Raw genomic sequence first — 72,089 nt, 5'->3', positions numbered from 1 at the left:
CGGAGGAGGGCCAACCCGCTCCCTGAATAGCAGAGGCAGGAGCCCAGGCCACCTCATTCCCCGGCGGCCTAGCCAGGTGATTACCGCTCTGTCGCTAAGGCCCAGCTGCGAGCCGATCGACGTCCGACGGGCCTAGTGTGCAGCCCAAAAGACAATGCTGTGGCCACAGATAAGGATCCTCCTCCTCTCATCGCCAGCCACAGCCCCTAGAAGAAAAAACTATTAGAACTGAAAACCATACAACACATCACATCAGCCAAAGTTATACAAAATTAACGAAGAAGACAAAGAAACCGGCCCTATGGCCTCAAAGGCCTAACATAAGTTCGATAGGCTCCAGACTTCCACCGCCCGACCCGGCGGATATCATCCCCCCCGTATCCAAGCGCTGCGGCTGTAGAAGCCGCACCGATTCTGAAAGAATGGGTACCAAATTTTTGGCCACCAAGGCCCAGACGTTGCAATGCACGGCTGGTGATGGCCCAAAATTGGTACTTAGTCAAGGGGGCCCCGTCGGCATGGCGAAAAAGAGGGCCATCTGATGTGCCGCGCAACTCAAGGTAAAGTCTCATTGCCGCAACCGGGCATAACTCCCCCTCCGAACAAGACCCAATCCTAACTGTGCAGCCATGCTGCTTCTGGTCGGTCTTAGAACGGCGGACTCTAAACTCCACCCGGTCGCTGAATAAGGAAACATCCTTAAACTGCAGGGCCCTTGCGGAACCATCGTTACTTGAAAGAGTAACCAGCTCGGACACCCTGAAGGCCCCGAAAAAGGCAGTCAATGAGGCGCCATGAAAGAGCGCCTCCTCGTAAGCTGACCCGCAAACTTGAGCCCAAGTAGCCCGCAGCCCCCGCAGAATGGATGGCGAGATGGGCTGCCTCCCGTCAGCCCTGGGACCGGCTTCCCGGGACCAACCCTCAAGCATCTTCTGGATGCGAAAGTCCTTAGTGACATCGCGGTGCCCCCTGGCCTTACTTATAAAAGCAAGGGCTGCCATCTGGCCTCGAATGGACCTAACAGACAAACCTCGTTGCTTCTGATGAACACAGAATTGCAGCAGCTGCTCAACAGGGATCGGCCACACTTCCTGTAAACCTGCCCCCCTTCTAAACGACAAAAACTGGCTAGCCGCCCGGTCATACGACCTTTTAGTGCTGGGCGCTATGGCCAGCTGTATCGCCCGGCTCACTTCTTCCCTCCAATCTGCCATAACTCTGCCGGGATGCGCTCGGGCAACAGGTCGGCCTCCGGGGCTAATTGGCGGAAACGGTCCATCTGTTGGCGAGACAGAGCGTCCGCCACCCCGTTACAAATGCCGGGAACGTGCTTAGCCAAAAACAGGATATTTAACTTTAAACAACGTAAGGTAAAGGCCCTAACAAGGCGCATAACTGCCGGAGACTTAGAAGTTAATCTATTGACGACATGGACAACGGCCATGTTGTCACACCAGAAGTGAACCGTGCTATTGGCCAGGGCGTCGCCCCAAAGAAACACGACAACGACAATAGGAAAAAACTCCAGGAAGGTAAGGTTCCGACACAACTCGGAACCCAACCAGTCCTGTGGCCAATGCTCGGCACACCAGTGCCCCCTAAAATAAACCCCAAAACCAATGGAACCGGCAGCGTCAGAAACTATCTGCAACTCAGCTTCGAGCTGCATGTCTCTGCGCCAAAAGGAAATGCCATTAAAATCCTGCAGAAATGTCTCCCATACAGCCAGGTCCTCACGCATCTCTCTAGTGACTCAGGTAAAATGATGGGGCAAGCGCAGATTAACCATACCATCACAAAAATGCCGTAAAAAGGCCCTGCCTGGAGCCACCACTTTACAGGCAAAATTCAAGTGTCCAACAAGCTGTTGTAACTCCAATAAGGTGACCTTGCGCTTTACCAAAACTGCTCGGATCCGGACTAAAAGACTAAGGCGCTTGTCCTCGAGCAACCTAGAGAACTGGCGCACCGTGTCAAGCTCGATGCCCAGAAAAGTTAGAACCGTGGCCGGACCCTCCGTCTTCTCAGGAGCCAACGGTACCCCTAGTTCCTTGGCCAAATCCTCAAAAGCCGCTAACAAAAACAGGCACTGGCCCGCCCCCGCGGGGCCCACAAAAAGAAAATCGTCCAAATAATGAACGGTATCCCGGATTCCCGTCTTGAACTGCAAGGCCCATTCCAAAAAGGAACTAAAACGCTCAAACGCCGAACAAGAAACTGAACACCCCATGGGGAGGGCCCTATCCACGTAGTAACTTCCTTCAAAGGCAAAACCTAGTAAATCAAAGTCACCAGGGTGAACTGGGAGGAGGCGAAAGGCTGATTTTATATCACACTTCGCCAACTCCGCACCGGGCCCGCACCGCCGAACTATCTGGACCGCCCGGTCAAATGAAGTGTATTTAACCGAGCACAACTCCGCTAGGATGGCGTCATTCACAGATCGCCCCCTGGGGTAAGAAAGATGGTGAATCAATCGGTATTCACCTGCTGCTTTCTTAGGTACAACTCCCAGGGGGGACACACGCAAATTCGGCAGGGGCGGGGACTTAAACGGGCCTAACACACGGCCTTCAGCACATTCCTTACTAATCTTTTTCCGAACAATACTCTCCAAACCCTTAACTGAACGCAAATTGGAGGAAAAAACTGGAGTACGAGGGCCTTCGAATGGGATTCTAAATCCCACCGAGAACCCCTCAGCAAGGTAACGCGCATCGTCCCTACGAGGGTAACGTTCCAACCACTGCCTAAGAACCCTCAGACGAATGGGGCTGGGGCCCCTTTGGAGGGTGCTGCCCGGCCCCGCCACCTGTCCGCTTGATGGGCCAGTGCTGCTTTGATCTGGTGCAAGCCGTGAAGGTGTGAGGGCCCGCGCAAATCGGGCACTCATGTTTGTATTTACATGCCTTCCTGGAGCACGAACCTTGGGAGGTGAACTCCCAGCAAAGCAGCCGTGGTTGAACCGACTGCCCCGCGGCTGCGCGGGCGCCAGAAAAGGATGTTACTGATGACTTTTGCACCAAATGACCACTGTCGGATCGCTCCCCCACATTTGGTTTTGCAGGCGCCATGAGTTGCAGCCAAAGCTGCTGATTAATTTGGTTCCATTGAAGGAAAGGATTAACAGCCGCGCGCATGCGGAACTGCTCATCATACTGGAGCCCCGCCCCGCCAGCAAAGTCGTTATAAGCGCGATATATAATATCGCAATACTGAAACAATGGGGCTGCTCTCCACGGCTGGGCCCTAGCAATGACGCCCGCATAAATAAGAAAACCGGGCAACCAATTCGCCCACGTTCTGTCAACTTTACGACGCTTGAGCTTCTCTTTATCCTTCTCATCAAGCTCATCCTTCGATTTTTTTTCAAGTTCTCTATATAACAGGCTGAATACGTCTACGTATTCGCCTTTCAAGATTTTTTCCCTCGTGGCAGCAGTGAGGTGGTCCCCCAGAGGCATGGCCGGGTCACCAAAAGGCACAGCATGAAAGTCCAAAGAACCGTAAGGGATGGGTGGGTGAGGAGGAAACCCCCAAAGTGTACCCAGCTGCCCGGACCACGGAAAAGACGTGGACTGGGCTTGTTGCCATCCCCAAGGTGGCACAGATACTGCCGGCCCGTGGCCACCTAACCCAAGACTGCCACCAAAACCATCGCTTCCAGGCGCCGCCCCCCACATAAGGCCTGAACTAACAGGTGTGGGGACTGCCGGAGCAGCACTCACCTGAGGTAGTGAACTGGGACCCGAAGGACCCCCGACAGGTGGAGCCGCCCCCAAATAAGGAGCCACTACACCATGGGCTCCTCCCATTGGCCTGGAGACTGAAGCCACATTGGGACCCAATGGGCCCCACGGCCATGCCGCCCCCTGCTGTGGCGTGGGAAACTTACCTTCCCCAACAGGAGGCACCACCACCACCGCATCAGGCTCTTCGCTCTGCTCCTCTTCCTGCAGGACTCCCTCCTTGGACACACCACTGGCTCCTTCGGCTTCCTGCAATACAGAAAGGCGAGCCAGCACCTCCTTCTGAAAGGAGATGGTGGCCGCTCTACCGGATCCTAACAAGCCTGAGGCCCTACGAGAAGGGCCCGCCACGCCCCTTGCTTCCTCCAAGGCCGCTAGTTGGGACATAATGGCCTGCCTTGTTTGCGCCTCGTCACCTTCCTCCAGCGGGGGCACCTCAGGAGTAGGCCTCTTAGCCGGTCGCTTGGCAGGCTGTTTGCCCTTCTTATTGCCCTGTCCCTTCCTAGGGGCCATAGTAATTAATCTCTTGTTACAGTATTTTTTGAATTTCTCCCACTAAAGCCCACTGGCCGAGCCACCCGTCCAATGGCACGGGGGCCTCCAGTAAAATTATGGACGGTGGGGGAGGGGCCTGGAACCAACACACCGGCAGGGCTGCCAGCAAGAGACCACCGAAGACCTCAGGCACCTTTAAGCCACCCACAGCAAGGACAGCTGGCACACCAGCCCCTTATAAGCCAAGAGGCTGGGGCTAAAAGAATGAAGGGGGGGGGCGTCAGCAAACGCCCCAGACCAAAGCAGAATGAAGGGAGATGCACGAGGCCACCCGCGGCACGCCCACGCGCCCCCAGACCCCCAATGGGCTAATCAATAACAAGGAACGCCGCTAGGGCCCTCCCCCGACAAAAAGAAAACCGACGCAGCCGCCGCCAGAGCCCGCGGCCCGGCGGACGGCTCCCGGCCTCACAAGGCCTGAGGCGACGAAGGAGGGGAGGGGGGGGGGTAAACCCAACAAGAAACGCGCCGCTTGAAGGCCTCACGACAGCCACCCGAACCCGGCCTCTCCGACGCATCAACCAACGGCCGCGTTAAACCGACGCTGCAGCCGCACCGGCTCCGACCTCCGCTCCCGACAGGCCAGGCTGCAACGCTCTCAGGAGGCCTGCAGCAGATAACAGCCACGTAAGTGCCTGCTCGGGCCGAGAGCGATTTTCTGCTGCGTATGAGGGGGCGGGAGCAGCCTTTTAAGGCTGCTCCTCACCCCCTCCCATCTGGACTATCCCATTGCCTCTCATCCGCGCGGGGAGGCAATGGGCGGCCCCCAGCCTCAGCAGTCTATAGACTGCTCGGCTGGGAAGGGGCCGAATTGTAATTCCACATGATTTCCAAGGGCCACCTGGAGGCTGGAAACCCCAAGTCTGACTGTTTCTCTCTCTCTCTCTCATCTATAATCTATACAGCAGCAGCTCCATGGGGAAGTGAGCCCTAGGCAGGGCGCCCCCAGCCCCGCCCCGCAGTCAGTGAAAGCAACAGGGAGCAGCAGCGCACCTTCACCTCAGAGCGCACACTGTGAGGCTGCTGTAGCTCCACCCCTGCATCTGATGCTGCTGCTCCCCATCATTCTCGCCAGTATTTCCTTGCCACGGAGGCGAGGGTGGGTGGGAGGGCAACACTGGAACCCACCCTGAGGCTGTCACTGGTGCCCTTGCCAGGGCCATTTCCCAGGCAGCCGCCTAGTCTGCCTAGTGAAAGGACCAGCCCTGTGTCTGTCTGTCTGTCTGTCTGTCTGTCTGTCTGTCTGTCTGTCTGTCTATCTGTCTGTCTATCTATCTATCTATCTATCTATCTATCTATCTATCTATCTATCTATCTATCTATCTATCTATCTATCTATCTATCTATCTATCTATCCTGTTGTGACACCCAGGAAGGGAATTCCCTTCCCATACTAGATAATGTGGCCCTTGGTATTTTGGGTTTCAGGCAGTGGACAAAACCAATTTTTCTTCATTATTTCTCTTACAGATAGTGTTTCTTCCTGTCTTTCAGCTGTTTTGATGGCTGTATCTCCAGGGTCACATAAGCACTCTGAACATTCTCAACACTCTGAGACATTGAAACATTTTCCTGTTTTCTCCCAGAATTGAATCTAAATTATAATGACCTTATGAACTCAGCTTGTTATTTCTGTTTGCATCTGCTGAAACATTTCATTATATTGTATGTATGCTTATTTGCTGTTCAACCTCTGCCTTAAAAATTTTCTGGACATGCAAGTCTGATTCCATACTGTTTGACAAAGTGTGCATGCACATGAAAGCTCACAGTCTGAATAAAATGTTGTTGATCTTAAAGATGCTACTGGACTCTAACTTTGTCACATTGCTTCAGACCAACACAGCTACCCACTTGAGACTATCTCCACTTTCTTGATTGTTTTGTCCTATGCCTAGTTTATTGCACTTGCCCTAGTTTTCATTTTGACTACTGCGTTTTCTCTTTCTCCTGACTTGTGGTTAACTGTTTAAGAGACATTTGTAAATGAACTTTACATTTCTTTTTTTCCCCCTTTTCTTTTTTAGCTGTAGGGTTAATTCTGCAGTTCATTGCTGCTACTATAATTCATTGTTGTTGTATTTATCCTCATCAAGGATGCTAAGAGCTTTGATGTAAACATGATCACTTGGCAAACTTTTCTTGGGGCGTTTTCGCACTGACCTTAATCGGCAGCGACGTCCCTCTTCACCGCGCAGGATCTGCGCGGATTTCGCACCAATTGCTGCGGAGCACCCGGAAGAGCCGCAAAGTCCCGCGGCTTTTGCGGCGCAAATGGAAACTGGTTTTTGGCGGTTTCCATTTGTGCCGCAAAAGCCGCGGGACTTTGCGGCTCTTCCGGGTGCTCCGCAGCAATTGGTGCAAAATCCGCGCAGATCCTGCACGGTAAAGAGGGACGTCGCTGCCGATTAAGGTCAGTGTGAAAACGCCCTTGATCAGTCTTCTCAGTCGCACATGAGAAAACAAAGCCCTGATCAAATCACATTATGCTTCCCAACTCCGCTGGCCTGTCAGGAAATTCCTCATCCCTGACCCCAATCTTCCACCCTCAAGAAATTGAGGGGAAAATGGTTTCCATGGTTATGTTATAGAGATTTCCCCTAGTCTTCCTTAGTTTGCTGTCATGGTTAAGTGTGCAGACTGTTATCTGGGAGAACTGGGTTTGATTCCCCACTCCTTCACATGCACCTACTGATGTGACCTTGAGTCAGTCACAAGTTCTCAAAGAGCTATTCCTCTCAAGAGCAGTTTCTGTTAGAGCTCTCTCAGCTCCAGCTACCTCAAAGGGTGTCTGTTGTGGGGAAGGGAAGGGAAAGGAGATTGTAAATTGCTCTGAGACTCCTTCAGATAGTGAAAGGTGGGATATAAATTCAATCTCCTCTTTTTCTTTCTTTTTTAAAACACTTGGTGGGAGCCAGCAGTGGGGCCAGTGAGCACCATGCCACCAGTAGGCACACAGAGATACCAAAGGAGCAAATCTCAATGCAAAATAAAAAAAAAAATGTTTTTACTTTAACAATGTGCCTTTTAAGTTGGAGAGGGCAGTGATGTTATTAGATGTAAAGGTGGGGGTGGGGGTGGCAGCTCTGATAAAGTACTCAGACAGGTCCAAGCCCCTTGAACTTTGGCTTTCATGACCAGCACATACAAGCAAGACAGAAACCGAACCAGCAGATTATTGAGCATGTTTGATTTTGATTTTTAGATATTCATAGATATTTTAGATATTCATAGGTTGTGTTTTATTTGTTGTGGGCCCTCCTGAGAAAGGTATAGAGAGAGGTATGAGATTTCATAATGAAAAAGGTATACCTTTAAAATAGAAAGGTAGCATAAACATACTATAAACAAACAAGCACCAAACAACCTTATATTTCTTATACAGAACCCAGAATACTATAGTGAAGTCTCTGGCTCACTCCCTCAGTCTAGCACCCTAGGCTTCCAGCAGATAATTCTAATAATAGCAACAATATTGTGGCCCACCCGCAAAGCTGAGCATTTAAAACTAAACTGTAGTAGTTGAAGCTATGTTAGGGGATCTCACCTTTCATGGTCTGAATGTCTTCATTCTTTGAAATGTTCACATTTGTATCTGGAAGACGGTAGTGTGAGTGTTAGGTATGCCGAACCATGTGTCTCTGGGCACCAACCTAAGAAGCAAATGGAGGACTTAAGTATATCATTATAAGCAGGAATGAGAAAAGGAAAAATAATGGTATCAATTCTCACAAGGACTATAATTCCATTTTTGTGTGATGTAAGAACTAAGCTTACAATCAGAATTCCCAGTGGTACTTTACAAGCTATGAAACTTGAGAACTTGAGCCTTACATAGTTTCTCTGGTCTCAGCAGATTCTACACCCTTAATTTTGGCAGCAGTCTTTGAACCCAGAAAGCAGATTTCACTCTATTAAAAAAACACACAACAAAACTCTAAAATACTGAGACTAGAAAAGTCAAACATATTTAATATCCTAATAACATTCCCTCCATTTTACAAGAAGTCTGTTTGCATTCTTCCATAATTATAGATGTTCCTATTAAAGACATATTTAGGATTTTTTTCAAAGAATATTTCCCCATGCTTTTAAATAAATCCATTTTCACCCATCTTATGGTGTTTTGTCAGTATAGATCTTTTGTTCCCATACTGGTTTTATTGTAGCTTATTATTACATTGCAGACTGTCTTGTAGATTCCTGTATGAATTGGTAAGTTAATAGTTTGAATAAATGAATAGATACACATTGATGAACACCAGTGAAAGATGTAAAGACATGCACTTCTAGCTATCTGGTGGTGCTACCCCTTGACCACTTAATCTGTGTGTTTAAACACTGAAAAGATTTGAAGACATTTGGGGATCACAGGCTCTCTGTGAAAAAACAACCATGCAGGATGGGTGACTATAATGAGGAAGAGGGGTTGAAATTGCCTGTGGAACTGTCCTGACAGTGGAGAAGAAGAGGAAATTGGATTTATGCCCCACCCTTTACTTGGAGTCTCCAAGCAGCTTACAATCTTCTTTCCCTTCCCCTCCCTACAACAGAGACCCTTTGAGGAAGGTGGGACTGAGAGAGAAGAAGAAGATTGCCAACTTATACCTCACCTGAATCAGAGACAGTGGCTTACAATCTCCTATATTTTCTCCTCCCCCCCCCCCCACAACAGACACCTTGTGAGGTGGGTGGGCCTGAGAGAGCTCTCCCAGAAGGACAACTCCTGTGATAGCTATAGCTAACCCAAGGCCATTCCAAAAGCTGCAAGTGGAGGAGTGGGGAATCAAATCCAGTTATTGCAGATAAGAGTCCACACACTTAACCACTACACCAAACTGACTGACCAAGAGCTCTTACAAGAAATTGCTCTTGAGAGAACAGCTATGAAATAACTTGTGACTGACCCAAGGTCACCAGCAGCTTCAAACCCAGTTCTCCCAGATGAGAGACCATGCTCCTAACCATTACACCAAACTGGAAGAGCATAGGTTAAAAATGATACAATAAAATCAGAACAACAACAGCAACATACAAATTATCAACAATAAAAGGAAGTCCCAAAAGCAAACTAACCACTTAAGAACATAAACTAATATTCAATTGCCTAAAACAATATTCATTAAAAGATCTCAAGCTAGTAGAAGGCCATAAAAATAGCTTTCAAAAGTGGAAACAGCAGGACAGGTAAAGAATAATATTTTGGTTTAGCACCAAAAAAACAGTAAGGTAAGCTCCAAGCAAGCCTCAATGGAGGACATTCCAACAGGGAGCCCACATTAATACAATGATTTCCAATGCACATCCCTAATGGTGATCCTGAGGTTAGACTAATGTAACCTGCCCCGTGTGGTCTGACCTTGAATTCAACTCAGAAATCCCAGTGGGCTTGTGTGGTGCAGTGGTTAGACCATCAGACTAGGATGGATGTGGGAGACTCAGGCTGGAAATCCAGGACAGTCACACATTCTCAGCCTAACATACCACCCATGGTTGTTGTGAGGATAAAATGAAGGAGAGGAGAGCAATGTAAGACACTTTGTGTCCCCATAGAGACAGGGTGTAAATGAAGTAAATAAATAAACATTGGGAACTAGGTCCATATGTATATTATTCCTATTCTGCAGTCAATCCACTGGTTACCAACTATATTCCGAGGTTCGATTCACTATTTCTCTGATTTTGTACTCATTTTTTTCATTGTTTCTTGAATGGGTTTTACCAATGCATTCTTTCTAATTCTGTAATCCCATTAATGGTAAAGAATGATAGAGTTACAAAAGAGCTTATGTTGGGAGAGATCATTTGCCTCATGGTGGCATCTGTGGGAAAGAAGGGATATTGTTAAGATAGCTGCTTGAGTTGTTGTAGTTTGTCCCTCAAAGTCTGAGTTGTATATATGCAAATAAAACCAGTTGAGTTCCTCAACAGGCATCTGAAATCCATTCTTTGGGAAACCTGGAAGAGATTAAATTCCCATTATAACCCTATTGTACTGCATAGTTGATAATATATGAAGTGCTACGATTGTATTCAAATAGGTCCAACCAGTTTTTCTTCTGGTGAAAAGGAAAGAATTGGTCCTCTTCAACCATTCAAAAAGGCTGAGTGGTTGACCTGCATGTACAAAACCTACATGGGATATAGGGGGGAGGGATTGGAGTAAGGATGAAAATTGGGTGAAACTGAGTGAAAATATTGGCTGGATCCAACCCATTGTTTTTAACTGTGTAATTTGCCTTGAGTCTCAGTGAGACAAGCAGAGTATAAATGAATAATCCCTCCCCATCCCTAGATTGCAGTTGTGCCTGATTCAACAAAAGCAAGTGCCCTTTGTCTGTGGTGCCTTTCATTAGGGGGTTACTTTTTGACACTTGTCTCTGTTCCCTGTCCCCAGCCTACAGTGCTGGCCATAATCAATGTGATACAAATGCTTGTATCTGGGCTGGCAAACAGTACCAGAGATCTCAAGGAAACTGGAGCCCCTGCCTTTATAACAACAAAGCCCTCCACAAATGAGGCAGAAGTCCAACTGGTGTAAATACTTTGCAATAACAGACCTATTGGTGCAGTCCTCTTTAGCACAAAGAGCTATGCAGTGCAGCTGATATGAAAACATCCTGCCAGGACAGTCTCAGAGGGCTCACTTTTTTCTCACTGCTTTTTCTGATTTCCATGTACTCTAAACCAGGCAGCCAGGTGCCAGCATAACAGGTAGATCCAAATACTACCAAATACTACCATTCCTGAATATTATTTTATTTATTTATTTGTTGATTTTTCAGCATCATAATGACAGTACCTGGAATGGCTTTCTCACCAAGTTGTTTATGTAAATCTCTACTTGAAAATAGGGGTTGTCTTTGGAAAATAAAGTAATTCGAAGTAAATGCAATTTAAAATACTCACTAGGGTTCTGCAAGTAACATTTGCTTTTCATACTTGTGGCTCATGCTTGATTGTACTGGCAGTAAGTCAAGACAAACAGAGCAACCTCCTGTCTAATCAAAATTAATATACAGTAATAATTGGAAGAGCACTGGAATGAAACAGTGAATAGAGTTGGTAAGACAAAAATATCACACTGAGTCCAATGTGTGCATTGGGGGGAAAGAGGGGGGAAGACGAGAGCAGGTTTCATCTTTCTGTTGGAGAAGCAAACTTCTCTGTCTAAACCAGTGAGAATTAATAACCCAGGTTGCTTTCCAGATTTTCATGCTTACATTTGGGATTCAGATTTGAGTGACAGCTGCTTAGTTGCATTTGTGGTGGCTGGGGGCAGGGTTCGAGTGCTGCTTAGAAGAGATGTACAATATTTTCTTGTATCTTCATTTTTTCTTTGAGATGGAGATTTTTATCACTCATCAGAGCTTCTTGAAAGAAGAAACAGAAGAGACAGAAATAGAAAGTAGCAGCTATAAGATGCAAAAATTGATAACTGATGTTGGATTTGGCATAATTTATCTCTCCCCCAATGAAATATATTTGGGCTGTGGCTCCCATGAAGGTGTCTGAATCCAATCCAGCAGCACCCTAAGTAAGTGAGGTGAGAGAGTGCTCGTACAATGGATGCCAGCAACCTAGGCTAAGACAGAAACTACTGGATAAGAGGGACATAACAGATGGCCCAGTGAGGCTGGGATGGAGAAACAATGAGAAGGGTTCTATTGTTATTTTTTTGTTTCTCTTGCAGGTCCAAGGGTTTTATCATGTCTACAAGAAGCAACCATTTCAATTATCATCTGAGGTCAACAAAGTATTTCAGATGACTAATGAAACTTCTAAGAAGATCTCAAGGTTCCTGGTCTGGAGGACATGGCTAAAGAAAGTCCTGATTTCAGCAATCTGCCAGCCACAAGCCCCAATGTATGTCATGGGCATAATCAGGAAATATCCTATTGACATTGTAACAGGAGTGATTCTCAGTTGCCCAATGTCTCCCAGAATCTTAATTTTCATTTCCAGAGTAAACAAGGTTAACAAAATTCCAACTTGGTCTATGCAAGCACAACTTCCAAGATAATTGTACAAGGGTAGAGGGGCTAAGAAGCTTAAGAAACGGCCTAATAAATGAGAGGTGGTTGCCGTTTTTAACTGTGGAGAGGCTAGTTTAATAATAAAGTAATTAGATTGTAACCTTTCGGTAATTGCTTTGAGTTACCCATTAAATCTAGCTTTGATTGTTTAACAGATGTTCCCTTGCAGCTGCAAAACTCTGCTCTTCTAACATTCAAATGTTAAATGCTAATTTAAATTTGGCTGCAGATAGTTGCAAAACTGGCAGTAGCAAAACTGTATTTTCCTCTCTCTTTTCTCCCTCAGCCTTTTCTTTCTACTTCACCATTCAGTGCTTTTGGATGCCTGTTAATGGACTAAATTCTCGGCAAGATACTGCAACTAATACGGTTAATAAGGTCACAGCTGCTATTTAGAGTACATGATGACTGGAGGAAGAGAATGCCTGCTCAAAAAGAGCCTGTCTAATAAAGACAAAGGATACGATATTGCTCCATGCTGGCACTAGTTTAACTTTGGATCTATCACAGTTACTCTTTATTTATATCAACGTTGAGGAGATAATAATTTTGTACTCTGTGTACCACACAGGAACGGGGGGGGGGGGGGGTTGTTCATGAATGATAATTGAATGACATCTACATCTCAATTTTCATTTTACATGATACAGTCTGTCAGATGGTTTCATCTTCCGAGGGATTCTGACTGTAAAGAAATATCAGCCACCTCCTCTCTTGCTCATAAACAATAATGATGGTGGGAGGCTTCAGATGTAAAACATCATTTCAGCAGGAAGTGCTATTTGATGAAGCAAGGCTTTAAAAAAACACAAGTAAAACACTCTGTTTAATTGAGCCACTTAGTGCCATGATTTAGTGTTGCAGAATATCACAGTGAAAAAAAGATGAAGCGATGAAGCAACACATATTGCATTATGAAGAATTCACAGACCTATCTATGGTTTGGAAAATTCCTAGAGATATGGAGATGGAACCTAGTGAGGGTGGGATTTAGGGAGGGATCTCAGTGGGGGTTAGGGATGCCAACTGGTGGGGTAATCCCTGATGTGATGATGTCACCCAGAAGTGTTGCCATCATGCTGGGGATGTTGCATGTTGGCACTCTGGTTTTTGGGTGAACTCTATGGTTTTGTAGCAAAAAGAGTTTTTGCCCAAAATCTAAAGCAGCAACCATGACATTGGTGACATAATGGCATCACTTCTGGGTGACATCATCACAACATGTGCATGGAAGAGAACTTCCAGAGTGGCTCCAAGGTCCCCCTACTGGCAGCCAGGTAGGACCTGGCATCCCTAGAGGAGGTATAATGCCACAGAGGCCATCTCCCAAAGTTACCAGGAGAACTAGTCTCTGTTGACTGGAGATCAGTTGTCAATCTCCCAGTCCCACCTGGAGATTGGGCAAGTTCAATTCATATGCACTACTCTTTACACAAATACAAATTAGTAGTGGAGGGACAGCTGCCTTGAGGCTGAAAGACTGACAGTTTCCCATTCATCTGGCTCCAGATAGTTTTCTCTGCTGGCCTCTGCTACCTAGAAATCTGATGGGGGTGGAGCCTGGGGGAGAGCAGGGTTTGGGGAGGGGAGGGACCTCAATATGGCACAATGCCACAGAATCCACCCTCCAAAGCAACTATTTTCTCTAGGGAAACTAGTGTGGAGATCAACTGTAATTCTAGAACATCTCCAGGCTCCACCTGGAGGCTGGCTGCCCTACCTGTGAGGCCCTAGCAGCTTTAGGGTTCCCCTATACCTCAGGTCTATATCAGGAAGTGTTCTCATATCCTTCTGCTCTTTCTCAGATGAGGAGGCTATTCTTGGGTCCTGCCTTTGAGGGTCTAGCCAACAGCTGGATGATAACCTCACATACATCCATGAAACTTTATGATTGCTGCTTTTCATACCGTTGTTTAAGGCACAGAGATTCTGCCTATAAATAAAGGTTTGGCATCTGCTCTTGAGGCCAAGCAGACTAGCAGGTTTCCTTTCATGATCCCATCTGAGGAACAGTTTTTGTTTTTCTGGCACCACCATCTAGCTTGGGTGGGTTGATTATTTGGAAGGTGCATCAAGCCTACTTGATAGTCCTGACCTGTTTAATGCCTTCCAACTGTCCGGGATAGTTAAAAAATAAAGAGTGTCTCTCCTCAGGTTTCGAATTCTGCAGAACAGACTTATAAAGGAGATAGATGAATAAAGCAGGAAAAGATCTGGGAATAGATGGTGATACTCCTTTCCTCAATATGCGGTTCCTCAATATGCAGCTCAAAATGAAAACAGATGAGATTCGGCACCAACATTGACCATGTTAAAGGAGAGATATTGCATTTGCCAATTCCCCATTGAGTCCAAATCACCAAAGCACATGCCTCTCTAATTCTGAAGTATATTCATGTATCAGTTGTTAAATTCTACTGCAGTGGTCCATATATATTATGAAGGATGTTTGGTTTCCTAGCATGAGAGCAATGAAGGAGGCAATACTCTGCGGAGAGCAGACTGCTTTATGTTTGTCATAATTCATGCTCTGGTCTAGGCAGACAAGGCTTGGGAAGTACGTTCAAGACCTGCCACGCATCTGAATTGAGGAAAGCGCATGGCTTTTGTCAAAATCTTAGTGACAGTCTGTCCAATTAGCATTATCAGGCAAAATGTTAGCAATTAAGAAGATCTACAATTGGCTAATAGGAGGTAGTGATTTATGCTCTGCAAGCTAAAACACTTCTATTGCTATGGAAATTTCTCTTTTTTAATTCCCTTGTACAATGAAAAATGAAACAGTATATAAGAAAATTAAACGAGAAACTCCAATTAGTTATGAATGCTATATATAAAAAGCTTACAGGACAAAAAAGAGTCCCATTTTTTCCGTCCATTTTTTCCCATGGAGTTTATAATTTTAGTCCCAGGCTATGTACTGAGGACATTTTAACAGCGTCCAGAATAGGCACATTGGCAGCTTAAAAAAGCCTCTTCTTGCTGTTCTGTCTGTATTCATTGTTTTTGGTACAAGAGAGCCTAAACTTATATACTATACTTAGGTTTATTTAATTTTAGCCAAAAAACCAAAAACAAAACACTAATCCTTTTCCTTACTGATTTACTGGTGTATCACAGTGATGGGGACCAAGGTTTGTGCTCAACATTTACCCTTAAGCCGGCAAGCAACCCTATAAAAAAAGCTTATATTCCTTTTTGGATATAGTTCTATCCAAGGCCAAATTCCCCATGTTACATTTCTTTGAGGGGGTGAACAAAGGAGACCCGATAGATATTGTTTACCTTGACTTCCAGAAAGCTTTTGATAAAGTTCCTCATCAAAGGCTCCTTAGTAAGCTCAAGAGTCATGGAGTAAAAGGACAGGTTCTCTTGTGGATCAAAAACTGGCTAATTAATAGGAAGCAGAGAGTGAGTATAAATGGGCAGTCTTCGCAGTGGAGGACGGTAAGCAGTGGGGTGCCGAAGGGCTCAGTACTGGGTCCCATGCTCTTTAACTTGTTCATAAATGATTTGGAGTTGAGAGTAGGCAGTGAAGTGGCTAAGTTTGCAGATGACACTAAATTGTTCAGGGTGGTAAGAACCAGAGAGGATTGTGAGGAACTCCAAAGGGATCTGTTGAGGCTGAGTGAGTGGGCGTCAACGTGGCAGATGATGTTCAATGTGGCCAAGTGCAAAGTAATGCACATTGGGGCCAAGAATCCCAACTACAAATACAAGTTGATGGGGTGTGTGGAGAAATACCATCTTAGTCAGTGTTGGTGCTTCATTGGGAGGGAAAACATGAAACTCCTAAAGCAGGCTTGGGCCTAGCCTTCCCCTCACTCCCCCCTCCCTTCCAGAGCCAAACCAACAACTCTAGGGGGAAAGTCTCCTAGAGCGGCAGGAAGTTCTTTCGTTCTTGGCATGTGTTAGGCAGGAAGAGAAGTCAGTTCTCAGCTGCAGCTCGAAGGAAGAGGTTGCCAGTGTGGGGGCTCCTGCCTGTGCATGCGGCCTATTCAAGAGAAAAGGCCCCCAGGCAGTCAGACCAAGTAAGTCATCCAAAAAGGCAGGGCATGTTTAGATCAGGGACAGTAGGACGCGTTTAAAACCACATTTTGTTTGTCATGCTGTTTGCTGTACGGGTGCTGTGCTGTGCTAACTTTTTAAATGCAACTGTTTTTGTTTTGTTCTTCTTTTCTTTTCTTTTTCTCTTTTAAATAAATATATTTTTACTGTTTGGAATGCTGGCAGTCAAACTCTGTACCACATAGATCCCCAAACCGCTTAGACCACGCTGTTTTAAGAAGGGGGCCCCGGGGAAGGCATGCAGTTGGATAAGGTGCCAGTCCTCCAGGAGTGCCCCAAAGAAGTGCTGAGGTCTCTGTGAAACCCAAGTACAGGGTGGCAGAGGACCTTGAGGCCTGGCCTCATAGCTGGAGAGGGGGATTGGGAGACCTGTTCCTCTCAATCTGAAACCCTAGACTGAGCAGGTGGTGGCAGCGAGCCCAAGGGGCAGGAGGAGAAATAGCTCCCTCCAGGAGTTGGCGACGCAATAGGGAGCTGATGGGATTGGGTCTGAAGGCGGAATCGGGCCGGTTCCGTCACAGGGTGTGAACTGACAGAGACTGATCAAGAGAGAGATCTTGGGGTCATGGTAGATAACTCACTGAAAATGTCAAGACAGTGTGCGATTGCAATAAAAAAGGCCAACACCATGCTGGGAATTATTAGGAAGGGAATTGAAAACAAATCAGCCAGTATCATAATGCCCCTGTATAAATTGATGGTGTGGTCTCATTTGGAATACTGTGTGCAATTCTGGTCACCGCACCTCAAAAAGGATATTATAGCATTGGAAAAAGTCCAGAAAAGGGCAACTAGAATGATTAAAGGTTTGGAACACTTTCCCTATAATGAAAGGTTAAAACGCTTGAGGCTCTTTAGCTTGGAGAAACGTCGACTGCAGGGTGACATGATAGAGGTTTACAAGATTATGTATGGGATGGAGAAGGTAGAGAAAGAAGTACTTTTCTCCCTTTCTCACAATACAAGAACTTGTGGGCATTCAATGAAATTGCTGAGCAGTCGGGTTAGAATGGATAAAGGGAGGTACTTCTTCACCCAAAGGGTGATTAACATGTGAAATTCACTGCCACAGGAGGTGGTGGCGGCTGCAAGCATAGCCAGCTTCAAGAGGGGGTTAGATAAAAATATGGAGCAGAGCTCCATCAGTGGCTATTAGCCACAGTGTGTATATATATGTAAATTATATATATATAAATTTTTTGGCCACTGTGTGATACAGAGTGTTGGACTGGATGCTCCAATGGCCTGATCCAACATGGCTTTTTTATGTTCTTATATATCCAGCACGTTCCACAATTTTTCTGTTTGTGATGCCAGAGGTTATTATGTACTAAAACATCCCGAGCTTGAAAACACCCTTCAAGGCAGAATGTTTCTTTTGAGTAGTTTCATTCCTCCCCTTTTGCAGATTTAATAATTCACACAGCTGTCAAGTTTTCTTTACTTCGAAACCACAAAAAACATTTCAAAACAAAGATAGTAGCCAATGAACATAAACCTTTGTGAAATTTAAAAGAAAAAATCTAAAATTAACATTATTCTACTTTGGGGTATTTTTCTACCCACAAATACATATATCTGTGGAGAGATAAATATTCTCCAGGTTGTCATGAAGGGCTGTATCTCTCCAGTGTACATAATAATGCTTTCTGTGAAATAAAGTCATGGGATACAAAAACTATCCCAGTGCAAAGTCATAGATTTTTTTTAAAACTTGGGTGTGTTTTTTTAACTTTAAAAAGCAGACTTTAAGTTGCAACTGATTGTATTTTGATGACATAATTGACTTGTCAAGCATCGATATTCCCAATAATCAGTCTTTTGTTGTTGAATCAAAAGTTGCTTTATTTAAGAAACTTAGAAGCTTTGCCAACGACAAATGCCTTGGAAGTAATGGCATACACAGTGTTACACAGTTGCTATATAGGATAACTTCAAAGGGTATCATACAGATGCAGCTTGAGTCACGGGTTCAAAGGTTACTACTCTTTTATTGCTAAGGAATTTAGGCTATTAAAAACATCTCCCTTTCTCACACTTCTCTTAGCTCAGATAAGACTGTCTGTGTGAACCTGGGGGAGAGGTGTCATGAAAGTGGTAACAGCCAGGCTGTAGCATAAACATCCTTGGGCCAGATGGATTTATTATTTGCCCAAAGGTTGTAAAGGAAGGGGAACAGCAAAGGATGGGTGACCTGTTCCTTGTCGAAGAAACCATTATGTTACAGAAATATGCATGCTTGACATTATTACTATTCAGATCACAATACTGTTAGAGGGAGAGCCAGTTTGCTGTAATGGTTAAGTGTGTGAACTCTTATCTGGGAGAACCAGGTTTGATTCCCCACTCCTCCACTTGCAGCTGCTGGAATGGCCTTGGGTTAGCCATAGCTCTCATAGGAGTTGTCCTTGAAAGGGCAGCTTCTGTGAAAGCTCTCTCAGACCCACCCACCTTGCAGGGTGTCTGTTGTGAGGGAAGAAGATAAAGGAGATTGTAAGCAGCTTGAGTCACGGGGTATAAATCTGCAATTCTTCTTCTTCTCTAGAACCCCTTCTCTCTGCATTCTGCATTTAATAAGGACAATTGTGGTGCTAATTCACCCTAACTCTTTCAAATTAATTTAAAATTGGCTGGAACATGGAAAGCATATTATGTTTTGTTGTTGCTTTCTGTAGCTTTCCCAGTGTCATTCAAAGAGCTGGCTTTAACCTACAAAACTCCCAAGGGCTTGGAACCAGCATGCACCACCTCTTTGTGAATATTCATCATGATTTCTAGGGTAAGTGATTTAAAAAAAAATGAATAAACCATCTAACTTTCAGGGCATATAGAAACGTCTTCCCAATAGCAGCTCTACAAATGGAAAGTCACAAAGGTCTGACAGTCCAACCTCTTTGCTCGCTTTCAGCTATCTCCATAAGGATTCTTCTTTCTGCTGATTCCATTGAAACTTAGTAAGCACTAGAGGTGCTGAGAATTTAACTGTAGATAAAAGGGGACTCCCTAAGTTAAAGCAAAGCTATGATTGAAAAAATATCAGGGTAAAACTATTAACACTGCCTATTCTAGCAAAACATTTATTACAAGAACATTTGACCCCCCCCCCAAGTCGGAATGAAGAGGCTGACACAGCGTGTTGGATAAACCGGGCTGCTTTATTAAAGATAACTTAAATGAACTAGAATGGCAAGGGGTATAGGCCTAACAGGACAAGCCCTGGGGTCAACCACAGGACCCCGCCTTGTCCTTAGAGGGCGAGCCACCCTGCCCCCAGCACGAGCCCTATATTCTGGCTGGTGCTGAGCGGCCAGGCCCAAACTCCACCTCCACCTCGGCCAGCATCAATCCCTCTGGAAAGATCTGCCCCGGTGAGGCTTTGCCGTGATCTGCACTCCCAGAATTGAGCCATAAAGCCCATCTGCAGTTCATGCAGACCACCTGCACCAACTGGTGCAGAGCCATAGGTGCTCCCCTGAAAACACTGTAGCCCATACCTCATCCTCCCAGTGACCAAACTAATAAAACTCCTCCCCAACTTCCTAACACTAACGAGCAGTACAAGGTAGGCGAAAAACAAATTCACATTGACCAATTCTGTGAAAATGAAAAAATTCCTACCTGGCCCCTAATAAGGTGACTGGTAATAACCTGTACTGTCATAGGGCGGGCGAGCGAGCCAAGAGCCACAAAAGAACTGTGTGGTGTTGGGCGGGGCTGGGGCCTTTATAGCCCCGACACCATGCCCAACGCAGATCCCTGGATGCCAGGATGACGGGGGCCAGCCTTCCCTCCTTTCAGGATAGGCAACAGCGGCCCCCAGCCTATCACCAGCGTTGCCAGCCTGGGTGGGAAGGGGCCGATTTATTACAAGAAAATGCCCCAAGTCATTTGTGGGAGGGACAGGGTATAAATCAATAGAAATAAATACATAAATAGGGTAATATGAAAAACTATATGTTTAAAGGGCTAGTAAGCATTACAACTCATTCATAGGAGTGAGCCCACAGCAAGGACCCAATTGATATTCCAAAGCCTCTTCTTCTAACTCTGAGTCAAACATTTCATTGCTTTTATTAAGACTGATGGTTTTTAAGTGGAACTCAAAAATCCTTTCATTTCCTCACAAGGCTCTAGCTTATTCTTGAGTTTTAGGACACTTGGGTCCTCACTGGGTCCTCACTGAGATAGCATGACCTCTCCTGCAAATCTAATGGTCCCTCTCCTTCTGCCAGACTTAACTTAGCATACTTCAGCTGCTGGGACAGTTTAGGCAGCTTACTTATACACTAGCTACCAGGATCCTTGGCCTTCCTGACCTTTCCCAGCACCACTTTTGTACATTCAATATGACAGGAACAGTAAAGGCAAAGGTAGGAGGGCCTGATGCTGCAGGAAAGGATGCACATCCACCAAGGATACAACTCCAAGGATACATGTGCAAGCTTCTATGTAGGTAAATCTTCACTTAAGAAGAGGAGATCTGAATTAGGATATAGACAATTCCTAGATTCTTTTACTGCCCAAGTTCCTTTTCTGCATATCTGGTTGTTTATCTCAATATATGCAGGCAAGCCCCAACAGAGCAGAAAATGGTAGGACAAAGTTAATGCTTCCTTGAATCTACTCTCTGATCAGAACAGCATTGTTAAGGCGGCTTAGTTTATTTTGATTTCGTGCAAGATAAATGTGAATGTCACCAACTCTCTACAGTTAATATTTTTAGTCCATGGAATGACAGGAACCTATAGATTATCTTTCAAAGGGTATTACAGTGGCCTAAATTTCAACCCTCTGCCTTTTGAGGGGGGAGGGGTTGATAATATAAGCTACTGGAAAAATCCTGTTCCCCTTGTGACATACATGAGATGTAGGGATAATAAACACGGTTCCCAAAATAAGAACAGAGTATTAACCCTATTTACTAAGGGAAGAAACAACTCAAAGATACTACAGATAAGGTTGGCTATATAAGTTAAGTTTCAGATAGTTCCTTGAGATATCATTTCTGTGGGAAAAAATGTAAGGACAGATGGAAAAGAAGAAGATGATGATGATGATGATGATGATGATGATGATGATGATGATGATGATGATGATGATATTTGATTTATACCCTGCCCTACATTCTCAATCTCATAGTCTCAGACTGGTTTACAATCTCCCCTACCTTCCCCCCACCCACAACAGACACCCTGTGAGGTAGGTGGGGTTGAGAGAGCTCTCACAGAAGCTGCCCTTTCAATGACAGCTTTGTGATAGCTATGGCTGATCCAAGTACATTCCAGCAGCTGCAAGTGGAGGAGTGGGGAATTAAACCCGGTTCTCCCAGATAAAAGTCCACACACTTAACCACTACACCAAACTGGCCTTCCTGACCTTTCCCAGCACCACTTTTGTACATTCAATATGACAGGAACAGTAAAGGCAAAGGTAGGAGGGCCTGATGCTGCAGGAAAGGATGCACATCCACCAAGGATACAACTCCAAGCATACATGTGCAAGTAACCAGTGACAGAAGGGTTTAGGAACCTGAATTCCAGACAGAGGACCTACATAAGACTGGCAGGGCAATTCTAAACAGAGTTATAGCCTTCAGAGTCTATTGAAATGTATAACTCTGCTTCAGATTGCATGTGGGACTATAAAAACCCAGGTTCAAAATCCCACTCAGTGGCGAAGCTCACTGGGTCAATCAATCAAATTTACTTTATGGGGTTTGTAGAAAGGCAGAAAGGAGGAGCAGAGGTCCATATAAGCTGCTCTAAACTCCATGGTGTAAAGGTGGGAGAACGATGTAACTCTGGTAGATTGACAGAAAAAAGACATCTAATATAAAATTCAAAGCTAATTTAGAAACCTTTGTCCAGGCAAAATGTATGTAGTAAAATTAAAAGTTCTGCTGCTTCACATATCTCTAAACCATCACCAAATTTGACCAGAAACTAAATTCACAAGAAATTTGGGAGTCCTGCACCAGTGAAATATCTACATAAATGTTGAAAGGCGTTTAAATTATTTCAATAAGAATCTAATACCTTTCTTTGCTCTTAGATGAGAGCACAGGTCGTAAAAGAATAGCACATTCTCTGATATTGACAATAGGTCAAATAGGATATAAACTTTTATTTCTTCAACCAGTTCTGATACTTTAATGGAACAACAAATGAAGCACTTTCTGGAAATAACACTAATCACATATGCTAATGCAGCATTACTGGTTTGTTTAGTCATAAATTATGTGTCTTTAAATGTTTAAATGATTGGCATATTGTTCTGCAGCCCTGATTTGTGGGGCTGACCTACTGTAATTAGTGAAGGAATAGCCATCACATGCAGTTATCTCTTCTGGCTGGTGATGTGACTAGGGAGACGCTTTGAGGTCAAGGTGTCATCTCTTCAGCAGTTTTCTGCTGTGGCTTCTTTCTCTTGACCAAGATCAGTGGAGCTCGACACGGACCACTTATCCTTTTCTTCTTCTGGGTATACATTTTAGGTGAAAAAACAAATGACAAGTCCTAACTATTTACATGCCAAGGTTCTAGGCCTTGTCTGTGCAACAACAGTACAAGCAAATTAGCAATATATATTGATTTACTTTGTAAAGAAAAGCAACAGATAAACAATGCACCATTACACTGGATGTCAGGCCTCCCAGTGTAGTGGGAATTCTCTTGGTATCCTTTCATTTTCCAGGGAGAAATGAAGCATGCTCCAGTGTGCTGATGTCACTTCTGGTAAAAGGTGGATGAGATACATTGGATGCTCTAGCATTTATAAAAACTAAATCAGAGTTTTTATTTATTATTTATTTATTACATTAAATTTCTATCCCACCCTCTCTGCAAGCGGACTCAGGCGGCTACTGATGTCAGGTGGCAGCTCTCTCTCGGTTTAAACATTGAAGGCCTGTCAAAACAACTCAGTCTTACAGGCCCTGCGAAATGTAGCAAGGTCCTGCAGGGCCCTTATGGCCTCTGGGAGAGCATTCCATAATTCTGGTGCTGCCACCGAGAAGGCCCTGGCTCGTGTCAAACGCAACTTGGCCTCCTTTGGTCCAGGGATGGACAAAAGATTTTTTGTCCCTGAATGTAGTGCTCTCTGGGGAATATATGGGGAAAGGTGGTCCCGCAGATAGACAGGCCCCTGACCATAAATGGCTTTAAAGGTCAATACCAACACCTTGAAATGGACTCGGAACACAATAGGTAGCCAGTGCAGCTCTTTCAGCACTGGTTGAATGTGCTCCCATCAGGGGAGCCTCATTAACAGCCATGCCGCAGAGTTCTGCACTAGCTGTAGTTTCTGAGTCAGCGTCAAGGGTAACCCCATGTAGAGAGCATTACAGTGATCTATTCTTGAGGTGACCGTAGCATGGATCACCATTGCTAAGTCGCTGTGCTTCAGGAAAGGAGCCAACTGCCGCACCCGCCGAAGATGAAAAATGGCGGATCTAATAATGGCTGCTACCTGGGCCTCCATTGTAAGGGAGGAGTCAAGGAGCACTCCCAAGCTCTTGACTTTAAGGGCCGGTATCAATGGCACCCCATCAAGAGTTGGCAGATGGACACCTCCCCTTGGACCACCCCGGCTCAGATAGAGAACCTCCGTCTTCGTCGGATTCAGCTTCAGCCGACTCAGCCTGAGCCAAGATGCTACAGCTTGAAGAGCCAGGTCCAGATTTTCCAGGGTACAGTTGGACTAGCCGCCCATCAATAGATAGAGCTGGATGTCATCTGCGTTTTGGTGACAACCCAGTCCATATCTCCCGACAATCTGGGCAAGGGGAAATAGATGTTAAATAACATCGGGAACAGACCCGCACCCTGAGGCACACCACATATGAGTGAGTGCCTCTGGGATGATTCCTCCCCTATCACCACCCTTTGTCCCCGTTCATGGAGAAAGGAGTTCAACCACTGTAAGACGGACCCCTGAATCCCCACGTTTGCAAGGTAGCTAGTCAGTAGCTGATGATCAACTTTATCAAAAGTGGCTGACAGGTCTAATAATAACAGCACTGCTGAGCCGCCCCAATCCAGATGTCGCAGGAGGTCATCCATGAGAGCAACGAGAACCGTCTCCATCCCGTGACCTGGTCAAAAGCCAGACTGGAATGGATCCAGTGCGGAAGTGTCCTCCAGGAATCCCTGTAGCTGAATTGCCACTGCCCGCTCTATAACCTTACCCAAGAAGGGAAGGTTTAATACCGGCTGGTAGTTCACCAATATGGCCGGATCTGCAGATGGTTTTTTTTCAAGATGGGACAGACCACAGCCTCTTTAAGAGGTGTGGGGAAGATCCCTTCTACCAGAGATCTGTTGATAATACCTTGTAGTGGTTCTCATAGCAATGCCTGGCTAGCTTTTATAAGTCAGGATGGGCACGGATCCAACCTACAAGTCGTAGGGCGTACAGCTAAAAGGATCCTGTCGACTTCCTCCAGGCTGAGTGGACTGAAGGAATCTAGAACTAGACCAAGATCTTCACTGTATCCATTATGGTGGGAAGGTCGTGTCGGAGCGACGAGACTTTATCTGCGAAAAAACTCTCAAAAGCCTCACAGCCTATTTCCAATTCTCTAATGTCTTGTTTACAGTGCGGTAAAATTGTTAATGACTGAACTGGGGGCTTGGCTGCCCTACCAAGCTCTTCCCCCAAATGTCTCACTCCCTCTAAGCTGTGGAGTCTTAGGAGCAAAAATTCTTCCGTGTGAGCTACTGTATTTCAACCAGCTTCTTCAGACAGGAACAGAAAAGGAGAACAGCCTAGGGAATGGAGTTTTCCTCCATCTCATAATCAAGTTCTAGCTAACTGTTATTTATTTTACTATAGAAATGACTTCTAAAGTGAATGCAAAACAGAGGGATTCTGCTCTCTGCTTTTCTCACAGCTTCAACTGGTGGCTCTGCCTGTTCATCCTGCCCCCTGCTTTCCTGCTGAGATTTAAAGGCACACACACATTCCAAAACACAAATAGTTGCGAGCATCTTCTAAGCCTTCCAAGGTTTAAAGGCACACGGTGGCTGTTGGGGTGGGGCTTTCCCCCACCAACCAGCTGGCTGGTAGTGGGGAGGAGCCTGCAAAACCAAGGGATCCCCTGCTGGGGCCTGAGGACTGGCAAGCCTATTCTTTCACCTTCTCCTTCCTTTCTTGCCAGACTGGCAATAGTTCCCCAAGAGCACTATGATCACAAACTAAAGACCTGATTATAGCTCTGTGCCAAGAAACATCTAGTTACCCACAACCAGAGCCAGAGCTTTTTCCACCCTGACCCCAGCCTGGTGGAATGCTCTCCCAGCTGAAATTCCCCTGTGGGGAATTTCACAGTTCTGCAGGGCCTGAAAAACAGAGCTGTTCCACTAGGCCTATGGCCAAGGCCCTTGACGGAGAAGAATGAAAACTCTCTGGTGGGCCCCCTAATTCTGGGATTACATGGTAATCTCAAAGCAATCTATGGGTTTATGTGAGCTGGAATCTTTATGCAAAGAAGCCACACACACACCCCAAAAAACCCCTCATACTCATTGGGTCCTAAAAAGGCTTGGTTCTACTCCAAGTGTCATTTAATCAGGAAACACAAATAGTTGAGAAAACAAAAAGGAGGTATCCTCTTGGACCATCCAAAAGGCTGTGCTGGAGATCAGGAGACCAGCACTCACATGTACAAAAGATATGTGCGACAGCAGAAGTTCTAGTAAAGAGGCTAACTGAGTGAGATTGAATGAAAAAGCTGGCTGCGATCCAACCAAGTGTAATTTACAGTGCAATCCTATGCAGAACGACACCTGTCTAAGACCATTGATTTAGAAGGCTTTAGCTCTGTTTAGGATTGCCCTTCTGAGTATTAGTGGCAGGTACATGTGACTGCTAACGGGAACCACAAACTAGTGGAACTTTCAATCCAAGATAAAATCCTAAATGAAAGGATAAAAGCACACCCTGCAGGTTAAAACTGGCAAAAATTCAATGGTAATTTAAGTCCTAGCCATCACACTGAAAATGCAACATTTTACAGAACTCCAACTAATACAACACTTATTAGTCATCTCTTATTAAGGCAGGTGGTCTCTTATAGCATTTTGCTGTTGCTACTTCATAGCAACAGTCCAACAATAAAAAAGGAGAAAAGAGGAAAAGAGATTTGTTCTGTACATAACCTTTGCTTTACAAACTGGGAAGCTTACTAGGAGTGGGGGGGCGGCGGGGGAGAGATGCTGAATATACTGTTTTCATTTCACCTGTGAAATGTATAAGCCATTACTGTGCAGCAACATAGCAAGTTGCTATAATGGTAGCAGCCATTTGTCTCTCTCCAGGTTCACCTATCTATCATTCAAACTCTCTTCATCATAGGGAAGAAAAACAAAATCTTTCTTCTGGTTTGCCTTGGCTCAAACTGAGACTTCAACCGCAGAAATCTTTTGTCAAGATGGTGGCATCTTAGAAAGGTCCATGCAGGCTTTCATAGTTCTGTGGGAATTTTTGAAAGGGGCAACCAGGATGAATAAACAGGGGTTAAAATAGAGGAACCAAGGGGTGCTTACAGAATATCATAAAGACATTGCTTTGATTCAAAACACAACAAACTACAATTTAAAAAATCAGAAAATATCAAAACTCATGCCTGGCTACCTGAGTTTTGTATCAACAGTGTGCAAGTGCCATTAAAGCAGAAATACCAGCAACTGAAAAGATTCCCAATGAACAGCATCTAGAAACAAAAAGAAATGAAAAAAACATAAGGTAGGTTTAGAATTAAAGAAACCAAGAGAGATATCAGGAAATGAGAGCCAAAGGGCAGGGTGGTCTAAGACCATGAAGAATTTTATTTTTATCTTATCTATCAAAACATTTATACACCAACTTTCCTCTTTGCTCACAGCAGCTTACAATAATGGTTTTAAGAAATCCAATTAGAACTAAAATGAAATAACAAACCTCCATATCTCTCCCTTCCTGCTTAAAAGATCCTTGCTATTAAGAACATAAGAACATAACAGAAGCCATGTTGGATCAGGCCAATGGATCATCCAGTCCAACAATCTGTGTCACACAGTGGCCAAAAAATTACACACACACACACACACACACACACATATATATATATATATATACACACACACACACACACACACTTCACACTGATGGACTTCTGCTCCATATTTTTATCTAACCCCCTCTTGAAGCTGGCTATGCTTGTAGCCACCACCACCTCCTGTGGCAGTGAATTCCACATGTTAATCACCCTTTGGGTGAAGAAGTACTTCCTTTTATCCGTTTTAACTTGACTGCTCAGCAATCTCATCAAATGCCCACGAGTTCTTGTATTGTGAGAAAGGGAGAAAAGAACTTCTTTCTCTACCTTCTCCATCCCATGCATAATCTTGTAAACCTCTATCATGTCACCCCACAGTCGACATTTCTCCAAGCTAAAGAGCCCCAAGCGTTTTAACCTTTCTTCATAGGGAAAGTTCTCCAAATCTTTAATCATTCTAGTTGCCTTTTTCTGCACTTTTTCCAATGCTATAATATCCTTTTTGAGGTGAGTTGACTAGAATTGTACACAGTATTACAAATGAAACCGCACCATCAATTTATACAGGGGCATTATGATACTGGCTGATTTGTTTTCAATTCCCTTCCTAATAATTCCCAGCATGGTGTTGGACTTTTTTATTGCAATCGCACACTGTCTTGACATTTTCAGTGAGTTATCTACCATGACCCCAAGATCTCTCTCTTGATCAGTCTCTGTCAGTTCACACCCCATCAACTTGTATTTGTAGCTGGGATTTTTTGGCCCCAATGTGCATTACTTTGCACTTGGTCACATTGAACCTCATCTGCCACGTTTACACCCACTCACCCAGCCTCAACAGATCCCTTTGGAGTGCCTCACAATCCTCTTTGGTTCTCACCACCCTGAACAATTTAGTGTCATCTGCAAACTTGGCCACTTCACTGCTTACTCCCAACTCCAAATCATTTACGAACAAGTTAAAGAGCATGCGACCCAGTACTGAGCCCTGCGGCACTCCACTGCTTACCGTCCTCCACAGAGAAGACTGCCCATTTATACTCACTCTCTGCTTCCTACTAATTAGCCAGTTTTTGATCCACAAGAGGACCTGTCCTTTCACTCCATGACTCTCGAGCTTTCTAAGGAGCCTTTGATGAGGAACTTTATCAAAAGCTTTCTGGAAGTCAAGGTAAACAACATCTATTGGGTCTCCTTTGTCCACATGTTTGTTCACCACCTCAAAGAAATGTAACAGGTTAGTGAGGCAAGATCTTCCCTTATTCATACTTCCTCAGATGCCGTGGCAAGCAGGCAAGCTTTGTAGCACCTCCTGAAGATCTCCAAGGAGGGTCTCCCCTCCACTTTTCAGGGATTCCATTCCACAGAACAGAAGCCATGATGGAGGAGGCATGGGCTGTGGTTAATGCAGATGGGCCACCCAAGGTAGTGGGATATCCAACAGAGGGTTGCCTGAAGACATCAAGGAAGGAGGCAATTGTTCAAATATTGAACAGGTCATGAAGGACTTTAAAGGTCCCAAGCAGTGTGTTAAAAGGGGCAACATAGACTCCCAGTGACTAGCCTCTGGCAATAGTTAGGCTTTGGCATTCTGGACCAACTAGTTTCCACGTTGTCTTCAAGGGCAGTCCCATATACAGTGCATTGCAATAATCTAACCATGAAGTTATAGAAACATGGATTAGCATTTGGGATGGCTGTGTCAGGATTGGAATGGAAAGCCAGTCTAGAGATAGGAAAAGAAACATCACATACTCCGTTAGGTAAGATCTGGCAACCAAATCTGAACAAAGGAGAATGAAAATTATTTTGGGACATCAGAAGAAGAAGATATTGGATTTATATCCCGCCCTCCACTCCGAAGAGTCTCAGAGCGACTCACAATCTCCTTTACCTTCCTCCCCCACAACAGACACCCTGTGAGGTGGGTGGGGCTGGAGAGGGCTCTCACAGCAGTTGCCCTTTCAAGGACAACCTCTGCCAGAGCTATGGCTGACCCAAGGCCATGCTAGCAGGTGCAAGTGGAGGAGTGGGGAATCAAACCCTGTTCTCCCAGATAAGAGTCCGCACACTTAACCACTACACCAAACTGGCTCTCCAGTTTGGTGGATGAAAGAAGGAGGATGAAAGCAAGGAAAGGAACTAGTTTTCCACTTAAATAATTTATTTATTTATTTATTTGTTCAATTTATATCCCGCCCTACCCCACCAAAGCGGGCTTTCATAATTATTTGAAGAGGAGTCATTGGGGCAATAGGCAAGGCAATAGACGTGGAAGTTTACAGAGGCTTTCTCCGTGTGTTTTTTTAAAATGATATTTATACATCTTTGGCATTGTGTCCATTTCTTGTGACAAAGGAAGGCCTTTGAGATTATAGTGCCAGTACAGTAGTCAAGATGAGTGATAAGCAGAGCATGCTCACTATGAATTTAAAGTACATGCTCATCTCTGGACAGTCTGCTCAGATGATATTTTGCTACTTCCTGAGAACTGTCTGTGGTTTTGAAGAAAAAAAAAACTGCAGGGATGGAGTTCTGCTGTCAATTTGGCTCATTTGGAGAAACTGGATGATAGCCAGAAATGACACATGATATTTCAGTTCCCACCACTTTTCAGAATATGAATTATAGTCCAATCAGAATTCATTAATGAAAATAGGTTATAAGGAAGGAGAGTTAAAACAAGCAATTACAAATCTGGATTTACATTGAAGATACCATGAAGATTAGTGTTGTAAACAATGTTTGATATTTCAAACAATAGTAGGGAAACAAGAGATAAACATATTGGTAAATCTGTACAGACAACTATCTGTAATCTTGAGTGCTTTTAGGGGAGAAATCAATTCCCTTAGTGCAAAAATGTATGTATGTGAAATATTTCATATACACATATTTTGCCTAACTTTGCTATTCCTGTCTAGGGTTGTCAGGTCCAATTCAAGAAATATTAGGGGACTTTGTGGGTGGAGCCAGGAGACATTGGGGTGGAGCCACGAGCAAGGTTGTGACAAGCATAATTAAACTCCAAAGGGAGTTCTGGCCATCACATTTAAAGGGATCACATGCCTTTTAAATGCCTTCCCTCCACTGGAAATAATGAAGGATAGGGGCATGTTCTTTTGGAGCTCATAGAATTGAACCTCCTGGCCCAATCTTTTTGAACCATGGAGGGTCTTTTGAGGAAAGCCATCTGATGCTATGTGGTAAATTTGGGGCCTTACCTCAAATAACAGCTCCCCCAGATACCTGTGGACTGATTCTCTGTTATACCTTATGGGAATTGGTCTTCATAGGGAATAATAGTGTGCCCAGCAGCCATTTCTCTCCCCCCACCCCACACACACTTTCTGATGTCCCTGAAGCGGGGGGATGGCCTCCAATTTGGGGGATCAGCAACTCTAGTTGAGTCAGGTACCCATAATAGACAGGAGACACTTCTTGTCTGTAAGTGTGCCACCCTAAGCAAGGTTGCAACCTTGAAAACCCTGCCTCACTGGAATTGATGTCCTTGGAAGGGTGTAATTAGTATCACACTGTAAGTCACTGGATGTAGAATATAATGTTGTTGAGAGAAATTATATTAATCGCTCTTTACCCAATTTCTCCCTGAAAGCCAATGATCTATTTGCTTTCTCTTTTTTTAGGAACACAGAGACTGTTTCTAAATCAATCACGTTTTGTCCAAAGAGAAATTCAAAGAGAGAAGGGCTGGGAAGGAAGGAAGGTTCGGTGAAAATTTCAGAATTTTACTCTGCAGATGCTCAGAGGCAGGCAGTATCTCCTCAGCCTTCTCATCCACCTGCTAGTGAACCACCCCATGGTGCATAGGCGCATTGATTTCTCGAGAAAGAGAAGAGAAATCCCACTTTAAAAAAAAATATAAAAGAATCAAAGGAATCAACAACTGTATCTAAAAAAGTGAATTTTGAAAAAAGGAATTCCCTTCCCCCATTTTTTTATTAACCAGTTGTACCTGGCTTACAGTGACCCCCATAGGGTTTTCAAGGTGAGAGAGGTTTGGAGGTGGTTTGCCATTTCCTGCCTCTGCATAGGGACCCTGCACTTCCTTGGTGGTCTTCCATCTAAGTACAAACCAAGGCCAACCCTGCTTAGCTTCTGAGAGCTGATGAGATCAGGAAAGCCTGGCTAGCTAGTTTTATGTCTCCAGAGGACCTCTCCGGAGAGGCAGCATATAGAATCTCTAAATAAATAAATAAATAAATAAAATAAGTGAAGAATATGGCAAACAGTAGGTGGGGGCATGGGAAGGATAGCTATGGCAATAGGCAGAAAGGAGGGAGCCACAGAAAAGCAGAATGAGAATATTCGTGTGTTTGTTTTGTTTGCAATATCCAACCTATGGAAACTGTTCAAAGACATACCATTTGTTAAATGTTTGGCTGGGCTGGTCACAACTCATGGGCAGATTACAAATCAAATGGGTAGGAAGTCAAGCAATCTTTGATTTATATGGCTAACTGATTTATTAATGTACAAAAATGTGGCACGTGAAAGAAGGCTACAGATATAAAGAACCATGGATTCTATTCACACACAGGAGATTCAACTATATTTTCAGGTCAAAATGCAGGAGGGCTGAGAAATGCAAAACCATTCCTAAGCACATGGTGATCAGTCAGTCTATCTGCTGAGCTCCCTTCACGGATTTGTACATCACAGTCTGTTATTTGTGATGACCGGTGTATGGCTGGCACCAGTGTGGCTTATGTAGCCAAACCATTTCAGCATCTCAATGGTACTCCCATAAATACCTGTTTTTATTGGCACAAAAATAGCTCACAAAAAGAAGGGTTCACACTCTAGGCAGCCCTTGCAATCAAATACTTATGTTACCAACTTGCACACTAAATTCTACCACAGTTCTTATTACCCTTTTTCATTTAACGCAGCAGCTATTTTTATCTCTGCCTCTGATACTAGCACCAGGTGGCTCGTGCTGTTCAAACACACAAATAGCCTTTTAACATTCAGATTTTTTTTTTATTTTGACAAATACCCTAAATTGCAGGAATTCGAAAGTACTTGTTGTCCATGACTCTCAGCTTATGAGCAATTGAAAACCTAATGTAGGCATTTCTGGTGAGCCATGCACAATGGAGACAGCTGAGAAGTGCAGGACTTCGGGGAGAAAGCACATGGCAATTTGTAATGCAGATCTTCCTTGATTCTCTGCAGGATTTCACAAATCCCTCACTGTAGACACAGCAGGGAAATTGTACTTTTCACTTTTCTATAGTGTGTTCTAAGAGAGTCTCTTGGAAAATGCCAGGTGATAGAATCTATTTTGTGACCTTGTATATAATTGTACAGATATGTATATCTTGCTGTTCTTGTACTCAACTTTGGGAAAGCAATTGTAATTTTTTTTAATTGGAAAAACCCAAAATCGGTTCCCTGCTTCTCTATTCTTGCAAGTCTATTTTTTTAAAGTAATTTGAGTTCTTAACTTGCACAGTAAGAGAAAGGGAAGGAGGCTGCCTATCAAACAGATTGGCAGGAGTACAGACAGCATGCTAAGGGACACTTTAGTCATATGATCAGCGCTCAGCAGGGTTATTATCCTACCTACCATTAGGCACCATATGTTTTGCGCACTGTTACAAGTTGTTTATTCATTTAAACACTTTTGCACCATCCTTCCAAATAACTCAGGGTACCTTGCAAACAGAAGCATAAGCAAGGTATGCTGTTTAAGCTATAACACAGTGGCCAATCATCAAAACAGAACTGCATAAAAGCTTTCAACAAAAAGGCCATCTGAAACAACAAAGTTTTGCAAACCTTCTGGAAGGTTTCATTCTACCCTTGCAAACCCATGCCAAAGGATGGGCACAACAAAAGAAAATGCTGGACAATGGGCAGCAGCCATGCATGCCACCTGTAAGGAGGGCACCAAGAGCAGAAACATCTGGAGGGGACAGAGCTAGCACACAAGTTTAAACAAGGCAAAGTCATCCTTCAAATATGTGGGTCTCACCACCACCACTATTGGTGGCTTTCAAAGCAAGCACCAGTATTGGAGACTTTTGTAGCTTTATGTAGGCAAGGAGTCAACAAAAGGCAAGATTCTCAACATTAAGACCAATTTCCCACTCACCTTATGCCGCTCTCACATTCCTCTTCTCAGCGGGGCTTCCGTCCGATTTCACACTATCTGCCCCAGGGCTGCAGTTAGTGTTTGCTTTTTTGCACAGCAAACAGAAACTGGGTTTTAGAGGTTTCTGTTTGCTGTGGGAAAAAGCCAAAAGTATACTGGCAGTCACCACAGCTATTTAATCATGTTATAGTACATGCACTGAGATTAATCACGGGCAGAAAACAGGCAGAAAATTCTGCCCTTATTAAAACTATCTTCAATCAGGACTGTAGCCACAAGGTGGGGGCACTGCCCCTGACTTCCAGGCAGGGCTTCCTGACTCCCAGGAGGCCCGCTGGGGTGCAGCCTGCTTTTATCTTTTTCTTTTTGCCATGGCTGCTGCTGCCATGGCTGCTGGTTAAGCAGCAGCAGATGGAGCCAGGAGAGCCGAGCAGGGCACAATGCACTGCAGAAGCAAAAGCAGCAGGTGGAGAGGAGGGAGGCAGAGGAGAGGGAGGTGGAGGAAGTATGTGAAATGGGCTGGCGATGGATGGAGTTGCTGACTGCAAAGTGCTGGGGGGGGGGGAGAGGGAGGTGGAAGGAAACCCCCCTGCTTGCATGCAAAGTGCAATCCCTTCTTGACTCCAAAGTTTTAGGGTTGGCTGCCTCGATTTGGCCACTTTCAGAGCTTCCAGCTTTTGTCCCTACTTCAGAAAGCTTCTGAGAAGCAGCAAGCCCTGTAGTGGATGGGAAAGGGTGCCCCCTGACTTTTTAAAAAGCCTCCCCACACTTTTAGAATCCTGGCTACGGCCCTGTCTTCAAGGGAAGTCCCATTCAGTAATCCAGCCTTAACATTACAGAATCATGGATCAATATGGCCAAGTCAACTTATCAAAGGGAAGGACAGTTTACAGAAAAGAGGGAGGTGGCAGCCAGGGCACTATAGCAAGTTGCAGCTGCTCCAATCTGCCATTAGCAGAGCCTGGTCCAGGAACATCCCAAGACTCTTCAAAGTTGGCCTTCTCTAAAATACTGCATTTCCTGACCAGCAGAGCTTTTATTGAGCAGGAACACAGTTCCAGTTGTATGGCCTAATAAGCAAATGAGTTCCTGCTGTAGAACAAGCCGTGTGAAACAATGGTGACATCAGGGCATGGTCTAATATGCAAATGAGTTCCTGGTGGGCTTTTTCTACCAAAAAAAGCCCTGCTGCCCAGCCTTATCTCCGCTTGTCTAGATTCAGTTTCAGCATGTTTGCTGCCATCCACTTGACAACAGCATCCGGATACTGGTTTAAGATCAAGAACTGTTTCTGGGGACTTAATTTCTGGGGATCATCATCATTGCTGGTTGTTATCAGCATATAAATGACACCCAGAACCGAAGTAGTGGTTCATCTCAATCAGCAGCTTAGTAAGTGAGAGGACAAGCCCTGTCGGACAACATATTTCAGGTTCCTTACCAATAAGTCAATCTTTCCAAAATGGAAATTCTTTGTATCTGAACTGACAAAAAAAAGGCTAAAATCATTAGAGGGCAGTCTTTGTTAGTTTTACGCCTTCCTACAGACACTGTAATAAAATTTGATGATCTGTAATATCAAAAGTAACTGACTGTGAGGATTAACAGCAAAGCATCGCCTCTGTCCATTTGGAAACAGAAATCATCCACTAAAGCAACTCAAGTTATCTGTGCGCCAAAACCAGGAGTGAAGCCAAATTTAAATGAGTCAAGGGGAGGTATGCCATCCAGGTATGCAGGCAATTGTTCTGCTACCACCTGTTCAATCAGTTGGCCCACAAACTGACTGTTTGAAACAGGCCAGTAATTGGCTTGATATTCTTTTGCCAACATAGTTCCCCCCCCTCAACAAAGACTACTTCTTTTAATACATTAAAAGTGTTTGATAATTCTGCCATGTGCATTTTTAATTGATCCCAGCAAGTTTGTACCAGCCAGGATGGGAAAGGATCTCTACGTGACAGGTGGCAGGCTTCATAAACCTCAAGCCCCATGGTGTACCCTGATCTCAGGAAAATCCAAGACTATCCATAAAATAGCTTCTGACATCACTATGGACATCCAAATATGTGCAGACGAGGGAGGAAATGTCAACAAAGACACTAGTAAAAGCATCACACCATTGGACCAAATTGTTTTCTGTAGAGTAGTCAGACTGAGATGATTGAGACTACAAGCCACTTCACAAAGTTGAACTGTACAAGATTTGGTCAATGAAATGGTGGTAATGAAAAATCCATCACCATTACTATCACCACTACATCATGTCCTTGCAAATGGGCTCTATGATATATTCCGTCTGATATGGAATGAGTTTTCCACATCAAAAGCCCACGGCTTAGTCTCCACAGTTGGAGATCAGCTATGGGCTTTTGATATCCAGCCTCACTGTATCCCAGCCACTTTAGGACCTAGAGCACTTTTCCAAGGGAGTGGGGGGAATGTGTGGATCAGAAGCTGTCTCACAGCTGATCCCTGTAAGTTTCTGATGCAACAAATGTTCCCTGGTGGGAAATCAGAAGCCAACTCCCAAATGAAGCCAAAAGGACTGTGAACTGAGTATTAATGAGATTGGGAAAATGGACACATCATTATAATGAACTCCAACTGATCTGTCATTGAGGAGTAAAGATCCTCAATGGAGCAAAGGCCACTCTCAGTTGGAAGTGGGCTTCTGATCCACCTCCTTGGAAAATCACCATGTCCTAGCAATTCTGGAACACAGTGATGCTAGAGGTCAAAGGCTTTTGATCTTCAAAGCTACTGAGTTCTAGCCTTGTTAGGACACAGGGATATCCCCTGCACATGGGATTAGAAGCCCTCTCTTCTTCAAAAGAACACATTTCTCCTAAGGTTGCCAGGTCCTACCTGGCTGCCAGTGGGGAATAGATCTTGATTGTGCTTCATGCACAGAGTGCAATAACATCACCTGGAAGTGATGTCATCATGCCAGGCAGATCACATGGAGGATGTGCTAGCATTTGGGAAGAAACTCTATGGTGCCTTAGAATTTTTACCCAAATGCTACAGCATCCCTGGTGTGATGATATCATTTCCAGGTGACATCATTGCACATCCGGCACCAATGGAGCTCTTTGGAGGTGGGGATCTCGCTGCTGGCCAGCTCTATGCCAGTGGGTGGGGCCAGAAGAAACCCCACCCCCAGCAGGAACCCAGGAACCCTAGTTTCTCCTAGTTCCTCGGGCTGAAGGAGGAGAGACTGTCGACCACCAGGGATAGGGCCTTTTCAGTGGCAACCCCCTCCTAGTGGAATCAACGGCCGGAAGAGGTTAGGGCCTTGCGGGACCTCGCTTAGTTCCGCAAGGCCTGTAAGATCATTCTCTTCTGGCAAGCCTTCAGTTGACCGTAGGAGAATTCTGGGACAACTGTCATCCTGAGAATGAGTAACATCTAATTTGTTAGCACCAACTGTATATTGTTTTTAATTTATATTGTTTAATGGTTTTATTGATTTTATGATTGTGATCATAGTATACTATGATCTGATGTAAGCTGCCCTGAGCCCACCTCGGTGGGGAAGGCAGGGTATAAATCAAATTAAACATAAACTTTAAAAAAAAAACACCAGACTTTCAGCATTGGTTTACTATAAACACATGGGCAACCATGCCCCTTCCTTTCATAGCTGGCACTGAGAGAGGGGCAACATTACTCATCCCTCCAGACACAGACAGGCAGCCACAGTTAGCCCTATTGCTGCTACTCAGTCACAGGTTGCTAGGATCTAAAACAGCTCTGGCTCCAGAAAGACTATTTTGCAGTTATACATTTCATATACATTAATACAGTAACCCTGAAGGTGAAGATCATCCCTGTATTACAAACTGGAGGGCACATGAGCCCTCTTCAGATGCTCATTTGAGCATTCAATAGCCATGTATAGGCAAACTCACACTTGCTGGCCTTGCACAGACTCACATACATACCCTAGTACAAAAGCGGGCTTCCAATTGCATGGAGAGGTCTATACATTTAGGAGGTTGCTACCAATTAGGGAAATATAATAATGTCTTTTTTTGTTTGGTATGTTGGAGACCCTAGTGTGGGTGGCATTGGGGAGGCTGTCATTTGATGTCCTTTTTATGTCATTTATGCATCAGGCAGCATTGATATGCAACTGGCATTTTAAATAAAAATACAGTTTCAGAGTATAGCCATGTTGGTCAGCAGTAGAAGAGCTAGATTCAAGTCCAGGAGCAACTACAAGACTGACGTGATTTGGGGGCAAGAGAATCACAGCAGCTTCCTTTGCCAGATGGAAGGAGCATTAACTCTCGAAAGCCTCTAACCCAAAAATCTTGTTGTTCCTTTAACGTGGTATAGTATTAAAACACATTCATTTTAGTAGTGCAAAGTGGCACAAAAATAAAGCTAAGTGGCTTCAGGTTACACCAAAGCAAAGCAAAACAGGCATTTTTTCAAGTTGAACCAACAGGGATGAAAAATGCCATAGATCCCTCTGCAGGAGAGGTTGGGCTAGACATGGGAGAAGGGGACAGTGGGCTGAGCCAGCCTTTTAAATCCACTGTGACTGCTCAGTCAAATATCTGAAAAGAACTAGTGTGACTTCTCTCAGGCCACATCATTAATTTGTGACACAGGCAAGATCTGAATTGAGGACCAGATGATTCTCAGCAGTCTCCTTGCAATGGAGCTACTCTGCCACTGTTTTGCCCTTTTCAGACAGTACCCTCCCGCCAATATTTTTCTGACGTCATTGTTTTGGGCTGCTTTACCCAGATAGCTTTATTACATGCCAATTGGATGTTTCACAGAGATTCCTGATCCGAATATTTCATTTCTGCAGTTACATCAGCATTTATCAGGTTGTTTGCTCTTCCCTCTTTCTTCTCAGCAGGGAGAGGGGAAGAATATTGATGGGTAATGAATACGCTGCAGATTTTTTGTTTCTTCAGGATCAGCAGAAATCCACAAAGCACAGGTGTGCTTTTAACAAAGATAAATTTGGAAAGTGTGCATTGATTAATTACTCTCAGATTCTCACATTCATCTGTCTAGTGTGAACAGAACCTGGATGTGGTTATTGTTTGTTTTCCCTTGCATGTATCTGTATGCGTGCGCTGGAAAAAAAAGAATACTTGAGTGGGTTTATTCTACATTTCAGGCTAGCTTAACCTTTTAAAAATGGATATGAAGCATGATATTAAAGTGAGGAACAATTAAGGGGGGAAAGACGAACCATTTGAATGGGTCAAATATTTTCCTCAGAAGTCAATTAAAAATAAATGTCACTAATTAGCATTCTTGGACTGGTCAACTCTATCTTCACAGAAAAGGTACAGCTGATACTTTTTTATCAGCTTACCTTCTAAATACCTTATTTTATTTATTAGGGGTTATTTAGATTTTTTTTAATGTACCTGTGGAACTCTAGAATGAGAGAATTGCATTATGTTTTGCACTGCTAGTCTACTCTCCACCCAGATATAAATTTTTCATGGCTAATTTAACTCAGTTAACCTGGCGCTCAGATAAGGAGAAAATAATTTACTGATCATCTGATGCAGGCCTTTATGTAATTCACATTTGTCTCTAGACTAAATTTCCCAATAACAGAAGGGGTGGGATCATTTCAAGTCATTTCTACCTTCCTGCTGCAGAGCCCCATTTTCCCTCTTGTGTGGTTTCTGAGGGTCCCCTGCCCCACAGGTGTAGCATTCAGGACTGCCGCACAAAAGAGAGGCAGTCAGGAACATCCTGTTCCACTGACAGAAGAGCCTTGCATGAACATATGAATTTATGAACACATGAAGCTGCCTTATACTGAATCAAATCCTCGGTCCATCAAAGTCAGTATTGTCTACTCAGACTGGCAGTGGCTCTCCAGGGTTTCAAGCTGAGGTTTTTCACACCTATTTGCCTGGACCCTTTTTAGCTGGAGATGCCAGTGATTGACCTTGGGGCCTTCTGCTTACCAAGCAGATGCTCTACCACTGAACCACCATCCCTTCCCTATAAGCAGAATAGTGAGCATGAGCAGAATAGTGGCCAAGAAAAATTATGCTAAAATGGGAGGACGTATGGCTCGGTGGTAGAGAATCTCCTTGCATACAGAAGGTCCCAAGTTCTATCCCCAGCAACTCTAGTTAAAGGATCTGGCAGTAAGTGAGGTAAAAGACCTCAGCCTGAGACCCTGGAGAGCTGCTGCCGGTCTGAGAAGACATAATGTCCTGATGGACCCATGGTCTGAGGGTAAGGCAGCTGATAAGACAGCTTCATGCGTTCATGTGTCCAACCAGGTAGAAAATTGTTCAAACATTGGACCTAGTAAACCTAGTTTGTTCAGTTTAAATTGCTGTTCCCTTCTGAATTTAAAGTGCACAATCAGACAGCAACATCTGTTTGTCATGCTCCAGTCATCTGCATTCCGCTCCACCGCCCCTTTGTCATGGGTTTGATACCAGAGAAAGTCTGGTCTTTTTGAGCTGAGCTGGTTTCATACCAGACTTCCCGCTGTCTGACCTCTCTATATGTCTGGGGCCATGATGTTCTGTATCCTTGTTGCTTTTTTGGGGAGGGAGGGAGAGTAAGGGGGCTTCTGGAATTCTGGCCCCACTTGTGGACCTTCTGATGGGAACTGGGTTTTGACCATGATATGACATAGATGGATGTCATCGACCTGATCCAGCATAGCTATTGTCTTATGTTCTTGTGTTTGCTTGGGTTTTGTATTTTGTATTTTAAAATTGTGCATGGTTTTTGTACTTTTCTCCTTTTAATTTAAGATTACAACCTTTTGCTATCTGCAGTAAATAAACCTGTTACCTGTTTCCCATACATTTCAGGTTAGCTTAACCTTTCAAAAATAGATTTGAAGCATGGTGTTAAGGTGAAGAACAATTAAGAAGAAATATGAACCATCTGAATGGGTCAAACATTTTCCACAGTAGCCAATTAAAAATAAAGGCCAGCAGTCACATGACTAGCATTCTTGGACTGGTCAATTCTATCTTTAAGGTACAGCAAATTATTTCTGATTTACCTGTCTTATAAACCTAAAGAAGCACAACAAATAGCAATGTTCTCCAGTATCTTTCAAGACAGATACACAACCCTTTTGATTTTCAGAACAAAAATGGTGCACTAACATATTCCCTGTTTCCTCACCCCACATTCATCAACTTTGTGGCTAATTCCTCACACATTCTCCCTGACTTTTGATTCTAATAACGCCTTTCCCCATTGCTGGTGGGGTCTCGTCCTTCTTTAAGGGAGGCAATCAGCGAGCATGTAGTTTATATTTGTTTCATAATAACACAGAGTGGGCCAAAGTGAGATATCCTAGACTCCCTGTCCTAGTGACATTTGGGTAGCACTGCCAGTTTCAAATTGGACACAACTATTCTCAAGACTACTAGTTGTGACAGAACACCATGGATATGATGCTGCTACCCAAATACTGGGTTTCAGTTCAGGGGATCAAGTTTTACAGATCCACAAAAACCTAAACTAAAATGGAATTTGTTTTTACCAGAGATACCCCTTTCCCCTCTGTTTTTTTTATTTGTTAAAGACTCAGTAGCACATGCAAATTCTTCATCCTATACATATTTTAAGCAAAGACAGAACAAGGGTTGTGAACTCCAGAAGGGAAAATTCCTGAAGACGTGATGGTTGAGCCTTGGTAAGGGGGGGGGGGCTTGGTAAGGGGAGGGACCTTGTTGTAATATAATGTGATATAAGCTGCCCTCCAAAGCAGAACTCTAAATAGGTTTGATATCAACGCATCTAACTGGATAAGCCAAATTGAGGAACCTCCAGGAATAATATCTGCTATGGCTGAAGAAAAATGGTTGGAAAAACAATTACATATCCCTAGGCAGATCTAAGAAAAATCCCAAGCCACTGACAAAATGGCCATTATTAGTCACATTTCATCATGGTAAGAATCTCCAATTCTTTTATTAAAATAAATATCTATCTTCAAATTGTTACTGTGTCTAGTTATAACCATTAAGATAATTGTATTTAGTTGATACTATGACTATCTAGTCTTCCCTCCACTCCTGTTAACGTACCTAAGTGCAGCTATTTCAGAGGCCTACTTAGTTTCTGTTTACAATGCCTCCATTTTTATCCAACAGGAGGAAAGTAGGTAAAGCGAAATGATTTCTGAAAATTGCAGGAAGGAAATGCATAACGTAATTGAGAATACAATGAACAGTGCTGCCCAGACTAACATGCTGTATTCTTCACTCTAATTAGCTCCTTTGGAGCAGAGCAGATTGCTTTCAATAAGCCCGAGAAAATTGAGTTTGATTCACTGGAGACAATCTGGGTTCAGTGGTTAACCTCTCCACCTTTAACAAGGGAACTTCTTAAGGATACACAACAGTAACAAGTGAACTTGTCAATAGAAATTAGGGCCAGTGTCAGGATCTGACCTTGATTCAGAATGAAACAGCTTTTAGAGTTGGGTTCAGGGGGAGGGGGACAAGTGGACATCTATAACTGTTTTTGCACATGACAACAGAATCAAATTGTATACCGAGCAAGACTGAAATAACACCTAAAGAAGTGGAAGGCTCAGCCTGCTCTTTACAGGCTGCTTTGTTATTGTTCCCATAGATTGATTATAGATGAATATTTAGTTCAGATGCCCAGTTCATGCCAAGCAAAAAAATAGTATTCCATTTATTATGTGTATATAGAAATGTGGCTACTTAAGAGGAAGATCAACCTTGGTCCAGCCATCAGTGGAAGACCAACAGTTGCGTGGAATTTCTTTCCTTCTCCTTCCCAGAGAAAACTCAGCAGGAGCGTTTCTAAGTTCATAAAGAAAGCCCTGCCAAGCCTGGCCTCTGTTCCAAAATCCTGTTTCTCACAGTATGCAAAATCTCATCCTATTGCTGCTCCTCAGTAACTGTTATTCTGAAGCACAATACCCATGAACTAGGGTTGCCAGGTCTGGAGATCTGGTGGGGTGGATCTGGGAGAGGGCAGGGTTGGTGGGGGGGGCTCAGCATGGTACAATGCCATAGAGTTCACCCTTCAATGCAGCCATTTTCTTCAGGGAAGCTGTCCTCCAGTGCTCATTTTGTAGCAGGAGCTCCTTTGCATATTAGGTCATTCCCCCCTGATGTAGCTACAGTAATTCTAATAATGCCGAAAAACCATTGATGAGTCTGTCTTCCATGAATGTGCCTCATCTTCTTTTAAAGCCATCCAAACGAATACCCCTTGCTACATTATATGACAGTGACTTCTACAATTTTGCTGAATCAATCTACTGCCCGAAAACTTCCTTAGATTCCCCCAAGTTCCAGTACTATAGGAGAGGTATGAAAAATTCTGTCTCTGCATTCTCCATGCCATGCATAACTTTATAAATCTCTACTACCCCACTTGATTGTCATTATTCTCAAAGGAAATGTCCTTAGCTTCATTTTGTTGGGAAATTGTTCCAGTTCCTTGATCATTTCTAGTTCCACAATATCCTTTTTGAGACAGTCACTATACCAATATTTGGGATTCCAAATATGGCTGCATTATAGATGTATACAAGGCCAGTTTCCTTGTAGGTAAGGGAAAGAGCAATCTGACCACAAATGTCTGATGACCAGGCCTCAGATTCAGTGGGAGCTCACAGAAGCACAGCTCCTGAATCTTTCAGAGAGTTCAACCTTCTCCTGAGAGTTCCACCTCCTTGTCCATTGAATAGTAGGTGCAGCTGCATAAGAATCCCTGGATGAGCTCCATTGTTCTACAAAATGACCCCTGTTTATGACCCTGATTTCTGTATTAGTTAGACCAGAAACAGTACTTAAGTAAGACAAAGCAGCCAAATCCCACCTTTTTCTTCCCCAAATAATGTTTTCATCCCAAAATAATTGAGGACAACAAAATCCCTGGAGAGACAACTGCTGTGTTAATGGCAGATCACCTGAGTGCTTTGGAGGACAGAAGCAGTTCAGGCTCCTTGAAGAACTGTGGCCTCAGTGAAGAGAAACCCTGCTTATAGTAACTGTCAATATCCATTACCAAAGAGGGTTTTTTGGGGGGGAGGGGTTGGCAATTACATTGTCAATCAGTTTGGCAGAGTGGTTAGAGTATCATACTAAAATGCAGTGCGGGGTGTTCATATTCTCTCCAGTTCATAGGGTGAGTGTGGGTCAGTCATTTTCACTCAGACCTACATAACATGGTGGTTGTGAGAAAAAGTACAGAGAAGGGAATTTGGTAACCTGCCCAGAGCTTCTTTGAAGAAGGACAGGACCCCTTAAAGCTCACTGCAATTCTCATTTTCTTGGCTTTTTAAAAGAAGCTGCTGCCATTGTTCTGTTGGTTTTAAACTGTTTTATAAGACTATGTGAGTCACCTCAGATGCTGATTTGGGCTGAAAGGCATGGAATCAATTACCTAAATATAGAGATATTGTATATGCGGTTGGAATTATATCAATGATATGGAGTTCTTGCCTGGCTCATTGGAGCCTGTAGGACTGAGCTTGCGGACTCAGGAACAATAGGCAGTAGGATCCAAATTTCTGCTGCCTTGCTCCAATTATGAGCCCCCTGCTGGTTCGAATGGTCCAATAGCATGCTAGCGCAGGAACTTTGTGTGTTGGCCCAGTCTTCAGTCTTTTGAGCAGCACTTTACTATGCTGTATTCAATAAAAGAGCTATGTTCACTACCACCTCGCCTCATCATTGCATAGAACCCACTATATTATAGATATAAAGAACAATCAAATGTCACAATTCTACTATTATTCCTCCTCCCTCAACCCGCAAAGCAGTTCAGATTCTGTTTTTAGCCAAAACGGCCACACAACTCACAAAAAAATGATCATATGTATGATGTGCCTAACATGACCACTTATTGCTTAATACAAGCAACTGTTCTGTTTGTAACTGACTTTTAAGAACTGTGGCCTGGGTGAGGAGAAGCCCTGTCCCCATTAATGGCTTTTATTCTCTGAAGTCAAAAGAACAAGATTCAAATCTCTGAGTAGCATCTGTCTTTCTCTGCTGCCTTTGCTATAAGTCAAGAGTAACTGATGGTCACGCAGGAGTAACAAAACACTTTCATGTGCACACACACTATTCTGACTTTGTTCTGTTGCTTCAGACCAACAAGGCTACCCACCTGGATCTAAGTGATTAAAAGTAGCTCTCTACCCCTCTTTTGACACTTTCACACACCCTAAATAACATTCAATCCACTCTCAATGCACTTTGCAAACATAGTAAATGATAATGAAAACATAGTGAATATGTTACAGGGTAACTGAAGACAGAAGATGTTGCTATATAATGCATGGTGTGCCTGTTAGAACTTTGGTGGACCTGTTTTCAGTGTCTGGACAGACCTTCTCTCTGTAGTTAAAATTAGTTAAATTCTTCTCTGCTGAAGCCCACTGTCTCCATTGAACTCCTTGTTTGGAACTCTTGAGAATTTCCTGTCATATCCTTCCCTTGAAGGCTACTGCAGCAGCTTCTCTCTGCTTTCTCTTTCATATGAAGGAGACGGAGGCACACACACATCCACAGTTGCTACAGATGGAGAAATGGTACCACACACCTCCTTCATATCTGAAGATATGGGCCCTTGCTCTGGACAGGAAAGGAGCATGCTATCCAATCATTCCTTCTGTGTCAAAGCTCCTATTTGCCTCTTCTGGGGAAAACACAAAGGTTTTCCTTGCAGGGTAGGGCACAATTTGAGGTAGCAGTGGTAGTTTGCTTTGGAAAAACAGAATAGGAAAGGTGTGCTCACACAAGCACTGCAGACCTGTTCTGAAATACTGTACTTTTTGTAGAAGCTGCCATTTTATATAGGGTTGCCAGTCCCCAGGTGGGGACAGGAGATCCCCTGGTTTGGAAGCCCTCTCCCTGCTTCAGGGTCATCAGAAAGTGGGGGAGGGGATGTCTGCAGGGCACTCCATTATTCCCTATGGAGACCAATTTCCATAGGGTATAATGGAGAATTGATCTGTGGGTGTCTGGGGCTCTGGAGGAGCTGTTATTTGAGGTAGAATCACCAAATTTTCAGCATAGCATCTGATGCCTCTCCTCAAAACACCCTCCAAGTTTCAAAAGGATCGGACCAGGAGAGTCCAATTTTATGAGCCCCAAAAGAAGGTACCCCTATCCATTATTTCCAATGGAGGGAAGGCATTTAAAAGGTGTGCAGTCTCTTTAAATATGATGGCCAGAAATCCCTTTGGAGTTCAATTATGCTTGCCACAACCTTGCTCCTGGCTCCACCCCAAAGGCTCCTGGCTCCACCCCCAAAGTCCCCAGGTATTTCTTGAACTGGACTTAGCAACCCTAATTTTATGACTGGCTCTACCAACTGAGCCAAAGTAAAGTCTGATAAGTAAAGTCTGCCCTTGCCTGGGGAAGTATATTGGAAGGAGGAGGGATCCTAGTGCCTAAAATTCAGTCATTTGGAGACCCATCTTTAAAAATGGATCTGGTAGCAAGTTTGATGTAGACAACCAGGATACAGGTGGTTAGAAAATAATTTTAACACTAACATTTTCAGACCTTTCCCCCCCTTCCGGGCAAAAGGAACAAAACCTAGAAGTAAAAAAGAGATCAACAATGGAAGAAGTGTCGGAGTGAAATCTAAAATATTCATTTTAACTTATTCATAAATTATCTGGGGACATGGCTGTGACAAGAATTGGAATTTTTAGAGCTGTATCTATCTGAAGATGACCAAACGCTGCCAGTTAACAGTATGCAATGGACAATTTTTATAATCCTATCATCCTGCCTTATCTGTGTAAGCATCCCTAAACGATCTGCCTATCAGAAGGCAGAATTTTCAGCTAGGTGGACTATTAATTCAATCCGGCTTGTCAGTTCTCATGTTCCTAGGAGAGCACTCAGACTACTTAGCACAGATTTGTTCCTCATTAATAGATTTTAACCACTCTTTTGGCCACAGAGAGTGAGTGAGAGAGACTCTTCAAGTTAAACAGTGGCAGAACAATCATTTTCTCACAATTCTAAAATGTATAAAAGATGGGGCAACAATTCTAATCCACTTGAGCGATTATAATAACATTCTAAGTTAATTAACCTTGCCAAGGAATGGATATGAATTAATAGTCTCCAATAGACCATACTGAAGGTAGGGTTAAAATAGGCCATTTGTTCTGTACAAGTTCACCGCAAGCATGTAAGGAAGTTAAGTTCTGAAGAGTCATTAATATAATGCAAACTGTTATTAAAGGAGATGCTTCTGAAACTCCCTCCTTAGGGATTTTGGAGTTCAACGTTTGCCCCCCAAGTCGGAATAAAGAGACGGACACAATTAGATTGGTGAAACTATGGGCCACTTTATTAAATAACACAGCAATGGCAAGGGCAACCGAACTGTGGCCAGGTCAGAGCCAGGGGTCTTTTTCAGCGGGCGAGAGACCCGGCCCCCCAGCCGGAGCTGTGAGCCACAGCTCCCGTTAGGCAGGCCCAGCAGGGAGGCTCGCACCGGAGGGCCCAAACACCAGACGCGAGTCTCAGCAAAAGGCACCCATCCAATCGAGTCTCCAGGACAGTCTGCATTCACACACCTCGGGCCACATCAAAGGTTCATCCTGCCAGACCCCTAACTCCCCAAAAGGGGGAGGCTAACCGGTCCTCCCCAGGCCGCATGGTGCCATAAACCCCGTAAAACCTGCCACAACTAAGGCCAAGTCTCTACTTAGGGCTTAGCACCCACAGAAAGGCCTAAAGCCAACACAAGCCTTTGCCGCAAATCCCTCAGAAAAAGCATATTACCCTTTTCCAAGAGATGCACCCCATCCCCTCTGTAGAGGTCAGGACATTCCCTAGAAATGTCCGGATGGGGCAAGTAGTGGCCCAAACCACCCTCCAAAACCTTGCAAATCTCCTATTCACTCTGTAACGAGCCCTTACTAACCCAGCAGGATTCCAAGCACTGCGCCACACCAAGCGCAGAATCATGGCCGACCAAACTATAATGGTACCAGGCCATCTGTTCCTTATGTACTTGAAATCATCTCGGGCCTGCAAGATCAACGCCTTGCCCTTAATCAGCCCGAGATCATTCCCTCCCAGGTGAACAATTAATACCTGTGGAGGAGGGCCCAAACACCCATAAAATAAAAGGGGGGAGCAAGCCAGGCCACTGAAGACCCCTGCGCCCCCTCCATTCTATCGTAACATGTTTGCTGAGCCCCAGCTGAGAGCCAACAGCAGTTCTCCGAGCTTGATGTGCTACCCAAAACACATAACTGCACCCGCAGATGAGAACTCTGCTCCTCAAGCCAGGAACAACAGCATCTAAAAGGAAAAAACAGACAAGTTATAAAACCCTAACTTAAACTACCCCCCGCTCCTAATAAAAACTACTAGCGGAGCAAAGGGCGAATAGAACTTTTGTAAGCCTGAGACCGCCAAGGCTGAATGGACGAAGTAGGATAACCCAGGGCAGCAGCCATAGAGGCCGCACTGATCCTAAAGTTACCCCCTGATAACTTAATATCCCTACCTGAAACTAAAACTTTTAACAAATATAACTTTTAACAAATATAAACTGTCCCCCCTACGTGGGTACCTGCGAAGCCATTCCTCAAGAAGACCCACCTTCATCGGGCTGGGGCCTATCCCCAGATTGAGAAGGGCCCCCCCTGCTCCTTTCTGACCCTTGCGCGGCCGGACTCTCGGGCAGTTGTTGAAAGAGTGTGGGCCAGCGCACAGGGGGCATTCGTGCTTGAACTGGCAAGCTTTACGACTGCACGCCCCCTGGGACCCAAACTCCCAGCAGAGCAAGCGGGGATGAACCGCCTGCCCCGCAGCACTGCAGGAAGATACTGAAGCACCGGAAGAAGAAGAGGAATCCTTGGATACAAGGTGACCACTGTCGGATCGGTCCCCCAAATTGGGCCGCACAGGTGACATAATCTGCAGCCACAACTGTTGGTGAATCCGATCCCACGGGAGTGAAGGGTATAAAGCGGCCCTCATCCTGAACTCCTGGTCATATTGGATCCAGGCTGGGCCGCTGAACATCGTATACCCCTTGTATATGATGTCCATATATTGAATTAAGGCGGCGGCCCGCCAGGGCTGCGCATGTGCTATCACTCCCACATATATAAAAAAACCCGGAAGCCAATTGGCCCAGGTCCGGTCAACCTTCCTCTTCCTAAGCTTCGCCTTCTCTTTAGCATCCAGTCCCTCCTTGTCCTTCTTTTCCAATTCTCTAAATAAAAGGGAGAATACGTCCACATATTCCCCTTTTAAGATTTTCTCCCTTGTGGCAGGCAGCAGGTGATCACCCAAAGGTAAGGCGATCTCACCAAAAGGCATAGCGCCAAAGGGGACCGCCCCATAAGGAGATGGGAAACCCTAGCCGCCAGGCCAAGCCACTGCTGACCCCTGCTGTCCTACCCCAGGCCAATGTCCAAATGGACCGCACTGACCCTGCGGCCACCTCCAATTGCTCGGCTGCTCAAAGCCTAAAGTTGGAAAAAACCCAGACCCACTAGGGCCAGCGACCCCCCAAGGCCACACAGGCCCAGAGTGAGGCAATGAGCCATCCCCAGACTTACCAGAAGGTAAAGCAGGCACCAATGCTGACCCGGCCCCAACTGCACTGGACGACGGGCCAGCACCAACATCCAAGCCAACAAGCCCCACAGCTCCTCCAGCAGCAGCTGCAGATCTGCCCTCCAAAAGAGACAAGCGGGTCAATATATCTGCCTGCAAAACACACTTAGAAATCCGCCCCTTCTTAGGCATCTGAGAAGGTGGAAACCTCGACGCCTGCTCCAAGGCCTGCAGTCGCTGGAAAATGACTGCGTTCACTTCATCGTCCCCTTCCTCATCAGGAGACGAAGGGGGCGGAGGATGTTTCGGGGACGCCTTAGGAGCGGGCTGCTTCCCCTTTGATTTGCCAGTACCTTTACCCCCTGCCATGTTCACTAAAGAGCACAGCACCCGTCCCAATTAGAGGGAGAAAGGCCTGGTGTAAAGCAGCTAGCTACACTACACCAAAAAGGGGGGAGGCACCAAAACTCCTCAACTATCTTGACAGAAAAAAGGGGGGTGGGAGAGGAGGGCAAAAGCCTACCTCTAAAATGGCCGCCGCCCAACTAGACCTTAAAATGGCCGCTGCCCCAATGTACTCTCAATTGTCTGCTGCCTCACCACCTCATAAAAATGGCCGCCAAAGAGCAAGGAATGAATAAGAAGAAGGAAGCCTAAAATGGCCGTCAAGCACAAGAGGGCAGAAACAGCACAACCACCCCAGTGCTTTATGACAAATAGCCACCTATAAAATGGCCGACCCACCCCGACAGCCACTTCACCCTGCTCAAGTAACCACCCAAACCAAGGGCAAACCAAAAAATTGATCTGCCCCCAACTTTTTAACCCTTATCTCCAGAGTCTCAGGTAGAGGTCTTTTAAAATCACCTTCTGACTAAGCTTTTTAACTGGTGATGCTGGGGACAAAAACCAGGGACTTCTGCCTGAAAAGCAGATGCTCTACCCCTGGGCCAGGGCCCCTTCCCTCAAAGAAGTGCTGGCAACCAGGGCCCACATGAAACGTTAGCCTCCTACCACCCAAATAACGCCCCCATGCCAACTAATTCCCCAGGGCACCATACAAAGCTCAAATGGCCTCAAAAACCACAGGCCACTCAAAACAATGATCTTCGCCCAATAAAGAAGCGCAGGCAACTGGGGCCCCTAGAAGAAGAAAGCCTCCCACAACCCCAATGACGCTCCCCTGCCAACTAAAATATGGGCAGATAAAATTCCTGAGTGCAGATAACTAAAAACCACCCCTCACGAAACACTGGGCCACCGTGACACAATAATACAGCCAGCCACATCCAACGTCGCTCCGCTCTTCAAAACTGCGATCCTCTGACGCACCGGCCTCAAAGCCTAATCCCCTCCCTTGCTCAAGCTGAGAGCAAGCTAGCACGCTCCCTGCTGTCCAAGCTTGACAAGAGGACTGAGGAGACGGGGTGCGGAGGCTTCAGAACAGCCGCAAAAGCCCCGCCTCCTCCAAACGCGCTTGGAAGCACGCCGAAACGTCTGCTCTCCTCCAGGGGGGCAAAAGTCCCCCTGCAGCCAAGCCGCGACGTGTCGGGCTGCAGGAGGCTCTGTTCTGAAGATTTCTGGATTGAATTTTAAGATATTGTGAAGACATTTGCCTATGCACAGATTGGTCTTGCCACCCTTTTCTGTTCCTTTCCATCTGTTTTTTGTTACCAGCTAAATTATGAGCATGAGCAGTTTCATATAATGGTGCATACTGTGTCCTCTCAGACAGGTATGCAGCCTTCCTGTACCTCCAACTAAAGAAGCTCTTCCCCCTTCAAAATTGGATAAGCAGAATGGTAGGCTGCAAGCCATTAAACCTCAAGGCAGTTTTTGTTTGTTTGTTCTTTTGAGTATGTGATCTTACGTATTGCTGAACAGCCTTCCTTCAGAATATTAAAAACATTTAGCTTAGCATTCCTGTTTCTTCTCTGTTGTACATGAAGTAGAATTATGGTAACAGAAAAAGATAAAAACCTTTACAACTACGGTAAAAACCTTTACAGCTATGGCAGCAGTTTCTGTATTTAAGACCAAGAACAAAGACCCTGGAGAGCCGCTGCTGGTCTGAGAGGACGGTGCTGACTTTGATGGACCGGGGGTCTGATTCGGTATAAGGCAGCTTCATATGCTTCATATGTTCACCTCACAGGGTGTCTGTTGTGGGGGAGGAAGGGAAAGGAGATTGTGAGCCGCTCTGAGACTCTTTGGAGTGGAAGGCGGGATATAAATCCAATATCTTCATCTTCTTCATCTTCTTCTTCTTCAAAGGATAAAAACATGTTCAGTGCTGGGCATGATGGGGAAATTTTTAAAAAGAATATTTAACTTCCCTATATTTAGCACATTCATTTCCAAGAAAAACCCTGTATTAAGAACCTAAAGAACATTTTGTTTCAAAATCTATGAGCTAAGGAATGCAGGTGTCTCTGAAAGACCAAGAATAATGGACCTTGATACATGCTGTACCATAGAATGTTAAGAGTTACAGATGTTTCTTTGAGAGGTTCAGAGCTGCAGCCACATGGAACATTAGCTCACCAAACCGAAGATTTCTTTTTCAAAACCAGGATTTTGACTTAACAGTTTTCATTTAAGAATGACAGCATCTGTTTAAAATAAGAAAATATCAGTTGTTGTTTTTTAAAAAAAAAAAAAAAATCAGTGCTGGTGGTATGCACCAAACTTTGCCTAGTCATGATTCCCTCAGGTTTAGGATGGATTTTTCAAGATGTATTTATTAAGATTATTCATGCCTTACCTTTCCTGAATCTGCTTGAGGGAACTCAGATGCTCTCATTCTTATACTCAAATGCTTCAGAAACAAATTTTCTTTTGTTACCAGCACTATAAATACAGTGGGGTGTTTCAAGGAGACTTGGGGGTAACTTAAGGCATTTATTTTTTATTTAAGAAAAGGTGTTTGCTAAGCAGGCAAGAAGACTGTGAATGTAAAGCAGCCTCTCTGATTCAGCTGATACAGTTCCAACATTAACTGTTTAGAGATAGCAAAGTACACACACATGCATGAGCTTGTTGAGGGTTCTGGGCATTTCATTGGATCAAAAGAAAATCATTGATGTGATTTTTCCTTCTTTGAAGCTCTACCTGGAAATATGGCAGCCCAATGTAATAAAGAAACAAACCAACCTGGAGAACTATTGTACTAAAAAAAAAGTTTTGGTTACAGTCATAAGGTAACTAAAAGGTATGCATTTGGAGAACTATCAGTAGCCAAATTTGTTGTCGTTTCTTTAGACTCCAATGAAAAAGAGTCTCCCTAACAGGAAACTACATCATTATCCATTTTGCAGTAAGAGATAATTTAAGACAAATAAATCTGCATTTTAAATACTAATTGTTCAGGTAAACCAATTCTGTTTATTTTGCTATATACTGCCTCATTATAATCATTTGCTTTGCTTTCTTGACTGCAGATTTGTTACAACATATTATATTCCTCAACATCATTTTGATCTCTACCCCCCCCCCTATTTGTTCGATTCTTGGATTGATTGTTACTGATCAGTATGGAACTAGTCTTAAGCATTCCATTTTCAATCACTATCATACATTTTAAATTAATATTGCCTCACTTATAATTCAAAGGGGACCAAGTAGGCTCCAGGGTAGAGAGCGATATCTGGGCTCAAAGTCCATGAAGTAACTTATATTGAGTCATCTGTTGTTATTGCCAATGTTATTAGTACAACAAGGACTCGTGAGAGGGTTGATGTTGATCAGTGCTTCATACTGGACTTCTTCAGAACACAAATGAAGCTGCCTTATCCTGAATCAAACCATTGGTCTATCAAAATCAGTATTGTTTACCTTGACTAACAGCAGCCCTCCCAGATGTTGGAGAAGGAAGCCTATGTGGCATGGTCTTGCCTAACACATACTGAAATTGATGGGAGACTCAGCACAGTTAATTCTATCAACCATCCAAGTCTCTTCTTAAAAATTTTTGTCTTCACAAAAGGTACTGCTAGCGCAATGTATCATGCTTACTGAGATGCTCTGCCGAAGGACACATGCTTCAGTCTCTGTCACTACTGATGACAAGTACTCTGATATCAGGAGCAGCAGTTTGAAAGCTTGAAGAGTCACTGCTGAGTATTCCCTGCTGGGCTAGATGAGTGAATTCTTGCTAGACAGTTGATTCTTATATCCTTCAGTCTCTGCTTGTGATTAACAAAGTGGCCATTTGTTAGCAGCATAAGGTATGCAGAATTCTTCCTCAGAATGGAAGGCTGGACCAAGGCAAATATGAACTTGGTCCACAGCTACCAACCAGTAGCTCTACAATCATATCAGACTATGGGTGAAGACCATTTTGTTTATTTTTTATACATCCCAACTTTCTCCTGACACTTTCAGGAGCTGAGATGGGTAGCAACAATAAATATTAAAAAGTCATCTATTAACATAATTAAAATGCATCATTAAAATTGCTAATTATAAGCCAGAACCCATATTGACAGTCTTCAAGTTGCCCAATAAGCTATTTTATATAGCTGTGTCATACAGCCTCACCTCTTCTGGGAAGTTGTTCGGTGATAATAGAGCAACAACAGATAAGACCTGGACCAGATTTTTTCCTTGAAAGCAAGAGGGCTGCTAGGAGACCCTGTAGTAAGAAGGGAAATGACCACTTGGTTGCCAATCAGTAAGCAGCACAATGTGGGTGCCAAACCATGAAGGTAAGCACCTGTGCCTTAAGTAGGATCTGGAAACAAATAGATAGCCAGTGAGGAGACCTCAGGTATGATGTGATGTGGTTTTGATGGGCAGCACCAATTGCAAATCGGCCACCATGTTTTGTACCAGCTGAAGTTTCTGAATCATCTTCAGGGGTTGCTAGCATGGTAGAATATGTACAGTAATCTAGCCACAAGTTTACCATATAATGGATATAACATTCTCAGTAGGGTGGAAGTAGCCTGAACACATATTCACTGCATTCCAAGGCATTTATCTGTCGCCCAACACCCCTTCACACACTCTCCATAGACACTGAAGCAATTTTCCCTTTGATGGGACATCACAACACTGGAAAATGTATGTGAACAAAACAATCAAATGAACAGACAGAGATAATTGTGTGAGTAGTTTCTATTGAATTTGCATTCTTCCTCCTGTCTTGATAATCAGCTGGAAACTTTTTTTGCAACTGGGCTCACCCATGTGATTATTTAACTCCTTGGTCCAGTCCAATCCCCCTACTGGGAGAGTATCTCCCCACACTTCTGGGTGTGTGTGAGATGGGCCGTAATCAAAACCCAAGAAAAGAGTCCAACTTTATAGGGAGTTTCTTTTTCTTGTTTTTGTCATTCCATGCATGTGATCTTAATATTTATCCCAACGTATAGTATAAATTTGAGAAGTGTCATTAGAAAAAACAAAACACCCTCTTGAAGAAATTGCCAATTACCTCTAATTTTTCAAACAACATTCATTAAAACACTTCCCCCACCATATCGAGAAGCTAGACGAGCCACATCCCTTCCGTTTCAGTCCATAGAGAAGATGAGAATCTTTGAACAGCAGCTCTTAATATGGTACTTTAAAAAAATGTTTGCCTCATGCAGAGAGGTAGATTTTAGCATCCTACAATTAACCTGAATGAAGATATTTTTCCTCTGGCAGCAGTTGAGGGGGAAGGACCCAGGAGAGACAAAGGGATCTGCTTGTGTCATGATGGAACCAAACATTTGGAGAAGAGCTTTTAAGCAAGATCGATGCCTATAATGAGAAAAGGGTTTAAAAACCAGCAAAGCAATAATGCACATATTAGCTTTTTGATTGAACATGCTGATATCTCCCCAAAAACAATTACACTATTCATCCTGTAACAAACATAATGACGCTGATAGACTCGCAAGGGAGACTTGAGTCAATCAATCCCAAACTCTTGTACTGGCACCAGGCACTCTCCCCACCCTGCCTCCTGGCTGCTCTTTTCTCTGCTGTTGACACATGCCATTAAGGCCTAAACTTCACGGAAATGTTGCCCTTTCACTTCTCTCTCCCCTCTCCCCTCCGCCACACTCTCCAGCTTAATTGACTCCTCTAAACAATATATTATCAAGCTAATGATTTGTTCTTGTAAGCCTACAGAGTCTCTGACTGTTTTTTTTTTCCTTTTGAGAAATGCATAAATTTGAGTCCAATAATCCTATTGGGAATGTTTTTTAATAAGACGTGACATTTCAGAGAAACAAAAGCAAAGGACAGGGAGTCTGCAGTTTTGACTATAGGCATAGGCCTTGGGTCTCAGCTCTTAATATAAGATATCGAACGCCATCTGCCAAACTGTGTCTGTAACATTTGACTGTACAATGTAGCAGGGTTTTAATATTCATCAGAGGATTTCAATACAGGCTGACAGCACACAGTACACTGCTATTATTACAGAATGATTTCTAGGCCTAAAGGGAACTTGGTACCATACTGATTAAGGGCATACAACTAGAGCATTATAGTTTAGCATTTCAATTCTGCTTCTGTACTCAAAGCAAATTACAATTTCAATTCATCTTTATGACATCTTTACAAAGTTGTTCATTAATGATCCCATTTTATAGTTTGAAAAATAGATTGAGAAGCTGTTCCAGGTTTCTATATAACATTCAGAAAGATACCAGGTACCAAAATACCTCTCTTTCTACACAACAAGAAACATACCAATTATTCCTTCTGAATATATGAACTTAGTGGTGTAGTGTAGTGGTGTTTCATGCACCTTTTCTCATTGCTCAACATAAAACAAAGTGATCTTTGTTTAGAATATTCCAGCCAATCACCACTTCATTTTCCAGAGCAACAAGCAGAGATTTGGAAAAAATGTATGTTATTGGACAATCTGTGACATTTCATATTGTTATACTTCTAATGGTTTCCTTTATTTCATTTATTCCAACCCACGGTTGTAACCAACAAACTATGGATGGAAGGAGTTAATAGATCTCTCCTCCTTTCCCTTGTAGCCTCCTACATCCCTTGGGACATTGCTCCTAAGGATTGGGGAAACTCGGGGAAGCAGTGGGACATGGTGGCAAGAAGAGGAAATCAGAAGGAATCATCTATCCACTCCACTCCATTCCATGAATCCAATCCAAAATTAGTTTGTCAGGGAAAGGGATCTTATCTTTTGGGCTACTCTCCTAAAATTTCAAACCATGCTAGTGAACTCAGTATTAGTTCATCAACATAATCTCTTTCCTCTTAGAACTGTTTCACACTCTTGTTCATTTATATGCCCTGAGCCTGTTTTGGTGGGGAGGGCAGGATACAAATTGAAATAAATAAATAAATAAATAAATAAATAAATAAATAAACAAACAAACAAACAAACAAACAAACAAAGTGACATGACAAAGTTCATTCCTCACCTGAAGGAGAGTTATTTACTTGTGTCTTTATTTTGAATGGATTCTGAAGCTCCAGTAGGGTGCCCTGTCCATCATCAGGAGAGATGGAGTTAGAGTTTTCGCCGCACCTGCATGCTGACACATCCACTCACCCAACATTAAATGAAGCAGGATCCATGGTTACCATCTGTGGTTGAGGCTATCTTAGAAAAGGACTCTCTCTTTTCTCCTCTGAATTGTTTGGAGGTGCTTGGGTATACTTAAATAAGCCTGGTCTGCTGGGACTGTTGATCTTCAGGAGGCAAGTTTGCTAATGCATAAGTATTGCTAACTTGTGAGCACCTGAGGTATATGAAGATGAAAGGAGATTTTCTGAAACCAGTCAATCATTGCTTATGTGAGGAGGAGACACCATCGGTGAAGAGTCGCTCACATGGCAGGACCAGGATGAGGATTAGTACCTTAGAGCTATACAAGCTAGGATAAACAAAGGCATTCAGTGACCCCAGCCAAGTTTGGAGTCTGAATGCAGTTGCCCAAATAGTGCCAACCAGTAGAGACTGCCCCTTAGTGGCAACTTGCATTAGAAGAAAGGAATGTGGTGTTTGTTTAGGTAGATAAGACATAAATAAATGTCATTTCTCAGTGTCTTGAGTTTTCTTTGGGGATATATGGAGCAACAGGTGTTCCAATCCACAATATTAGGCCCTTTGACAACACTTTTACTTTGCTATCACATCTTCTCCTTAAAGAGAGGGGAAAGAGCAGGGGTACCAAATATTAAGAAGATATTAAAACTCGCTTGGGATTTTAGGATTTATTGAATGGTGAGGTAAATATTGGGAAAGATTAAGACATATTAAAGGGGGGTTATCAGGTCAGTGTTGACTTGGTAGAAAAATGAATCCCAATATTCATTAAAATCAATACACAGGCCTTAGTGGCAGGCACATGACAGAGAAGTTCTGTGTTGCTACCAGCCACCAAACCAAAGGAGTCTCTGAGGCAGAATCATTCAGAGGAACAGAGAAAAGAGAGAAGGGCTCCAAAATGAAGCTGGATCATTAGTTACATAAATCCATCTATTTAAAAGGAAACCCGTGTCATCTACAGACTTTTGGAATGGGTGTAAGTGAGGATCCAGTTCAAAACAGCCCCGTAACCATAGCTGTTCTATTAAAGCCCACAGCTAGAAAGAGAACTGTTCAGTTACAAATGCTTTTTTGTTGGATCAAGCTAGGAATATTTAAATTATTTGTTTATGGCAATATGAACACCTATGTACGTGCTATGTACAATACATATATCCACATAGATTCAGGTGGCTAGCCGTATTGGTCTGAAGCAACAGAACAAAGTTTGAGTCCAGTGACACCTTTAAGACCAACAAAGTTTAATTCTGGGTATAAGCTTTTGTGTGCATGCACACTTCAGCAGATACATCAGATCTTGGATGCTAAGCAGGGCCAGCCCCACTTAGTAATTGAATGGGAGACCACCAAGGGATATATGGGTTGCTATGCAGATGCATGCAATGGCAAAGCCACCTCTGTTAGTCTCTTGTCTTGAAAACTCTACAGGGTCACTGTAAATTGATTGCAATTTGGCAGCACTTTCTTTACACACACACATACAAATGATACACCTACCATTGGAAGTTCTCTGTTTTTACATGATATATTTGTTAATTATCACATGCACTTGTCAAGTTGTTTGCTTGCCATCTCAGGAATCTACCTCAAGAATTCAGTAATGATCTGACATGATCTTTCTAGCTCCTGACTACTAAGCCTATTAGTATCTTCCAGCCCCCAAACGGAGACTCTCTAGCCAACTGTGGGCTTGTAGTTCTTGAAAGTTCTGGCTTTGTATACAGGTTCTACAATTCCTGGAAAGTTAGCAATAACCCGTGGGACATGGAACCTCTGAAGCTCTGATAGTGGGAACAGAAAATAGACATCAGAATGAGAAAAGGTTTTATTTTTAATTTTTTTATGTCACACTATGCATTTTATCATTTGCAGTGGTCAATATGTGTTGCAAGCATTCATGCCAGTTCAGTCTTTGGCATCTTTGCTTAGAAGAAGATATTGGATTTATATCCCGCCCTCCACTCCGAATTTCAGAGTCTCAAAACAGCTCACCAAACTGGCTATCTCTTAAAAGATAGTAGGAAGTAGGGGGAAGATCTTTCTCTGCTCTTGAAGAATGGCTTCCAGTAAAAAAAATAATAAATGATATTGGGGTACCTGGATTAAGTCTGACTCAGCAGATTCATCTGCATATGGCATAACTTTCTTGGTATGTAGATCTTTATCGTTTTAATCATCCATTCTCAAGAACTGAATTTTTCACATAAAGGAAATTGTGATTTATCTCCCCTACAAGCCTTTCTCTATACCATTACCATAAAATAGCTTCTGCTCTCCTATTTCGTATTCCAAATATGTCTCCTATATAAAACCCTGCAAAAAAATACTTTAATTGGTGATGTAGTGTATACTCCATAGCTGCTGTTGTTCTAGGGTTAATATTTCACATCTCATGGCTTTGCATATCATCCCTGTAATTTATCTGTCTTTGTGCTTCAGAAGTGCCTCTTACATGAATTTATTTAATCTATTGGTGTGCACACTGCTTCTGTCTTCTGTGCCAGCAATTACTCAAGTTGGGCTGGTCACCCAACATTGATTTTTTAGTATGAAAGTATAACTGAAGAATCCTTCTCCCTTTTTTTTTTTTTTTTTGCTTGTGAAAATGCCATTTCTAATTCCAATACAAGTTTCATGAATAGGGAATGAACAAAAATCATGTCTCCTTGTTCACTGTCTCCTCCTGAAAGATTGTACATTTCATTGAATTAGCATATTGTTTAGGAACATAAAAACATAAGAAGAGCCCTGGAAGTTACTATAGAAAATGCTCCCCCGTTGTATATTGGTTTGTTCTTTCCACACTATATATAGAAGAATCTTTACATTGGCATGCTGTAATGCACTTCCGAGAGTGGAAATGGCAGAACGGTACTTAAAAATGCCAGTTACTAATTGCTTATGTAAATGTGGAACAAATCAAATAGAGTCATTATTTCATATAATGTTATATTGCTCTCTGTACAATAAACTGAGAGAGAAATAGATCATCCCTTGGATAAGGAATTTAGACAAACATCTGAGATTCAAAGGATATATTTTCTTTTAAATGGCACATTACAAAAGTTAACCATCACCATAGCAAAGTTTCTTTCAGCAGCCTTTTTATAGCGGGAAAAAACCTTCTCTTAAAGTTACAGGATAGCTTTTTTGGCAAAGAGGCATTAGGAACAAGAACCCTGCTGGATCAGATTTGTTGCCCACCTAGTCCAGCATCCTGTCTCACACATCAGACAACCAGTTCCTCTGGAGTTCCAACAACAAGGCATAGGGACTGAGGCCTTCCAATGACATTGTGTCCCAACACCGGTATTCAGAAGCTGACAGCCTCTGAATACAGAGGTTCCCTTTAGCCACCCTGGCTAGGGCCACTGACAGACCTATCTTACAGAACAGGGGTGTTGAACTCATTTGTTATGCAGGCCAAATCTGACATAAATGAGACTTTGTCAGGCTGGGCCATGTGTATCATAAAATGTAATACCAGGTAGCAGAGATATAGACTTTGTAAAGGACACACACAAACACAGTTAAAGATTTTGTATCTCTCCCGTGTGATTGAGGAAACTGGGCAAATGAAGCTCTGACTCTTTCCCTCCCTTCCCAGGGATGAGGAGGGGTTGAAGCCTCAGCCAGTAGAAGGAAAAGAGGTTTGGTTCAGTAGCTGTGCTGTTCGATTGAGACAGCCTGACAAAGCAAGCTCTCCCTTCCTCCTCAGCCAATGGAGAAAATAGAGGCTTTGCTCTGTAGCTTTTATGTGATTGAGCAAGCCTGGCAAAGCAAGTTGTGACACGGAAGCAAGACAGAGAGAGAAGAAAGCAGACTTAGAAGTGGAAGGGCTTCTAGACCCACATGTGAACCTAGGCTTGCCAATCCCCAGGTCCCAGTGGGGGTTCTTCTGCTTTCCCAGGCTCCTTCCCGCCCCCAGTCAGCTGGCCAGCAGGGGGAAGCCCCGCCCCCAGAGAACCATGTGCCTTTTCCCCTCCGGAGCTTCAGTCTCCGATTGAAAGGTTTCCTCTTGGGATGGTGTGTCTGTGTTACTTTGAAGAAGTTGGCAGCAACTTGTGAGTGGAGAGGCCAATCCCTCACTTCAGAGTCACCAGAACCAGGGTGGGGGGGAGGGAAACGTCTGCTGAGCACTTCATTATTCCCTATGTGGAGATCGATTCTCATAGGGTATAATGGGGAATTGATCTGGAGGTTTTGGGGGCTCTGGGGGAGGTGTTTTTTGAGGTAGGGGCACCAAATTTTCAGTATAGTATCTAGTGCCTCTCCCCAAAGTACCTCCCAAGTTTCAAAACGATTGGACCAGGGGGTCCAATTCTATGAGCCCCAAAAGAAGGTGCCCCTATCCTTTATTATTTCCTATGGAAGGAAGACATTTAAAAAGGTGTGCTGTCCCTTTAAATGTGATGGCCCGAACTCCCTTGGAGTTCAATTATGCTTGTCACACCCTTGTTCCTGGCTCCACCCCCAATGTCTCCTGGCTCCACCCCCAAAGTCCCCACATATTTCTTGAATTGGACTTGGCAATCCTATGTGAACCTCCTGATGGCACTTGGTTTTGGGTTTTTTTGGCCACTGTGTGACACAGAGTGTTGGACTGGATGGGCCATTGGCCTGATCCAGCATGGCTTCTGTTGTGTCCTAGGCTCAAATGGGAGAAATGTTACTTTTGGAGGGAACTGTTACTTTTGGAGGGAAGCCGAACAAGCCAGAGCTTGAACTCCACACCAGGGTTCCAGAGAAGGCCTAAGTGTGCCCAATCAGGGGAAGGATTGAAACATAAGTAGCCAATCAACATCCAGGCTCATACTGTACCCTGATAGGCCCTTAGGGCCCTGTAAATAGCCAATCCATGTAGATAGTTAAGGACCAATCAGAAGGGGGCAAGAATTGTATAAAGGAGCGGGAAGTTTGAACAGAGCTCAGTCTGTGTGTGTGTGTTCCTGAAGTAAAGCTTGCTGAAATCACTCTCCGACTCTGGTCTCTTACTGCGCCGACCCCAGTACATTACACTGGCGACGAGGATGGGATGCCAGTAAGAACCAGCAACAGAACCAGGAACACGGAAAGGCGGCTAAATCCAAGCCATCTGGGTCCGCACCTCCGCTCTGCGCACACCCCAGCTCGCAAGCCGCCCAGACGCGCTGCCAAGAATGGAGGCTCCAGCCAACCTCCTACAGCCCTTTAGCATCGATCGCCCCGAGCTGTGGGACTCGTGGGTCGAAGGCTTCCAGTCATACCTGACCTTCCGGAAGATTACAGAGACTACCATGCAGAGAGCTCTGCTTATCAGTACGTGTGGCACGGAGACCGTGGACTTAGCCAGGGCTCTTCTCCAACCCAGGAAGCTCTCAGAGATGCCAGTGGACGACACCATCAGCGCTCTGGAGAAGTATTTCCAGCCCCAGTCAACCAAGCTCACCCGGCACTGGGACTTCCGACAAAGGACACAGAAGGCAGGCAAAATTGCCATGGCATTCTTAACAAGCCTGCGCCGGGTGGCAAGCCAATGCAGTTTCGCAGACCTCAATGAAGCCCTTCTCGACCAGTTTGTATGGGGCTTGAGGGACAAAAAACTAGTGCAGAAACTCCTGTCCCTCTCCGATTGCGACCTAACAAAGGCAATCGACGTGGCCACCAGCTGGGAGAAGGGCAGATCAGCAGAGCCACAGCCGACAAGACAGGCTGCGGCACACCAGATCAACCCTGAACCATCTACTGAGGACTCGGACGAGGACAGAGCTCTACAAACTGGCTATCGTTCAGCAGGAAGGAAGACCACCCACGTCCCACAAGGCATGAGACACAAGACACCACCTGCATGTGCAAGTTGCGGGGGCCAGCACGAGCGAAAGACCTGCCGATTCCGGAATGCCACCTGTCAACTCTGCAACAAGGAAGGCCACATCGCCTGCTCCTGCAGATCCAAATCCCGAGCACGCATCCCGCAAAGATCTGCGCACTCCGAAGGCCAGCCAGACTTCAAGATCGACGCTCTCCTCGCCCACCAATACCCGGTACAGTACCTACCCTCGCCAGTCAGGCCCTCCAAAATCCAGGTCAATGTAGAGATCGGGGGGTGCCCTGCCAAATGGAGGTGGACTCTGGGTCAGCATCATCTATTATAGCGGCAGAGACATTTTTTAAAATTCCCACCAGGCTGAAGCCTCGTCTCAGGGACCCGGGGTTTACCTTAGTGGACTTGCAGAAGAACAAGGTGCCTATCTTGGGAGTGGGCCCGGTCCCAGTCCAATACAAGGGGTTCAAGGGCCAGCTACAAGTGCTAGTGGTCAAGAACCACCTTACAAACCTTTTGGGTCTCGACTGGTTCAAGACCCTGGGACTAGAGATCAGGGGGGTCAATAAGACTGGCGGAGTGGACTTTAACAAGGTTTGCGAAGAGTTCCCGGCCATTTTCGATGGCACCTTGGGCTGCTACACGGGTCCCCCGGTTTCACTACACCTCGACCCCACATTGCGGCCTATTAGGCTTAAAGCGCGGCAAGTTCCATTCGCGCTCAAGCCTAAAATTGAGGAGGAACTGGATAAACTGATTGCACAGGGAATACTAGAGCCTGTCACCCACGCAACCTGGGAAACTCCCATCGTGACTCCAGTCAAGCCCAGTGGGGAGGTGCGGATTTGTGCACCCTCAACAAGTGCACCCTCAACAAGGCTCTTCAGGCCCACGCATATCCTGTGCCCATTGTCAGCCACGTTCTAGCCACCCTAGCCGGCGCAAAAATTTTCGGCAAGTTGGACTTGGCCGAAGCTTACCAACAGCTGCCGGTGGATGAGGCCACGGCCAACGCCCAAACAATTGTGACCCACCAGGGGGCCTTTAGAGTAAAGAGGTTGCAATTTGGCGTGAGTGTGGCTCCGGGGTTGTTCCAGGAACTAATGGACTCTCTTTTAAAAGGACTCCCCGGAGTCACTCCATTCTTTGATGATGTGCTGATCGAGGCAGCCTCACCTGAAGAATTCGCCGCCCGCCTTAGAGGAGTCCTACAATGTTTTGAAACAGCTGGCCTCAAGGTCAAACGGGAGAAGTGCCTCCTGGGCATGGATCGGGTGGAATTCTTGGGGTTCTACATCGATGCCCAGGGGGTCCACCCCTCCGACGCCAAGCTGCGTGCCATCAGAGATGCTCCAGCGCCCACCAACAAGCAAGAACTCCAGGCCTTCCTCGGCCTCCTAAACTTTTATCATGCTTTTCTCCCCCACAAGGCAGCGGTGGCCGAACCCCTGCACCGGCTTCTAGACAAGAACCGACCCTGGGCGTGGGGCCGCCAGCATGCTAAAGCCTTCCAGGATATCAAGGGCCTCCTGATGTCCAACTCCATCCTTGCCCATTTCGACGAGACCCTGCCCTTGGTCCTTGCATGCGACGCATCCCCTTATGGCGTGGGGGCAGTTCTGGGCCACCGGCTCCCTGATGGGACCGAAATCCCTATCGCGTATTACTCGCGGACCCTCTCGTCGGCGGAGCGGAACTATGCCCAAATCGACAAAGAAGGGTTGGCAGTCGTGGCCGGCGTCAAAAAATTTCATGATTACATCTACGGCCGGCCCTTTACCCTCTATACGGACCACAAACCCCTCTTGGGCCTCTTTGCATTGGACCGGCAGACCCCTCAGGTGTTTTCCCCACGGGTCCTCCGTTGGTCCATTTTTCTAGCCGGCTACACTTACACCCTAGTGCATCACCCGGGCAAGGCAATGGGCCATGCTGACGCCCTGAGCCGCTTGCCCTTGCCTGATGTGGATCCCGATCCAGCCCCGGCTCATCAGATCCTACTGATGGACATGCTTCCGGACAGGCCATTGCTTGACCGCGACGTTGCTGCCCGCTCCACTCGTGATCCAGTCCTCTCCCGTGTCTTGGACTGGGTGGGGAGGGGGTGGCCCAAGGGCTCGACTGGGCTGGAATTTACTCCGTTTGCAGCCCGGAAAGACGAACTATCCACCCACAAAGGCTGCCTACTATGGGACAACAGAGTCATCATCCCCAAACCCTTGCAAGACCAAGTGCTGAGAGCCCTGCACGAGGCACACCCGGGCATAGTCCGCATGAAGGCTCTCACACGGAGCTATGTCTGGTGGCCCAGCCTTGATGCAGAAATTGAGGCTTGGGTTAAAAGGTGCCCGACGTGCCAGGTGTCAAGGCCTGACCCCCCACGTGGCCCAGTGAAATCATGGGAATCCACCAAAACCCCCTGGTCAAGACTGCATATGGACTTTGCTGGCCCCTTCCATGGGCAGACTCTACTCATACTAGTGGATTCATACTCCAAGTGGTTGGAGGTGGTCCAGGTGCCCTCGCCATCGTCGCAGGCGACCATCAGGGCTCTGAGGGCCATCTTTGCAACCCACGGTTTGCCGGAGACCATCGTCACCGACAACGGCATGGCATTCATGTCCGCAGTGTTCCAGGACTTCTTGGCCAGGAACCTCATCAGGCACATTCGCTCTGCCCCGTTTCATCCAGCCACCAACGGCCAGGCAGAGCGGATGGTGCGCATGGCAAAGGAGGCCTTGAACCGTCTGGGCCCTTCAAACTGGCCAAAAGACTTGGCATGTTTCCTAATGGCCTACCGGACCACACCCACCGCCTCCACAGATCGCAATCCAGCAGAACTCCTTATGGGCCGCTGCATCAGCACCCTGCTGGACAAGCTGCACCCTGACCAAGCCCCAGACAGGCGCCGGAACACCTTAAAGCCCCCAGAGGGTTCTACCCAGGTGAGACAGTGTGGGCACGGACCTATGCCACCACTGGCCCCGCCTGGCTCCCAGGAAAGGTGGACCACATCACCGGACCGGTCTCCTATGCAGTGACCTTGGAGGACGGACATCTCCTGAGGCGACACATCGACCAACTCCAAGGTCGCCTGCCTGCCGGGGAGCCAAGGTCAGAGGCTCCAGATCCGGACAACGTAAGTCCCCGAGAGCCTGACACAAAACAAGGTTCCGTGGAGCCCGCTTCGGCCCAGCAGGAGGAGACCCCTGACCGCGCAGCTGAACCCAGGTCTCCCGGGGCCGCCGTCCCAGATGTCTCCAGCTCTGCAGCCGCGGAACCACCAACCGAGTCGGAACGCCCAGTCCCCTCGGAGCTCCTACACTCGACATGAGACCGCTATCCTCCGGCATATCTCCAGGACTACGTCACCTGATAGCTGGAACTATGGGGGGAGGGGTGTTGTGTCCTAGGCTCAAATGGGAGAACTGTTACTTTTGGAGGGAACTGTTACTTTTGGAGGGAAGCCGAACAAGCCAGAGCTTGAACTCCACACCAGGGTTCCAGAGAAGGCCTAAGCGTGCCCAATAAGGGGAAGGATTGAAACATAAGTAGCCAATCAACATCCAGGCTCATACTGTACCCTGATAGGCCCTTAGGGCCCTGAAAATAGCCAATCCATGTAGATAGTTAAGGACCAATCAGAAGGGGGCAAGAATTGTATAAAGGAGCGGGAAGTTTGAACAGAGCTCAGTCTGTGTGTGTGTGTTCCTGAAGTAAAGCTTGCTGAAATCACTCTCCGACTCTGGTCTCTTACTGCGCCGACCCCAGTACATTACAGCTTCTCCTATGTTCTTGTGTTCTCACAGACCTGATAGGAACCCTCTGGGGGTCTGATCTGGCCCCCAAGCCACATGTTTGTCACCCCTGTTCCAGAATATGTTTAATTCCCTTCTAAAGCTGTCAGTGCCTATCAGTGTATGCTTAAAGATATGCATAGACTTCTCTTTTCAAGATATTAAGCTTAGCAGTGGCTCATATATTCACATTCTGGTGCTCAGGGCCACTCTATTTTGCATGCATTCCTTGACTCAGCAACCATGTGTTGTACAGGAAGGTGTGCATTTAGCACATAACAGGCTTTGATGGATGTTTATGGGTTCCAAAGCTTGATGTTGTAAACATTGTACTCCCACCCACCCACTGTTCTGATCATTAACTATTCCTGTCCTCTTGCTGGTTTTTTCTTAAACCCACACGCTAAAACAGTGCATGTCACATCAAAGCCAACATTATCACCTTACATTGGATTACGCTATGTGACATGCTGTGATCTTATGTAACTGCACACAGCACATTCTGTCATTTTACACTACAGGATTGAACGAGGGGAGAATATCTTAAAATAGACCATTACACGCATTGTACAAAAATCTCTCTAGCTCTCTTACATTCCACAATTGCAGTTACTCATTGAGCATCACTAACACATGGAGTCCTTCTGGATAAGGTTGATCATCTTTGAAAAGTTCTGCTTCTTGCCCTGACCTGGATAGCCCAGAGAAGCCCAGTCTCATCAGATCTCAGAAGCTAAGCAGGGTTGACTCTGGCAAGTACTTGGATGGGAGACCTCCTTGAAATACCAGAGACAGGAGCAGGATTTATTCAGCCACCCCTCTGAATATCTTCCAGGCCCCCAGTAGGGTCATTCACCAGAGGTCATCATGACTTCCAGGTACACATACACACACACACAACAAAAAACAAAAAAGAGAGAAAAGTTCTGCTTCTTGGCAAAGCCCAATGAGTCACTCACTGGCTATTGCTGTTGCTGTTATTTAATATTTCTTTTGCCTCAACAGGAGCTGAACAGAAGTTTCATCACATCACCCAACATAGGTTAAAATCTACATTAGATGATGTAGAAGAGATATGAGGGTTGGGGCCAAAGAGTTACAAAGAGGGATTAGATATCAAACTGAATCTGTGGTGGGCTGCAGTAAAACAACAACAAATGGACAAATCTGGACTACAGCATATAGGCATACAATAGAAGAGCCAGTGAGAGAACGTGATTAATCCGCTAGGGAGACCCCAATTTAAATTTCTACTCAGCTATGAAGCCCACTGGGGGAGCCTGGACCAATCATACTTTCTCAGCTTAACCTGCCTCACAGGGTTGGTGGGAGACTAAAATAGAGGAAGGAAGTATCGCATATTATGGGGAGGGGTGTGTGTTACAGACAGATATTAGACTGAGTTTCCAATTGGTTTCAATTGGTAGTGGCCCTGCTTGTTCAATAGTGGCCTGATATGCTGAAATTCAGCCACTGAAGGTTTTCCTTGCAGAAAGTTGGATAGAGAAACTTCCCCTAGTAAATTTTTGTGTGTCTGTTAGCCAGCGACAAGAGAGCTCTAAATGAAAAGAGACTTATTTGGCAAATAGGTTTAATTCAGTTAAGCAACTAATTCACCCTGCATGGTTTAAGGCTTTAACTCTGATTGATATAGAGCTGCCTAAAACATAAGTTATTATAGATGCTTGGAGGCAGGTGTCTGTGTGGGGTGGGGGGAGACTTCTTCTCTTGTTTTCTGAAAGGCAGCTATAAATCCATCAGTATCTAATTGCTGCAGTTTATATGCCAGCACCTTTCTGCACTGTCTTCTCTGTCACAACTTCTTTTGCTTTGTGCTCTATGAAAGATTTACTTTTCCCAATAATTAAATTAAATGAGATAAATTAAAGCCTAACTGAAGCCAATTTTGCATAATATTCCAAACCATTTGTGTAAGACTTCTTTTTTAAAAACTCTCCTCGCTATCTCTAGGCAATAGGTTAGCTAATTATCTACCTCTCTAAGCAGCCTTTGAGCGATCACATTTGCAGATCATCTGTTTAGGAGGAGAAAAATTCATTCCATTGCAAAATGAATGTCCATTACATCTCCTACTATATCATATACACATCTAGCTTTTTCCCCCCTACAGGGAATAAACAATTCTTCCCTTCCTAGGATGTGTTTGATCATTTAACATAATAAGCAGATTACATATTATCATTATCTTCTGAATATCATCAGGTAGGCAATTTATTCCTAAAACTTTGGGGAGATAAGAATCTGCTGAAGTTTAGAACTTCAGGATTTTGAAGGTGAATTCTACTGTACCATCTACAGATAGTTACCTAACTTGGAAACACCCTTTTCTTGTAATGAAGGGGGTCAAGTATAGCCTTTCCTGTTACATTCTATTTTCATTGTGTTCTTATTCTTTGTTTCTTCATTTTCATTGCAGGTATTCTCAAGGTGCACTTTTATGGCTTTTTAAACACCATTTATGTTTATGCAAAAACAGATATTAATGATGATACTTCCATGAAATTTCATTAGTGAGGTCAGAAAAAAAAGGATAGCAGCAATTTTATCCCAAGGCATAAATCCCTGTCATAAACTGGAATTTTCGACATGAAACGCACTTGCATTCCTATTCTTAATTCTGCATGATCTACCATCAGTCCTTCCCTTTCTGTGTTTTTCCCAGTTCTTTAGTTCTTTCATCAAATGAAACCAGAACACACGCATATATCTTGGTCTCACTTTCACCTCACCTATAGAGAGAAAATGACTAGCCATGGGCCACCAACAAGTTTCATGCATGGGTTGGGTCTAAGGTTGCCAGGTCTGACTCAGGAAATATCTAGGGACTTTTGTGGTGGAGCCAGGAGGCTGGGGGAGGAGCCAGGAACAAGGTTGTGACAAGCAAAATTGAATTCCAAAGGGACTGTGCACCATTTCAATGCCTTCCTCCATTGGAAATAATGGCGGATGTGAGCACCTTCTTTTGGGAATCATAGAATTGTACCCCCGGTCCAATCTTTTTGAAACTTTGAGGATTTTTTTGAGAAGAGGCACCAGATGCTATGCAGAAAATTTGGTGCCTCTACCTCAACAAACAGCCTACCAGAGCCCCAGATATGCATGGATCAATTCTCCACTATACCCTATAGCAGGGGTGGCCAAACTGTGGTTCAGGAGCCACATGTGGTTCTTTCACACACATTGTGTGGCTCTTTCACACATATTGTGTGGTACCACTCCACTGGCCAACTTGGAGAAGGCATTTTTATCTTTAGATTTCTTCTCCAAGCTGCCAGCTGGCTTGGCTTAAAGTTGCTTTCTTTCCACCTCTCCTTCCTTCCTTCCTTCCTTCCTTCCTTCCTTCCTTCCTTCCTTCCTTCCTTCCTTCCTTCCTTCTCTCAAATATCTGATGTTCATGTCTTGCAGCTCTCAAACATCCACCCTGAGCCTGCTTTGGCAGGGAGGGCAGGATATAAATCCAAATGAATAAATAAATAAATCTATGTGGCTCTTACATTAAGCAAGTTTGGCCACCCCTGCCCTAAAGGGACCAGTCTCCATAGGGTATAATGGAATGCTCAGTGGACATCCCCCCCACTTTCTGATAACCCTGAAGCAGGGGAGGTCCTCCAAACCAGGGGATCCCCTGCCCCTAACTGGTGATTGGCACCTTAAAAAGGAGCATTTCTCCTTATATAAAAAAAGACAAGGCAGGGCCCCTAATGAGGTCAGAATAAGTTCATGACTCCCTTATTTTCCTGTGCTCTTCTGTATCTCAGATTGGGGGCCATAGTAGGAAAACAATATTGGATTTTATGGATCAGTTAATAGATTTAATGCAGTTGTATTATTTGTATGATTGGAAGAGATTTGTTAGGGATATTGGGATGGTTCAAGCATGCAGAATTAAGAGAAGCATAAGTGACTTACTCTTCTTTAATTGATGTGGGTAATAGCACTCCATAATTTATCTACCCTAAAATTAGGGTTGCCAGGTCCAACTCAGGAAATATCTGGGGACTGGAGGCGGAGCCAGAAAGCTTTCCCATTTCCTAAATATAAATAAATAAAAATACAGCAGTGCAGATCCCCTGAACACCGTCTTCATTTTTGCTTTCAAATGGCTCCACAGCAACTGCATTTCCACTAAAATGAAAATGAACTCTCACACATGCATTCACAAAGCAGCCAAAATAAATAGTTTATATGTCCACACTTTTGTGATCTCCCTGGGGCAACAGTATAGATAACTTTACTCACTGAAGTTGCTGAATATAACATTCTGATATATTTCAACCAATTTATGGAGACAGAGGTCTAGGGGGTGAAGTTTCCTCTATCCCATACTCAGGTTCTAGTTAACTCTTTGCTAACCCTTCTACTACATAGCTTCTGAAAGTAATGCAAAACAAAGAGAGAGATTGAACTTCCTCTCTCTCATACACACACACACACGTGGCTCTTCCTGCTAGGCTCTTCCTGCTAACCCCCAGTCTTGCTGAGATGTAAAGGCACACACTAACACTTTCCAAAACAGAAACAGTTGGAAGCTTCTGAACCTGTCTGAGGTCTAAAGGCCAACTGGTTGGTGTTGGAAAGGAGCCTTCAAAACTGGGGCAGGGTCTGCCACTCTATATGATTCAGTAATCTTATCTTTTCTACCATAAATAGCAGTTGAGGGTAGCAAAAAGCTTAAGTGTTAGAGATTCCTGCAAATTCAGAGTAGAGTTGACGATATAGTTTTAGACTGTCCCATATTTTCAGACTTAGGATCAAAGCTAATTCTCCCATTACTTGGAGTTGGTTCTGATTCCCTGGATGAAAAAATGTCTTGGTTATTAAGAGATGCATAAAACCAAGCTATTGCACAGGTGGCCAAATATTTGGTGGCAGTTATAGTGCAGTGCATTTTAAAAATTACCTGCCTGGTTTGTTTTATCTGATTGTGTACTCCTGTTCATGAGAATGGTCAAAGGAACAGTAATTGGACTGTTTTGATTGGTTTGTATATATGCATTTTAAAACTGGTTTAAATGCTTTGGTTGTTGGTGCCTTGAGGTCCCTGAAGTGAGTAGAAAGGTGACATTAGAAGAGGAAGAAGAGCTTATTTTTATACCCTGCTTTTCTATATCTTCCAGAATCTCAAAGCAGTTTACAATCACCTTCCCTTCCTCTCCTGATAACAGCCCCTTGTGAGGTAGGTGGGGCTGAGAGAGTTCTGAGAAAACTGTGACTAGCCCAAGGTCACCCAGCAGCCTTCATGTGGAGGAGCTGAGGAATCAAACTTGGGTCTCCAAGTGAGAGTCCACCACTACGTTGTGCTAGCTCTTATTAGAATATTGTGGCTAAATAAAATAAACAAACAAATAAAAGTATATCCACCCTCCTCCGCCATGCCTGGGCCTTGACCAAAGCACGATTTCAAGCAGGGATTACTAAGGCTCAGGGAGCAATCCAAAGCAGGTCTACCCAGAAGAAAGTTCTATTTTATTCAGATGGGCTTACTCCCAGGAAAATATTCATAACATTTCGGGCTTCCGCTACACCCTTTCTTCCAACATTATATATTTTATAAGCAGGACTTTTTTTGTAGAAAAAGTCCAGTAGGAACTCATTTGCATATTAGACCACACACCCTTGACACAACCATTGTTTTGCACAGGGCAGCAGGGACTCATCTGCACATTAGGCCACATCCCCTGACACCAAGCCAGCTGAAACTGCGTTCCTCTGCATTCCTGCTCAAAAAAGCCCTGTTTATAACCTATACAAACAAGAAGTTCTACACATACATCTAACATGAATACAATGACCATGTTTGCAAATGT

This window comes from Heteronotia binoei, chromosome 10, assembly GCF_032191835.1.
Source record: "Heteronotia binoei isolate CCM8104 ecotype False Entrance Well chromosome 10, APGP_CSIRO_Hbin_v1, whole genome shotgun sequence".
Taxonomy (NCBI): Eukaryota; Metazoa; Chordata; class Lepidosauria; order Squamata; family Gekkonidae; genus Heteronotia; species Heteronotia binoei.
The sequence above is the reverse complement of the archived record's forward strand: the minus strand, read 5'-3'. Positions refer to the sequence as shown.